This window comes from Ursus maritimus, unplaced genomic scaffold (genome assembly GCF_017311325.1).
Source record: "Ursus maritimus isolate PB19 unplaced genomic scaffold, ASM1731132v1 scaffold_14, whole genome shotgun sequence".
Lineage (NCBI taxonomy): Eukaryota > Metazoa > Chordata > Mammalia > Carnivora > Ursidae > Ursus > Ursus maritimus.
This window is the reverse complement of record NW_024423786.1, coordinates 20,120,808-20,192,896: the sequence shown is the minus strand read 5'-3', so window position 1 is coordinate 20,192,896 and position 72,089 is coordinate 20,120,808. Positions and strand designations below refer to the sequence as shown.

The 72,089-nt window shown below is 44.2% G+C and overlaps 1 protein-coding gene across 1 annotated transcript; it reads right to left on the bottom strand.

Moving 5' to 3' along the window:
* Nucleotides 1-18,859: 18,859 nt before the first annotated feature.
* EIF4E3 (eukaryotic translation initiation factor 4E family member 3) lies at nt 18,860-60,296 on the bottom strand. Its single transcript, XM_008703175.2, has 7 exons — nt 60,162-60,296; nt 43,276-43,348; nt 33,226-33,320; nt 31,654-31,714; nt 28,991-29,057; nt 25,206-25,361; nt 18,860-20,877 (listed from the first exon to the last, which is right to left on the bottom strand). Exons 3-7 carry the CDS (start codon nt 33,249-33,251, stop codon nt 20,831-20,833), a joined length of 357 nt encoding a protein of 118 aa, XP_008701397.2. The 5' UTR covers nt 33,252-33,320; nt 43,276-43,348; nt 60,162-60,296; the 3' UTR covers nt 18,860-20,830.
* Between the last annotated feature and the right edge of the window lie 11,793 nt (nt 60,297-72,089).

Genomic DNA, 72,089 nt, shown 5'->3' with positions numbered 1-72,089 from the left:
GGGCCCAGCCTCTGCTCACACGAGGTGCAGAGGAGCTGGGGGGGCGGGGGTTGGTGCAGAGCAGAAAATGAAGTTGTAGGAGTTGGGAAGTTACCGTCTGACTCGGCTGCAGGGGGAGAAATCTGTTCTTGGCTGAGGAGCAGGCCGTGGCTGCAGTTGCACACAGCATGACGGCCATCTGTGTATAAAAAGAAAAGCAACACTGTGCAGGAGCGCAGCATCGCTACAGAGGCTAAGCATGGCCAGGTGTTTAGGCAGGAAAGCCAGTCTTAAAGATCAAAGGCAAGTCGATTGTAAAAGAGAACATCTTGCCCACCAAAACCAGGCCCTCCGAATGGAGAGAGGGTGATGTCTGAATAGACCAGATGTTAGCAGCCGAGGGATCCTGAGAGCCTAGAATAAACTTGCTTAAATAACTCTGTGGCATCAAAACCTCATTATCTGCCAGCCCCACCGCTAAAGACAAACACAGGTTCCACAGCAGATGCGAGAGGGGTCCTCCGAGGCACCCGGCTAAGGCAGTAGGAATCTGCTGTCCCTGTGGTAAACGGGCAGCAATTAATTACAGGACAGACGTGGAGGCCTGAAGACTAAGTTCTCCACCCCGATGACAAGGGAGGGGAGTTTTTGGAAAGAGCTGTGTGAGCGCTTCGAGGTCACCGGTCTGGGGTCATGACAGACACGGCCTCCTGAAGGCCTGAGAGGGGCGGGCAAGTTCGTTTGGGACTGAAGCACGGCTGGCTCTGGCTCGGAAGCCCCCACCCTCCCGTGCCCACCCTTCAGGCCCGGTACCAACCGCACTGTCACCCCACCAGCGCGCCGGGGGGCCGGGGGCGACGGGCAGGGACACAGGCATTCCATCACCTGGTGAATTTCCCACAAGTCCAAGCTGGTCTCCTCGTAATTGCCCCCACAGAGATCTTCATAAATACATTTAAATAAAATAATTATTATTGTTATTTTACTTTGGTCTTCTCGATGGCATCTTTCCTTCAAACAGCTCAAAGAACTATTCTGAAATTATCTAATTAATCTTTGCAAAATTCCTGTGAAGAAGGTGGGTGGCAATTTCCCTACACTTCTTGAGGAGAGGGAAAAGCAGAGAGAGGTTAAAGGGCCTGGAGCAATTTGGGGACGGCGCAGAAATGCAGACTGGGACTGGGCTCCCAACCTCGTTCCTGCAGGTAGTCCTCCGCTGCCAAGTTCATGTCCTCTGAAGAGCACAACTGCCGAGGCCAGGGCCCTAAGTAGAGCACTTGTATTCAGATCCTGGTGCTACGGCTCCGTAAGACGTAAGACTTTGTGCAAGTCCTTTAGCCTCTCCGGGCCTCAGTTTCCCCATCTGTCAGGTGCCTCAATGAGATAGACTGTTTGGCCGCTTAGGACAGGGCTCCTAGTAGCACAGCCTCTGGAATCTAACCTCAGTGGACTTGTTGACAGTTGTTGTTGTTTTTGTTTTTTTTTAAGATTTATTTACTTATTTGAGAGGGAGAGAGAGAGTGCGTGTGTGCAAATGCTGGGAGGAGGGGCAGAGAGAGTTCCAAGCAGACTCTGAGCTAAGCACGGAGCCCAAGGCAGGACTCGATCTCACGACCCTGAGATCACAACTGGAGCCGAAACCAAGAGTGGGACACACCCAACCAACCACATCATCTCGGTGCCCCTTGTTGGCAGTTTACACACAAGGCGGTTTTGTGCGTGGCAGCGTAAATGGCATACTTAGGCATGCAATGAAGCAAGAGGGTCCAAGATCGGACTTGGGAGATAGACAGCCTGGCTCATATCTTGGCTCCAACACTTGCTAAATCCTTTGACTTCGGGCAGGTCAGTTAACCACACTGCATGGGTGTCCTTCCCTGTCAAACAGGGACAGCGATGATTCAATACGATACTGCATATCAAGGGTCTAGCGTAAGCAAGTGCCCAGGAAGCATTCATACAGTAGTGTAGAGGGGGACTCTGCTGTCACACTGTCTGCGTTTGAATCCTGGCCCCCCACTCTCCAGCTCAGACACCTCGGGCAAGTCACCTCATTTCACGGGAGAAGGTAGTTTCCCATGAGGACTAAGTTCAGACACATAATTTATAACAGAACTGGCATGGTCTGTGCTTGATCAATGTTATTATTCATTGCACTATGGTTATGGCTTCATTTCTTGTTTCTATTTTGTGTGTGGAACCATGAACACTGGCCCCCCGCGCACATAGAGATTACTCCACAATTTGGGGGTGGTGTGAAGGGAAAATAGTTTGTGTCAGGTCGCTAACCCCCGGTAAATTGGAAGAATCATCTCTAAGCTGGCAAACAGTCCCTCTGGAATCGGATAGGCCTTCGGTGTGCCCCTCACCGGCTAAGTGATGCTGGGTAATTCTGCCATCTTTCGCTCAGTCAACTCATCTGGAGAATAATGGTAACAAGGCGAACAACAAGCTCAGCAAGGGACTTGAGCTAATATACACAACCGGGCTTTGTGGATTCGTAACTATTACTGAGATTTAAAGGGTTATGAATTCAGAAACTAACTTACACTTTAAAAGCACACTCACATCAGAATTTTTTTGTATATTTGCTTCCAGTTTTCACCCCTTTGGGGGGAAAAAATGAAAAACTCCTCGTCTCAGGTGGGAAAAGAATGAAGATCCCTTCATTTCCGGTGGTGCCAGCACCCTGGATTCACCACCAGCTGCTCTAACACCAGACACGCCATCTTTCCACCCACCCAGGAGACTCAAAGTAACTGCATTTCTCTTTGCTGAGTTCCTGTGGGTACTTCAAAGCCTAGAGACTTTGCAGATGTCTTGGTGGTGATTTCCCTTTAGCAAACACATGGGAAATACTTCAATAAGAGAGAGACCAGCTCCACAAAAGAAAATTTGGGGCCAGAAAGAGAGAAGACGGCTTGCAAGCTGAGCGCAAAGAGCTGGGTCGCCGGAACCTCATTGCTCAGATGGACAGCCTGCATTTGCAGCTGGGGTCTATTCCTTCAGCTCAGCCCAACACTTACAGCAAGCGTGCATTTCTTAGGTACTAACCCATGAAATGTCAACACCGAACTTGACTAGAAGAAATTATATTAAATATGTCACCGTTGCCAAGAGCCCCACAGCATGCTACCACCCCCATGGGAAGATAAGTACAGTGGCCTCTCAGATCTGAGAAAGATGGGGACAGCAGGCAGGGGGTGGGTCTAATCGCCCCTTGTGTCATTTCCAGGTTTCTGTTTCTTTTGCATGTTTGAGTCTCCTCCCAAAGCAGGTTTCCCTTAACATGCAGTCAGGGACCTTTTTACTTCAAGGAGCTCTACCACTCTAACCCACAAAGTCCATCTTTACATACCACCAAGTTCTTTTGTGGATTAAAATCTGCTTTTTGAATCAAGAAGCCCCCCATCTTTTTAAAAATAAGAATGTGTTACAAAAGTACAATGTTGTCTACAATCTAAACAAGGAGCGTTAAGCGTCTACGCAGTAAAGCGAAGTGACTGCTCCTGCACTATCCAGCAGGACCTTGCGGGTTTCCCAGTGGTGGGGATGGTGCCTGGGGTGGGGGGCATCCACTGTGTGCCCAGTGCACTGGGTACGATGCTCTGCAAGGCAACAGCCTAGCTAGGGGGGTGATGGCTGTGGCTATAGGTCAGAGTGAAGCCCCCTCATTCCCTGGGGCACCGAACACACAGGGCCAACCAGGCCCTCACCTGGGAGACACGCTGCCTATCATTCATCCCTGGTTGATTTTCTACACCAAAGATTATCGCACGCCCACCAGCCAGGCATGCTGGCCCCCTGAGTGACAATCCTGGTGTCTGTCCTCGCCCAGTCTAAGGGGAAGGACAGACACACAGGCTGTCACAATACAGTGTGCTCCTGCTCTCCGGGGACAGGTGCAGGCTCCAAGAGAGAACACAGGAGGGGTGCTCTGAGGTGGGGTGAGGGATGAAGAAGGGTACTGTAATGGCACCCTGGGGGGGTCCCTCGCCTCCAGGGACGAGCAGGGAGGAAGGATAATGGGAGTGGAAGGAGGAAAGACTGGAGACTTAGCTCCATGTGGGCTAGTCAAGGAGTCCGGACGTCATCCACAGGCCAACTGGGAACCACAGCACCACCACTGGCTTCTCAGCTTCGGCTAAGGCAAAGATTTGCTGAATCCAACCACGTACAGAGCTTAGGGTGCTATACAAACTGAGAGAAGCACCAATATTCTCCGTCCTGCGGTTGAAAGAATGCAGGCGCGGCAGAGGTTCCTCCCCTTGGGTCACCCAGCTCCCGGGACTTGACGCTGTAGTCAAGGTTTCTGAGTTCATCACCCAGAATCAAACCTCCTTTTCTGGGACCCCATCTCCATGATTTCCCTGGAGCTGTAGGCATGGGTGTATGATTTACGCCTGGCCTGGCAGAGCACTGCCATCCTCTGGTCACAATCACTGGCTCAGGAGTAAGAATGGCACACAACATTGGGACTTCCTGGGAATCTTGAGAGAGAGAGGGAGAGTGGGAGAGAGAAAGGTCTCTTAAAAGTGGGAGGATATAGGTTTAGAGCTGGGGAATGAAGACAGCACAAAGAGAACCACGAGATTAGGTCTCCTGGATCAAACTCTGCTTGAAGCCACAACACGGCACAACTTCTCAGTTAGGTTCTTTACCATATTCTTAATTGGCTTCTCTGTCTCTTGCAATGAAGTAGCCCTAACGCAACGGAGCTCATGGTGACCCTCTCTTCCTGTACCCCTAACGTTACACGCAGCTGAAATTGCTTTGGTGTTTTGCTAATTTCTCACATTTAAAAAAATTATCTTAGTGAAAATTTTGAGCATGGAATAAACTGAGCTATGAAAATAAAGGCAGAGTACAGGAATGCATTATTTAAACAACTGTAAAATTATAGTTGCACAGGAAAAGGAGACTGGATGTAGAGCGAGGGGAACTGAGGTATAGAAGTGCAGATCCCTCTCTGCGGCTCGCCAGCTCTGTGACCTCGGGCAAGACACCCTTGCTCTCTCAGCATCAAAGCTATGGACTAAGGGAGCGTCACTCGATGAGACCCCAACTCAGGTTGGTGACTGCGACCCAGGCTGCTTTTGAGTCATCAAAAGTCGACTAACACAGATTGAGGAGGCCCATCATATCTAAACATAGATGGAGGTTTATCTTCAAGAAAGTTCACACCTGGTTGTATCTGGCAGGTGCAGCCAAGAAAGGCTCATCATTGGGCTTGTGTTCAGGGAAGTGGAATTACGTAACTGACAAACCCCAGAGAACCTAACTTGGCGTGGATCTTGGCAATCTCAAATGGCAACCCCTGAGAGAGGGTCTCCAGCCTGGCTCGAGTGTTGTCGTGCTCAAGACACATGAATATCCCACCACCCTGCCAATCACAAGAGAGGACTTGCCCAGGTTGCTCTCAGCCATCCAGAGCCTCGCTCTACAAACCCTTCCAGCAAGTCCCCAAGTGCAGCCGGTCTCATCTTTTGATGACGCCAGCCAGTGACCCGGAAGGCGGCCCACAGGGACCCGTAAAACCACACTGGTTGTTTATAAAGGCTGATCCTGGCAGGTTGCAATTGGGTAGTGACTTTCAAAGAATCTGATGGGCTGGGTGCTTTATTTAGCTATTCTGCTAAAATAACTTTAGAATTTCTACAACTTTTAGAAATAGACACTTTTCACCTACTTTGAACTTCATACAATGAAGAAAGCATCTATAAGGACTGGAGTTAAGACGCCTGTCACTATAACCGACTTTGAAATGAGTCTTTTAAAAGCTGTATTCTGTTATAGATAAAACACACTGCATTCTCCGACGATTCCATCTATGAACTAATTAGGTGTTTTTGCCAGCAACGTGTGAGATTTTAAGTTCTGTGTTGTAAAAAACGAAATATACAACTGGGTGCGGACATGGCTCTCAAGATTGGTAAGAACAAGGTCGTGTTCTACTCGGAAGTCACTGACCCCTCTTGCAGGGCAGAGTTATCGCCTCTGCCCGGATAACACCAGGGAACACGCTCCCTGTAAACCCTGGAGAAGTCCTAACACAACTTCAACCTCTCCCATCTTATTTGAATGACTTCCAAGGGCTACCCTATCAGGGGTTCCATGTAGCCCAAGAGCCATAACAGACTTTTTAGCAGAATAAGGAAGAAGACCAGAATAACTCCCACTTTCATGCTCTTAGAATTTGACACATACTGAAACACCAGCAACACGTCTAACAGTAGAAAACTCTTAACAGTGCCCAGCTCTCGTCACGGTGACTATCGTTCAGCTACCTAAACACAAGAGGCATAAGCCATTCTTGAGAACAAGATACAGCACTGACAAGAAAAATAATTAAATTTAAAACCACAAACCTCCACTGAAGTTTCTCCAGGACCAACAGTCTGTGTGTCTTGGTGTGAAGATAATACACATTTGTTGATCAAGGTGAGTGCCGACTTAATTACCTAGAGGGGCATGTCTGAACTCTAGAAAGTCAGTGGGGGCTCGGCGGGTTTCATCTGCCCTCAGACCTCACCTCCAGGTGCAGAGTGAAGAAAGTCCTACAGGCGTTGGACCCACACGAATGAAGCATAACGGCTATGTTTCCTTTAAAGGATCCTGCAAACGTGGGGAGGAGACAGGAGAAGCTGATGAATGACTTCTCCAGTATCACCTGAGTAGGTCAGGCCACTTTGCAAGGCTCACTGTTCTTTGGTCTCTCCTTTTTCCTGTTTAGTGTCTCCTTACTTCCTTGACATCTCCGTTGTGGCATTCCTCGCAGCCTTGCCCTCGCCCTAAGCAGCCCCACTTTCTTGCCTATCTTCAGATATCCATAAACACTGTTATTTCCCACGGGTAACATTTCAGAAAAAAAAGAAGTATTTGGTCGGGGGGTGGGGTTTGCTTTAATTGTTTGCATTTGTTAAAATGAACATCTTACTTTTATCCTAAAAAGAGGATTTTCATAAACATAAAAAGTGTCTTGGACTTTTTTTTTTTCTCTCTCTCTCTCTTTTTTGAGGAGGGGGGAGGGACAGAGGCAGAGGGAGAGAGAGACTTTTAAATAGGCGGCACGCTCAGCACGGAGCCAGACGTAGGGCTCAATCTCACAACCCTGAGATCACGACCTGAGCCCCAATCAAGAGTCGGGCACTTAACCGACTGAGCCACACAGGTGCCCTTGGACTCTACATTAGAATGTGACTTTAAAACACCTGGCGTATATCTAAAAACAACAGGCCTATCTTGAGCAGAACACTGTAGAGCCATCAAGCAGGACCATCAAGACCTACACGTGAAGGCACTGGCCACTGGAAAGGGTCTCACCGCGGATTTTCTCATTTCATCCTCCCACCCAGTGATGGGAGCATTCATTCTGCCTGTCACCCAGAGGAAAGGAAGTGAAGCTCAGGTCACAAAAGCTCCGAGGCTGGGGTGTCGGGAGGTAGGGGCTAGTCCCCTCACTCACACGGCAGTGCTCTTTCCAAGCACAAAACCAATTCTCCAGGATCCTACAAGTCATCTCTGTTGGGCTTCTGGCAATGTCGCTCCTCCATTCAGCACACAGCGGTGCCTCTGTGTAAAAGACCCCTTATGAAGGGGGTGTGAAAGGCCTGGGGACTCTTGCGTTAGGGCCACACTTACAAATGAACACACACGAGAATGCACCTAGTGCCACAGGGGAGCTAACAGAAAATTTAAAGACCTCCTATGTTGCCAGAAGGAGGGCTCCTCTCCAGCTTGAAAGCTCAGAACTGGCTTCCTGGAGGAGGGGGCCTTGGCTCACGCTCAGAGGCTGGTAAGGGGTGAGCGGGCAGGGATGGAGGCAGAGGGCTGGGGACACAAGGGGCCTGGCTGGCCGCGGCTGGGAGCACACGTGTCAGAGAGCGGTGGGGTCAGCGCTGCCACCAGCTCTCGGGCCGGGGAGGGAGAACCCGCGGTTCTTAGCTCAGGGCTGGAATCTAAAATACAGCTTTAAATTATTAAGGATCCTGGAATGCCACAAACTTCTGCAAACTGCCTGTCAGGATCACAAAGATACTTGGAGGAAGGCTCTTCAAACCAAGTGTCAGAAATGAGAGATGAGCCCGTGTGACCCCACTTCACCGCGCACATGTTTATCAGCCATCAGTCACCGGATGGCGGTGGTGCGGCTGCGTGGAAGGAGTTCTACAAATAAAATAGGAACTCACAGTATGTGGATTTGTGTGTTTTGCCTCCGTATTAAAGGGGGGGAAAAACCACCCTTTCGGTTCTTCTTTCCAAAACTGTGATATAAAGGTATGCGCCTTTCGTTTTTTGAAGTCTTTTTGGGAAAGGCGTAAAGCACGCCCAGGACAGTCAGGGGACCATATTTTGTGCAACAGCAATTCTTCTAAATATAGACGCACAGCGATCACAAGAGGGATGCGAGCAGTGTCCTTGGATGCTCCGCAGAACAGGCGGATGACAAAGCTGCTAAGAGGGTTTGCATCGAAATCCTGCGCTCCCCGATTTAGCAGAAGGCTTATTTCGCTCTCGCGCATGAGTGGGTTGCCGCCGCAGACCCACAGCAGTCGCATTTTGAATCCCATTCTTTGCCTTGTCCTAGGCCTGCCTTAAAGGTACATAAATCTCCCGGCTGGGGGAATTTGCTTTTTAACCAGGTACAAGTGAATTTCCTTGGTCAAACTCCGCCTATCCCTAACGCTTGCCAGATACCACCGGCCAATTTCTTTCTTTTGCTTTCCTTCTTTCTCTCTCTTTTTTTTAACTTCGCCTTCTCAACAGAAACATAAAAGGGGAGCTCTATAAACACTTCAGATCACTAATATACTACCTCTGCTCATTCTTCTAAGTGGAAACTTTGCTCTTGAGAAAAGGTGAGCATCTCCTAAAAAGTAATTTTCTCTGTCAGAAGGGCTCCCCGAGCACTTGGTCGCAGCTGAAATGTGTTTTAATAAGGCCTTTCTCCTTTACAAGCCGGCGGCTTTCAGCTCTGTCCCACAGCCCACGCGGGGAGGAAGATGGCTCTCAGACATCCTTTTGTTGCTCTAATCAGAGCCAGAAGGGCCGTAGTGATTTTCAGGCCTTGGGGAGCGGTAGTCTTTTGTATCCATCTCATCCAAGAAATCAAGTTTGATTAATTTGTCATCAAGGCAAATGTGTGATCCCCTCGGAGCCAGGCCTTTGAAGTGGAAGGCTGAACTAGGACTGCAAAAACCCAGGTCAGCGGGATAAACGGTGATGGTGCCCAATCGGACCAGTTCTTCTGTGCAGAGCTGCCTGTTCTCATTTAAAATGCTCTAAAAAAAATAAATAAATAACAACAACAAAACCCTTTTCCACACAAGTGCTCCGAGTTGGACTGCTCCCCGTCCAAAGTCTCGTTTTGTTTACTTTCATTTTGAAAACAGTTATCCGGGCTGCAAAGCAAGTAAGACCCAGAAAACACTGAGCCACACCACAAAGCACTGGGGTGGAAGGCTTTGACCTCCTGCCAATCTTAAAAGGCCACTTCGAGTGGGAGATCCTAGAGGGCTGAACTCGGTGTCAGCACGTGCTTCTGGAATGAATAATCGGAAGGGGTCTCCCACTGGGTCATGGGACAGATGCTCATTTACGATGCTCTGGTCTTGTTAACCTGCACTTAGTGGAGTTCCTGAGTTGCTGAAAATGCATAAGGTAGTGGCCCCAAGATATTATTTAATCCAAGACTTAGTGTCATATTTCTTGTTCAGATGCTGTATATGCTTTATAAGGAATTATAGGGCTTTTAAAAATTACAGAGTAAGCAATCTTTAGACATTCCACAGTGTAAGAATCCCCATATTGAACATGTTGATGCACAGGCCTTTTTACGATGGTTACCCTTCAGGTATATACATAAAGACACAGTGAATTACCAAGTGAAAGTCCAGGGCTCGCTCGGCTTTTAAAGGTGTTTGAAAAGCACCAACATGTGGTTACTGAATTCCATGTCAAAACTATTATTAGAGCATTTTAAAACAATAATGAAATTAGTAAAAACACTCAGCCTTAGAAATCGAAGGATACCTTAACTTAAAAAAAAAAAACAAAAAAGCCTCTGCTTACGACAACACTGAAACATTCCTTCATTCCAGCATGCACTGAGTTCATAGTATGTGTAGGTATGTGGAGCTCAAACATGTTCAAAATATACTTCCTGCCTTTCTTATGGCCTAGTAGTTCCTAAGTTTTAATGATATTTGCCAATCTGCTCAACAGTAAGCTCCATGAAGAAGGGATGATGTCTTATCTTGTTTATTTTTGTATCCCCACTGCCTAGCAGCACATGATAGTTGTTCAATAAATACTTTCTGAGTGAATGAGTCAATATCCCATATAATCCTTATCTCAGCTATACTGATGCCTATCGACTTTCCTTAAGGCATCCAGCATTAAAAGAATATGCGTGGAATACAAGGAACTCTCGGGAGCCTCCTAAGGTCCTCCTCCAATGATAAGTTGGAGTGCCTACAATCCACAGAGCGTAACATGGGACTTATGTTTCAATGATAATTTGTTCAGCCTGGAAAACATTTTCATCAGCTGAATTTCCTTCGTGTATTCTTGAGTAACAATGGCAATAATGTCCTTAGAAAATAATTAACTGGAAGATTCATTCAGGTTTTTAATTGGTTCACAGCAAATGACCCAGAAGTCAGGTACACAGAGCTCCAGGGAAGAAGGCAGATTTGTTTGTGCCGCTATGGCGTGAGGAGGTAGAAAGATCGGTCAACGAGCAGTCTTGAGACTGGTGGGTTTTGGCCAGTGTTGTCGTCAACTTGCAGAACCTCAAACAACTTAAGCTGGACCAATATGTCAAGAGGAAAGTGCCAAAGTTTCACTGGATCAGTTCATTCTCTTTACCGTGTGGAAGTATGAACAAAGTCAACTAATAGCAGTACCATTGAATAGCTTTCTACGTGAGCAAAGTGCTGAGCGGGGTGCTTAAATATGTCATTGGCTTTGAAGAAGCTCTGTCTTCTTCCTCTTCTGTAGATTAGGAAATTGGGGCTATGAGAGAATGAGTAACTTGCTTGAGGCACAAGCTAATGGGATTTCAACCCAATAAAACAAATTCCACGCTAAGCTCTTTGCATCATGCCAGTCTGCCTCCCTTCCGATTGTTGACATCCAAGGCTAAGGTTTGGAAATCCCAGAGTGGTTCAACCCAGAGAGAATCCCACAGTCTCCAATGAAAACCACCATACCATTAACCAGGACACCTAACACTCTGGTCAAGAAACCAAATCCCATCTTCTCTGCTCTTCTCCTTTCCAATCTCCGGTAGAAGCATTTGCAAACACAAATAGTTAAAGGTCACTAGTAAGAAGTAGAAGAGGGATTTTGCATGATCCATCTGTGCTGGGATAATCCAGAATTGGCCGTGAATATGTTGAAGGGCCTACACTACACCAGTAATTCTTTTCCACCTGCCATCCACACCAGTCAAATGTGTTATTCTTGTACGTTCTTTGGAGGGGAGTGTTAGGCATGTGCATCCACAGATTGGGCACTCAATAAGTGAGACAGAAAAGCAAACTTCAAATATAAATTTTTTAATTCCCAGCTAAAACCTTGAAAAAGTAAGCAAGTAGCTGGTGTATCCTAGACGTACACTGGTTTCGAGACAAATCTGCTCTTGTGGGACTGAGGCAAAGAAGCGGCTTAGGAAATGTGTATGTTTTCCACATAAGGTATGGAATGAAGGAAAGATCGTTGATTTTAACAGCCCGGAGATTCGGGGAGCTGGCTGCAACTTTGCCACCGACTGCTTGTGTGACCTTAAGCAAATTCTTTATGCTTTCTGGGTCATTTCTTCATCTGTAAAATGAAAAGGTGGAACTAGACCAGCGAGCTTTCAATCTTTTTCTTAAAGCTGTAGGTCCTTTCCTTTACAAACAAACTCTTCTAAGCAGTCTCAAAGCCCTTGTATGTTGGAATCTTCCATCAAGCCTACCATCGGGAGAACAGGCTAGAGCCACAGTACCTTAGACATCTGTTGGCTCCGTGATGGACTACCTGCGTGAGCGTGGGCAAGTCATTGCACCCCCGTGAGCCTTAGCTTCCACATACAGAAAATGGGGGCAACGGTGTCTTGGGGAGAAATAAGTTAGTGAGTGTCTGTGCTTCGATGGCGTGGAGCTCCATACGCCAGTAGCTACTACTGAGTCACAGCTGGGACCAGAGCCATGCGGCACAGCCTGCCAAACGCCATCCGCTCCCTGACTTATGGGGGCAGCAAGGGCTTAGGGTGTCATTCTGCACTTAGCATTTAAAGAGCTTCTAAATAACTTTTCTGAATCCAACTTTCAATAGAGGAGCTTCTATATAAAAAGATAAAGGTGATGTTTATCACCTGAGTGATAAAACCAGAAAGAAACGCAAGGAAGAGCTTACTGGAAGTCAGCCTCAGGGTTATTTTACCGGGGAAGGCAGGGGCTGGGATTGCGAGGAAACTAACGAAGGGGGCTCCTGGGGTGGCTGGCAAAGTTCTACTTCTCACCCTGGGTGCTGCTCTAGGAGTGTTCTCCATCTAACGATTCGCTAAGTTACACGCTTGTTTTGGGTGGTTTTCTGCATCTTTGTTTTATTTTTACAATAAAAAGTTTCTAAAAAGTGGTGTTTCATAAAACAAAATCAATGAGTATGTAAATTATGCTACTGGCTTCCAAAATGGTAACAATTTGCCTTGCAACGCATGTCAGTATGAACGTGTTATTGTGTTACTACACTTGTAAAAATACTTTAAAAAATATACTGTATAATAGGAGCTTTGTTTGCTGTATCTAAAAGTATTTCTGTAGAACCAACCACCTGGAGAACACTTTTTGAAAGCCAACAGGCTTCTGTTAAAATGTTATTTATGATTCCATGACGTTTGTTTTCTTAAAAAAAGACACATTCTGAAAATCAAAGTCTTGTCCTTCATAATTTGACTATCTTCATGAAACACCAATTATTTTGGCCTCAAAAAGGGAATGCAGCATTCGTATTTACCCTTCATTTCCAGCATTCTCCAGGCAGGGTGAGTCACAAAACCCCGAACTTTCCTAAGACCTGAAACCTTCCTCTAGGTCCGTGCTTTCTAGAATTCTGTATGTGCAAACAACGAATGATTTAAGTTCCCCAAGTGAAAGAGGAAATTGGGGAGTAAGAGCTTGTCCACATCTCTGAGGCTGGGAGGAGCCCACACATTTAACCATACCATCTGTACAAATGGTACCAGAGTTCAACATGCTTATGATTAGAAGGGCTTATGATTTATGCTTGCTAGTTAAATATGCTTATGATTTAAAATTATTTTCTCTGGCAAGAAATAACCTAGTCAGCCCCACAGCTTAGCCAGATGATGGGAAATAGATACATATTTCAATGGTACACATTTTAACTTGCTGAGCCCAGTAAATGCTACTGTTTTCTTTTCTTCCTATAACAAAAGACCTATCTTCCTGCAGGATTCCAGAGGTTTTTAAAAATACATTCATTAGGGAAAGCAGTTAAAAGTTCTGTAACAACGGTTACTACAAGCAAAATAATCACTGGGGTTGGCCTCTGAAAAACTGTATCTTCAGTGGGAAGGCAGAGTCTACAACCCAGAACATGTCCCCCAAACGTGCCTCGATAACCACCATGTGATTCAGCACACACAGGATACATGGCAGCAGTAATGAGACTCAAAGACAAGAAGGTGATCTTGTGAAATCTTAACACTTCAGGGGTGTTATGCCCTGCCCCTCAAGGATTTCATGAAAATCTGTGTTCATGGTAACTGGGCATCATACACATAATCTTGACTTGCTTGCTTCTGCAGTGAGAGATGGGAAAGTCTGCAGATAAATGGGAGAAGTAAGTGTTTGCTGGTTTCTTTTTGTTTTTAAAGGGATATATTGGACAACCAGAAAGGAAGAGTAAGTTCGCTTGGCGAAATAGGGGACAGTTGACTCTTAGGGACAAATTGGAGGACAAGAGAGAAATAAGAGTAACTGACTTATTCTAAAATGAGACCATTCTTAGCAAGAAGTAGAGAAAAGGAATGAAAATAAGTGAAATGTGTTTTCTAAGAGCCAAAGATGAGCCCTGTCACCAAATACGTTCAATAGGAGAGTATAAAAGCAACGGCTGCTTCCTGTCAGAGTCTCAGGACAACCTACTACGTGTCACACACGCCATGCTGGGAGCTTTACACACACCACGCACACTACGCTAGCGGCACGGAAAGGCTCAGGAGGAGCTGGAATGAACAACGTTATGACCACCGCCACGCATATGCTCGGACCCTAGTGAACATGAAGCAATGTGGCTAACAAAAGGGCACGAAATGTTAAACCTGAGGAAGGAGAATGACATTCCTGTTCTACAGAATCCCAGTACAGAGTGAAAATGAGTGGCAACAGATGAGAAAAAAACATCTCAATAGAAAGTTCTACAACCTAACGGCCCCTTAAACCCCACAAAGTTATAACTTGAAAAATGGAGCACAGATTCATAGCAGCATAGTCCCAAACGAGAAAAGTGCAAGAACTTTTACATGAAAAGCCTAAACATTCACCCTAAACACATAAATCACTACATTTTCAAGGAAGGAAAGTACGGTCTCGTCTTACCTTATTGCTGCAAAAGGCTGGAATCAAAATTACTGACTCATAGAAGCAACTTTCACATGTATCTGAACATCAAACACAACACACAATATAAAATCAAAAATAACTAGAACAGAAAAGTTTTCAGTCTGACCTTAAAAATACTGAGCAAATCACTAGATGAAGTCAGATCAAAAGGAAGGGCATTACACCAGCTTGTAGCCATATGTGGAAGGGCCCCGACTGCTCAGGGCACAGATGGTATACAATGGGGAGGGGGGGGCACGAGTAGATCCGAAACATAAGGCAAATAAACCTGCTTCGGCTTACACCCAGGTAAGACAGTTTGGAAGAATGAATCATTCGGAAGGCGACTGATAAGATTTTCAATTCGGGATAACTGGTGCTAGATGTCCCGACCTAGAGTGTGCTCACCGGTCTAAGCTCTGAAATCCTTTGTGTAGTAATTTAAATGAAACTAAAATCTCAGGGAGGAGACACGCAAAGGGTATGGTAACGTGTTATTAAATGATAACTGAGTTGTTCAGATTTAAAAGCAAGCAAACACACCACGCTGCGGTTCTGAGCCATATTACCGGATTAAGGTCTGAGAAATTGGGGGGGGGGGGTTAAGGCATGCTCACAAAATTAATAGCTCTATTTGAAAACAGAAACCTTACAAGTGTTATTAAAATGTTCAAAGTCCCCATCATCATATAAGGTAAAGTGCTAAAATTAAAATTTTCACCTCTTTAAACTTTCTTCAGCAAAAAGACAAAAGGTACCATTGGTTTTCTACGGAAAACTCAGAAACGCTCATATTTACTTCCTGCTTGTTTCTCTAACACAAAGTTGACAGTTGTATAAATCTCGAACACTTGTTCCAAAATAAAAGTTTCAGGAAAATTCTCTCACTTCAACATCAGGAGTTGAAATTTTCACAAAGGAATCTTGCATTTCATTAAGTGAGTTGATGGCTCTTTTGAGGCAGCAACCCAAGCAAACATTTAACACAGATTTCTTCAACCTCATGATTTCTGAAGGACACAAAAGCATAGAATATCCAAAAGGCTATTTTATTGGATATTCTAATTAGTACATTCAACACACATATATACAATGGGACTCTAAATTTTAGCAGCAATGATGGACAAAAAAAATATTGACTTCACGATGACTTCTGATTATCAATTACATGGTTTTAGGGAATACTTACTTGATTTTTGGGACACTTCTTTGTATTAAAGAATCCCTCCACTTTAGTAATGGCTTTGCTAAGCTACGTCTAGGAGCGACAATTTTAGTGGAAACTCATTCCCAGGCTACTCTGATAGTCATTTGAACAGTTTTGCGTTATTTTACATGCAATTTTATAGCTCTATAACGTTCATTTAATCTTGTTCAATGATGCTGAACCCCAGATGCCATAAGATATTATAGAAAAGTAGTTACTGCACATATGGAGTAACTATTTTTCTGAACATTAATTTCTTTTCTCTTAACACGCTGAAATGGTATTTAGAAAAGAGAAAAGCTGCCACTCGGTGTTAAAGCTTTTATATCATGGACTTCCAGAGATGGGCTGCTCATTACAGCTGTGGTCCTAGCCTTAAAGTTCTTATCTACAAGCATCATCTTCTCAAGTCTTAGTGATAATAGCTTTCTCCAGCCTTCCTAGGGTTGTTGGTATTATAATTCCAATCAGGTCACCTGAGAGCTTGGGGGGGGGTGGGAGGCTCTCCTCATTTGTCATAGGCGGGGGTTGGATATGAGCAGGGGTTCTCAAAATGGGGTCTGAGGCACATTCACATTACAATCACTGGGGCTCTTGCTAAAAAAAGGCAGATATCTAGGCCTCCCAGACCTGGTGAATCAGAACCTCTAGGGTTGGGGCTGAAAAATGTGCATATTGATTAAGCACCCTGATGATTCTTCTGCACACTAAGGGGTGAGAAGCACTGGTCGATGATCTCGAAGGTCCCTTCCACTCTAAAATTCAAAGACTCGGTTCGTTTTCTTTTAGAAATGGAGTAGTGTCAGCAAGATGAGAGTATCTCTACAACACAAGATGGTGACTTTTAGCCTGAACGCGCTAACCTAAGTGAGAAGTGCTCACAGATTTGGATGTATATGTAAAAATAGAAAAGAGAAACAGAACAGCATAATCAGATGTGTAAAGAACCTATCTGAGCTTTCTTCCTTGTGACAGGACGAGTGGGAGAACCCACTCTCATAGCTACGCAGAAGCGCAGGTTCAAAGGGCTCTTCACCACACCTCCGTTCCCTTCTTTTCTCTCTCCACCTTCGGACCCCTCTCAGTTGTTGAGGTAATTACCCAGGCTCTTACAATCCCAAGTCGCCAAACTCTTAAGTAATTTTTAATTGGTCTGCACATATCCTTTTAAGAAATAAACTACCTACAGGCAGTCCTCTACTTTCAACTGTCGGGAGTGAAATCGCACAGAAACATACAGTCTAGGAAAAGTGGACAGCAGACTTGCATTTTTAAAGGGGAGCTCCATATTTAGAAAGCCCTTAAAAACCCAAAAACCAAACCCTAATTTTACTTCTCCCTTTGGGCACAATATTTGATGAAATATTTCTGGTATTTCCTATACGTTAGTTTATTTCGTTCTTTCTCTTCCTAACTGCTTAGAGGCTCACCAAAAGCCTAAGATTTGAGATTTTTAAAGCACATCCAGAGAGTTCTATCTTTCACACGTTTTTATTAGGTATAGGAGAGCTAAACTTCTATTGGTAGTGTCTAACCACATTTTTATAAAACCGGAAGAGCAAAATGCACTCGAATCTTAAAATAATTACACAAACATAGCTGGATAAATGATGCTGCTGGGCCAGACCCGTTGGCTGGAAGGCAGCGCCACCATGTGATCGCTCCAAATGTTGTCACTTTTGTTTAAGTAACAAAAGATGGGACCTTCTAGGAGCTGGGCTTCTCGCTGCAAAGGCCCACCTCCTGTCCCAGTCAGGTTATTTTCAAACACCAATCTGGAGCATAGCTTTAGTCACTGAGAGCCAGAGGGAGAAAATGAGAGGATATCTGATCATGGACGGGCGTATCAGTGGCCAGACGGGAACAGGTATGTAGTGCTTCATTGGGCTGAGCTGTTTGGGGGTTAGGTTGGCAGACTTCTGAGAGTTCGCAGTTTGAGGAACCTGGACTGGGTATGTAGTCTGCAGACTTTAATGCCCAGCTCCGTTGTGTGCTACCCCATGTCCTTTCACAAGGGACGGGTTTGGTCAAGGCTCTGCTAGTAGCCTGTACAGTGTGTCTACTACTCAATGATACCCAAAGTTTAGTTCATCTATAAGGTCTTAAAACTGTGTGTATGGTGTAGACGTGAGCTGAAGTCAAGAAGAGAGTTGAGAAGGAGTCAAGTTCAACTATTTAAGGTTTTATGAGAGTTGTGTTTTTCCTTTTGCTTTTTTTTTTTTTTGCTGTCAATTTTACCATGAATTTAATAGCCACATTACATTGAATGTATGTATTCACTGTAAACTACCCCCTCATTTCAGAAATGTGGAAAAGTTGGGCAGGGAATCTTTAAGTGGAGTAAGTCAACACTTTAGGAAGTGCTTACAGAAGAAAAGTGAATACAGAGACAAGTTATTTTAAGTGAGTACTATCCATCCTTTTTAAATGGGTCTAACTTCCCCAATGTAAGCAAGTGCCTGTGGTCTAATGACCTAGTATGGGACAATGGGAGGAGAAAATGCATACTGGCTCCCATCAGTGACCCTGGCTCTGCATCCAGACCTAAGGAAGGACAAAAGCGAGCAAGTCAGCTCTGTGACTTCTATACGGCTCTCTGTAGAGAGGACAGGCTGCACCTGCAAGGTCCGGACTGAAAAATCAGGATTCCCCTGCAAGTTGCCACCCACCCCACCCAAACCCCCCAGCATGGGTACAATGCCCTAAACAAAAGTCACATGCCCCAAAAGATATTTCCTTGTATCTCAAAAGAGTATTAGCTTCTTTAATCCAAGAAGGTAATGAGAGGTTTTTAGACTGATTAAATCAGCTTAGTTCATACAAAGTCTATTAGGAACTAAATATTCAATTAAAACAATTTCCAAAGCAAAATCTGACAAAATCCACTCTTAAAGTAATTTAGATAATAGGTTCTTAACATTTGGCAAATTAAATCCTTCTCACAGTTGGTATTTTCCGCGGGGTCAGAAATAGGTGCAGAAGTTCTCTGGGACAAAAATCTACTTTGTGCATTAAGCCATGTGCCACAATCATAAACAACAGAAACTCGAGAACATTAATGTAAGCCTAGCATTCCTATTTATTTTTTTTTCTTCAAAGGCTACACACATGCAGAAGCTGAACATGTCATCACAATGCTTTAAATAAAGTTCAATAAAAATAAAAATACTTCAAAATCCATTTACTTATGGAAATATATATGACAATTAAAATGAAGGTCGGTCAATCATTCTTTTTTTTTCTAATCTATCAGAAAAATACTTATATTATAAAAAAGAATTTAAGTTCATGTTCAGAATAATTTTTTAAAAATCCTTGATCAATAATTTAAAAATAAGTTGGGTGTTAGTACAATGTTTAGAGAAGCAAATTCCAGGCTTTTGAAAAAGGGGTCTGACATCCTTATACCTCATTCTGAAATCACTGAAGAAACTCAGTTTAGAAACAAAGGAGTTTTTTCAACCACGATCATTGAGATTATGGTTGATGTGATTACTAACGCAAGTGAAGGGTACAGCTTTTATAAATAGATATCGTTGAAAGTCCTTTAAAATGTTCGAACGGAGAATTTTATTTACAAACACAGGCTGGAGGCTGGAAGCGGCCCCACCTCTCTCTGCTGGTCAATACTGCAAGAGGGATTAAAAATCCTGGGTACAACAAAGTTCTGCGCACTGGGCCCTTTCTGTGAAATGTGTAAGTGTGCACGAGCTCCCTGGACTCAGAAAAAGCCAGCAGGAGGAAGTGTCTTCAAATGGCCCTGCCTTTTTCAGGTAAAAGCAGTAGGAGGCTTGGCAGAGTCAAGAGAGGGAAATTGGCACATTTTTGAAAGAGTCTCAGTGTTCCAGAGGGTGGCCATTTCCTTCTACTAAAACCGGTTATTTCTTTGGTAACATAATACAATATATATCAACAATTCCAAAAATTAATATCAACAGAATGCACTCAACGTTCCACTTTGCCAATGTTCACATTCATCCTGGAAATGAGATTTATCTTGCTGCTCCTAAATGAAAAAGGCAGGGGAGAGCTGCCCAGGCAGGAGGACTACTGATTATTGGAAATGACATATAGTGTGAGCAGGAAAAAGGGATAATCTAACAAAGTGTGTTCGAATGGATTTGGAAAGCCCTAAGTGGGCACACACACCCAAAATTCAGAAGCAGCTTTAATGCAAACAGTTAAAATATCACCACCTCTTCAAATCAGAAATACAAGGTCTCCTACCAGGAGAAATCCATTGCTAGCGCTCTATGCCTATCCTTTGAGAAGGCCAAATTGAAATTCTGGTTAGAAATACTTCCACAGAGGGCGTGAAGACCTAGAGTTGGATTTATATCCTGAAATACTCAACTATGATTATAGTTTTCATGTTAGGCAACCCAACTATTATTTTCCTTTTATCACTAAAAAAAAAAAAAAAAAAGTTTAAAAAGGAAAAATAAAAGATGTGTGCGCTGTCAGTGCAAAATCAGATTAAGTATGGTTTTTCTTTTCCCTGGGACAGAAAAAAACAATGCCCAGTGCACAGTGTGTAGGAATGTGTCACAACAAATAATCAAGACAGGTTTCACCAAGCTAGTATTCCTCCAAGTACAGTGTGGTTTTCAAAAGCAGTATTGTCACGATTAGGCATATTCTCATTAACTAGGTACAGCAGAGCTACTTAAAGGGAAACCGATTTCTTATGCCTCAATGAAAGGGGAGTGTAGAAAACAATAATTAGACTGAATAAGGAAATTTAAAAGGACCCCCCCAAAAAAAACCCCAGAGTGAAAAGAACAGAGAATTTAGAAAGCAAAAAAAAAAAAAAAAAAAAAAAAAGCAAGTAATGTGACCGTAGAAACCCACACAGTTCCCCCCCACCCCACCTGCCACTTTGAGCCCTAATTGCCCCATCTGCAAGGACAGAAACCCACTCTAAATGGACCAGCATCGGGCTTCGGCAAGTCTTCTCTTCACTCTCCCTCCTGTTAAGACCGTTTCCAAAACCAATCAGCAAAGGACAAAGAATTCTTTACACAGTGTGCAATTAGTGTTTTCCACGTCCACCTTCAAAAGCATGATGCTCTTCATGGGCTAAAGGACAGAAAAAAACAAAAAAGAAAAAAAGGAAAGAAAACTTTAAGCAAAGGATGGGGCAACCCTTCTCTAAGGCATCTCATTCAGTTTCCCCAAAGGCTGGCAAGAACGCAAATACCTTTTTGTGCCAGTAACTGTTAGCTAAGGCGTGCATTTCCTGAGAAACGTAATCATGAAAATTAAAACAAGGAATAAACAAGCAATGGGCATGCTGCCTGTTTCTTCTCGCTGTGCCGGGAGGATGAGTAATCCCCACGAGATGAAGAGACTATGTGGGGCCTCCAATGCTATGGGCGGGGGATTGTGCCCCGCGGGATGCATGGGGTGGGGGGACCCAATGTTACCCATGCCAGGACCATGCAGGGACCTATCTTTAGAAATAAAATCAAACAAAAACAAAGCAAAGAACAACACAAGGGGGTAAGCAATCCTATCACACCCCCCACCTCTGAGCACCCTCTGTGGGAAATGAAATTTCATAAAACGGATGGCTCTTTTATTTTTTCATCATGTTTAAAAAATTTTTTTTTCTGGTCCTGTTGTCTGGCTTGCAAAACCATGAGTTACAGTTAGGGACCCTAGAATAAAAAAATTGCGCTATCAAAAATATCTTTCAAAGACTTAAAATTTTATAAAGTAGAAGTGGGAAATGAGACATTCATAATATATATAACATTTTCTCCAAGGCAAAAAAGGTCAAGGGTGAAAGTCCACTTCCTGGAATCTGACTAACCATCATCGTGACGCTAGGGCAGATCCTCTTCTCTCAAGGGGAAAAGTCGCTGGGGCTTGGGTCTGATAAAGCTGAAGGCAACTCAGAACTTCCTACACCCTCCCCCCATGGGCAGTGAATGATGTCCCAGGAAGGCACGGATGGGCTGGCTCATTTCACCTGTCAAGCCCCTCCCATTTCTCTGTTTTTAATAGACACTAAATTCTTCAGACTAGTGTCTGAAGGGGTGACTTCGGTGGGCAAAGGGACCATTTCCCCTTCATCCTGGATGTTTGCCCCAACCTGTTCTTCACGTGGATAAAATCCTGGGGGAAGTACGCCGACAGCTCCCAGGGTTACCGTGAGTTGGCCCAATTCCTAAGGAGAGCCTACAATCCAAAATGATTTAACTGAATGCTTCTCACATGTAGAACTTTACAAATACTTCACCTTTTTTTTTTTCTCTTTAAAACAGATTTTTAGGGCTGGTACCGAAGCAAGCATGCTCTGTTCTGCAGTAAAATACACAGTGCTGCGGGGTCAAGTGAAGGAGGCCCAGACGTCTTAGCGACACTGGGCTCCACGGGATAAATCAAGAGATAGGGACTGTCCGGAAATTGTCATTACTCTGAATGTAAGGGACAGGCTGAGGCGGTCATGGCTGAGATCCTGAAGTCCTGTCCCTGAGGGGCTATGGAGCTAGCAAAATAGAACACTCAGAACTGGGGGAGTCCTGTGAGACAGAAGTTCTTCCAGCCTTGGGTGAGCCTTGATGGAAAGAGAATATAGGATTCTCGAAACCAGGAGTCCAGAGGACTTGCTCCCGAAAGGGGCAGAGAGTAGATATTTTACGCTCTGCAGGCCACACGGTCTCTGTCCCAATGATGAACGCTGCCACCGTTAGCACGAACGCAGCCACACACGGTATGTGCACAAACGGGCGCCACTGGTGCCGATACACTTTATCTATATATGGACACGGAAATCTGAATTTCATACAATTTTCATGTGTTACAAAATGTCGTTCCTCCCTTGATTTTTTCCAACCACTTAAAAATGTGAAAACCTTTCTTAGCGGCAGCCCTACCAAAGAAGGCAAGGAGGGGGCAGATTTGGCAAAAGGTTCAGAGTGTGCCAACCTCTGCTCTGAGTAATTCTCCCATCAGAAAAGATGTCATTCAGCTGCTCTGAAGAACGTAAGGAATGGGTGTGGGGGGAAGGGTAGCACTGGGGTGGGGGGAAGGGTCTCTGTACATTGTGAGTGTCTCTGTCAAATAATTAATCTTCCAAATCCTGTATAACTTAACAACAGCCCACGCCTCCTGTCCCCTGCTGGGGGCCTTGACCGAATATGCTTGGGCTCTTTCTACGTGGAAAATCCACCGTGTCACCTGGCTTGTGCACCCTTGTGAATACTTACACCAGGATCCTATTAACAAGACAGAATAAAAGCATGGAGTTGGCCATTTCTAACTTAGCTCACCCTACGACTGTTCTTCATCATGCTGTGAGTAAGATTTCTGCCCGAACCTCATTTTCCCAAATCGATTCTGCAGCACGTGGTGTATAATAATCCTACTGAGTAAAGGACTGCCTGCTTTATATAAAATAAAGAGAATTGCTTGTTTTTTCCAATTCAAATTTTTATTTGAATAATCTTTGAGTCTTTAAATGTTAATTTATGCCATTAAAATATGGATTTCTACGGAGACCCTAGCCAGTTCTGCATTACTCACAAACTTCACAATGGCATCTATCTTTAGGGCATCTATTCAGCTTGATTCAACCGGCCAGGTTGCAACTTCTGCCCCTTATTTGGCGTGCCCTCCCCCATCCCCCCCAAGCCATCACAACAACTAAGCAGTGACTCATCCTTGTTCAGTCTTACCTGATTATTACCACCGCCCTAACAACGAGCCTAACCACTCTGTGGCTTAATTTTCTAGTGAAATACTCCTATCATCTTGGACCTGCTGCTAACCGTGTTACTTGGAAATTTAATCAGAGAATTTTGAAGTAGAAGGAACCTTGGAGATCATTTAAGACCAACCTCCTCAATATTTTGATGAGAAAGTAAAAGGAGGAGAAGGTGTGACCTGCTCGAGGTCACACAGTGGAAGGGCAACAAAAATTCAGAGTGCCTGACTTGATGATTCCAAATTGCTTCTCTCCTCTTTGGAGTCAAACATGGAGCTGGCTCAAAGGTGGTAAAGAATGCTGTAGCCCCATTCATAAATGGCCATGAAACACTCTTCCCTCCAGAGAGTTAGTCTTGTGAAGTAGAAAAACAAAAAAGGCCCTGGGTGACCTTTCAATTAATATCTGGGTTGAAAATACAATTAATGTTCCCCAAGGACTGAAAATTGCATCTACAAATGTGCAATTTCCACACTGCACAGCCAAGAATCAACTTCTGCAGGGCCATCTTTCTGTCTCTTGTATTTAAACTCTCATTTAAGATTCAGAAGCTAAGCACCTGCTGAATATCTGCAGAGAACATATCAGTCTCATTGCTTAAAATCTAAATCATTTGGCCTGTGATTTTATGATTCCTTCGAGGGAGGCCTTTGTTTTAATAACCTCTATCATAGCAAGACAATCCCACAAGAACATTTGATTTTTTTTCCTCCTTTTCGGCAAGGGGCTGGGAAAAGTGAAACAAGAATGGAGCGTATTTCAATAAGACTAAGATGCACTCCCCTCCCCACCTGGGAAGACCCCTGGAATCAATAATACATCATAGCTTAATTGGGAACCTTTTATTTTTCTTTCTTTGTAATTGTAAAATAATACTTATCATCAAAGGCATCTTAGAGTCAATGAAATACTACACAGTTAAAAGAAATTGGGTATTGACTCTTGGAATGGTTTGGGAAATAGGAATTTATCAGATGTGTATGTGGGGCTGTCAATACTTTTCTTGAACTCACTGTTGAAAGCGTAACCTGCAGTTTGACTTACCAAACATTGGTTTAATAGCACTAAGCTGTTTTCATTATGAAAAAGATGACTTTTTCAAAAGAGCACACAAAAGCAATGAACATGAATCATGATGGAAACAATGGGTCCACACACCTATTCATACTGTTAACATTTCACCACTGTGCGTGAATTCTCTTTCGCTCTGTGTCACGGTCTTCCGTAATGAGGAAGTATTAGCATTTCAGTAGAACATTCAATCACCCCTATGCTCAGAACAAGTTCCTCCACAAATACAGATGTTATACATTATAAATTCCTGTTTATGAAGGGATGATTGAATATCTACCTGCCAGCTCATATAATAACATTTTTGTTATTGTTGCTTCAAATAGAAGGTATTTTTTTTTCTGAGGATGACAAATTTAAGATCAGATTCAAATTTTTGAAATAACAAGCACAATACATATCACCTTTTCTGATCCATGTGTTTAGGTGACAATAAAATCTCATTTTAATTTCTTGAAACTGACCTTTTTTTTTTTAAACACTTATGTGTATTTTAGTGAATTACTTTCTGGATTATATAGAATTTTGAGTGATTCTGCCTTCACCCCATTTGCAACATAGTCTCTATCTTTAAAAGTAATGATAGAATAAGCTAGAAAGTAATAACCGAAAATAAAGCACTTACGTTTATAAAATACTGCTTTAAAAGATATGTGGGGCAGAAGTTCATAGATCTTTTCTAACACGGTCGCTTCACCCACTAAAGAGGCGTTTACATTCCAGACTTGGACGACATCTTCCCGGTCCCGAACGCTGACACTGACTCCTATGACTTCGTCATCTGAGGGGAAGGCAGGGAAGAGAGAAATGAGTGATACTTCCAAGTCTGTCTGCATTGCTTTTTAAGCACTTATCGTCTTAGCTGTAAATTATGGATAAGATAATAAAAAGAAAGTGGCACAAGAGAACATGTAATAAATACCGTTTCTAAGGGGAACCGCTGGACAAAAAGCAAGTTAGTGGACAAAAGCTGCAACAGGCACATCACATTTACCCAGGGACTTAGATAAACATCATGTTCCAGCCAAACGAATTTTCCAGATAAGTAATTTATCCTTTTTAACATGTTACCAAAGCTTTCTGACTTAGTCTGTTTTGATGAGACTTCTTCTAAAATGGGTTGCATAATGCTCTGTCCTCTGAAAGCCAAGTGAACTCAAATGAACTTTTCCTCGATGCTTGACTGTCTTTGTTAAGAACAGCAAGTATTTCTCCTGACTTCCTGCCAAGTGTTCAGGGATCATGGGGTGGTTAGTGCTATTTGCCCCAATACTAACTGGACCCAGACTGTGTGCTCCAAGCAGCTCATTCCGTTTTTGTGTGGTTTGCTTGTCTGCTCCTTCCCTTTTCATTCTTTCTGCTCTCCAGTGCTTCTCTCTGGCCATTCCCCTCCAGGTTTTGGCATTTCGAACTTTGGGCTAGAGAACCGGTGACCATCTGTGAGCACCGTATATAAAGGGAGAGTAAATATCTTCTGAGTGTGGCTCTGCTATTCTAGGACTTCTGTGAATGGACATTAAAGCATTCATTGATACCGATGAATGTAGGTCTTTTATTTATTTTTAACTAAATTCTGAGGTGGGGGCCACTCTGTAGATATTTGAGAATGGTGGCTAGATAAGGAAGGTTCTGTACCGTCATATGCTTCCTTGCACCCACTTTGTGTATGTTAATTTGTGGCAAAATGACAGGAATAAAGGGTTCTGACTCCTGGTTTATGTGCTCATGTCATATTAATGAGACAGGGTCAGCTCTCTGTATTTGCATGCTCAGCATTTATAAGTAAAATGCGAAAGAAGAGCATTATCAAAATTAGGGAATTTTGCTTTAGTTAATATGCTTTGTCTAATTTGCCTAATTTGCTCTAAATCTGTACATCTGAATATTTATACCATCAATTTTTCCAATTGTCTTCTGGGGGTTAAAACATTCTAGTATTCTTTTTTTTTTTTTTCAAGATTTTATTTACTTATTTGACAGAGAGAGAGACCGCCAATGAGAGAGGGAACACAAGCAGGGGGAGTGGGAGAGGAAGAAGCAGGCTCCCAGCGGAGGAACCTGATGCGGGGCTCGATCCCATAACGCAGGGTCACGCCTGAGCCGAAGGCAGACGCTTAACGACTGAGCCACCCAAGCGCCCCTAAAACATTCTAGTATTCTGATACAATCTAAAAAAGGGTACATCTAATTTACTAAAGGAATTCATCTTTAGTAAAATAATTCCTTTGTTTCCTCCTTCCTCCCTTCCCCTCCTTCATTCCCACCCTCCCTCCCTTCTTTCCTTCTAAATGTGTATGACTTGACACTAAATGATGCCATTTACATCAACGTTTGAAAACAGGCAAAATCGGCTTATGGCATCAGAAGCCAGATTGGTGGCCACCTTTGGAGGAAGGGAGGGCAAGGAGGGATTCTGGGGGGTGAGTAACGTTCTGCTTGCTCCCTGATCTGGATGTAATTATGGGGATCTGTTGACTCTGACTATTTATCAAGCTGTACACGTCATGACAATTTGTGTACTTTTCAGTATATATGTCACATTTAAATCAAAATTTCCAAAAAATAAATAGGACCTGGTCCCGGCCACCCCTTAGCCAAGAGAAAAACTTTGTTGCATCAAAAATTTTGTTTTAGTTCAGGTTTCTTATTTTTGAATTTACGCCTTCAATGGCACTTGCTCTAGCTCACCACCAGAACTTCTATGTGAGTGGAAAATCAGCGGGTGAAGAGGGAAGCACCGCACATTCCATTTTCATTACCATTTTCAAGAATGGCCATGAAGACACTAGGTCAGCCTTTTAGGGAAAAACATCAGCATTCTCCAGTCTTTGGGGATGGCCCATTTCTCCACTATTGGCCAGAGGGTGCTGTAATTGATGGCTGCTGGATGTGCTGAGCCATCAGGATTTCAGTTTGGCTTGGCTTTTGGTAACTAGGTGGCTCCTACTAGCATAGCACTTTCAGAAGCAGCGTGGTAAAAGGCTGCAACTCTTATGCAAAGGCAGATCCGTCAGCAATCATGTAATATTCATAAGTAGAATCGACCAGCAAAACCCTAATTATTTTAGGGTGCTGGCAGCATAAGAGCTAGGAGGAGCCACTGTTTAGGGAAGGGGGAAGTGAGGCCCAGAGAGACTGGCTGACTTGCTTCAGGTGGCAGAGCGGGGGCAATGGAAGAGCTAATGCTTAACAGACAGTTAATGGTGCACTGGTTTCCTAACTCAACCACGGAACAACAGGCCTTCTTTACTCAATCGTGCCTGTTTATTATTACTTAGACTATTTTCCCTGGTTCTGGAAACAGGAATAATTCGCACAGGAAACTTCCTCTCCCAGGGATTTATGTGTTTAGAATTATATCTACGACACATTTTTGGCTCCATATTGTGAAGTTGCTGACTATTCCCTGTTAAAACAGAAGGAATCTGTACTTTTTAGACAATTTCATCTTAACCCAGGTTTTGTCTTAAGGGAACGAAAGCTGGTGTAATAAGGAAGCAAAACAAAAGGAGAATTATGGAAACACTAGTAGGTGAATTTGAAGCTTGCCACGGCAGTGACTCGGCCTGGGGGGAGGGGGAAGATAGCACCATCTAAGACATCTGGGGACTCATTAATCAGTACTAATTAGCTAAGGAGAAAAATGTTTAACTGAAAGCTGAACAGGTAAAGTGTTATTCTAAATGTTACGCCAGAAGCCTTCTGCAGGAACTAGCCGGGAAGAAAACAAAACATTAAATAAGCAAATCAATTCTTCTCCTCTTTGAGTGGTTTCATGATAGAAACAAAGCAAAATAAAAATGGACTTCCGGAGGCTCTGAGAAATTCACTCAGTATTTGAAAATGCCTGAGGACCTTCTGTTTGAGCTTCAGTTGTGGGGTTCCAAGTCCTAATGGGGAGTACCTCCCCGCCGAGCCTCTTTAAGTGTCTTTGAGCAGGGGCCCAACAGCGGGACAGGAGTAAGGGAGAAAAACAAGAGGTACAGAAGGGACTGTGCTGTCCTAACTCCACACTCCACTAGACACCACGTACCCCTCTGGAAGAATTGGAATGAGCAACCTACCCCAAATTGTATTAAGAACCAACCGATACCAAATTTTCTTTTCTTTTCTTTTTGCCTAATGATTTTGGACAGATGTTTGTGGATACTATTAAGATGAGGTACGTGGGGAAAAATATATGTACATATACATGTGTACGTACATATAACACACATAAATATGTACCTGTACATACGCATATGACACGAAATGCCATAACCACATGAAAAAAACCCTATAACTTCACAGTTACCGAGTAAAGAACTTTGAAACATGTCAAAAGTCAAACACACAGAAACAAACGTGTCCAAGTGACAAGCACAAGCCAAGCACACACGAGCAGGTGACCGACGGCGTGGGCTTCTTTACCTGCAGCGGCACAGTCTGTGAACTGTTCCCCGATTGTCGCTAACAACAACTCTTTCCAAACTGTGGACTGGCATGGGAAAAGAATAAAAAACAGCAAACAAAACCAAAAAAAATAAATCAAACAAACAAAAAAACAAAAAAAGCAAAAAAAAAAAAAAAACCCAAAAACAACACATATATTTTTAGACAAGTATCTTCAGGAGCTAAACAGGTCACATTTTCTTCAGCTTCACATGCACTGTTCATGCCCGTTATTTGGAGCCCACAGACATCCCCAGATCACAGGTGTCAACACTCACAATAGTGGCATATACTGTATTGTTTTACAGGTAACTTTACACAGATAGATACGAGGGATTCAAAGTCATAAACGTTGTGTCTATAAAACTTTGTGTCCAAAGCCGCAGAGCCGATCTCTAGTGAAACCCTGATGAAGTTGAAAACATATGGGTGGGTAATGCTTTCAAATGACTTATAATGTTCCAATTCCTTTAGCTTTCACTGATTCAAAATGTATCAACATTTTATAGTTGAATGCTATTAGTAAAATCCTTCTCTCCCAAACCCTCCCTGCCCTGTTTTTCTTGCAGTTTATGAGGTACTTAAAAGGTTACCACAGTGATGAGCACTTAAGGAACTTTCTGGTTTAGTGAATGCTAGAGACTTGCAAATTTCCATCCGCCAGAGACAGACTGTTTCTGTTAAGGGGGAGAACGTGCTGTGTGTATGCATGCATGCGTCTCTCTGGAAAAATCGGTACATGTTCCCATCCACCTTCTGCAAGTGAGAAACCTGGAGTCCCTTCTACCCGAGACCTACGAAGGCCATCCAGTCCACAGCCAGCATGCACTCACGGGTAGCTGGAGGCCTAAAAGTTCTTCCAGTTATTCCCCCTCGAAAAGTTCTTAGTCCCATTTATCTTCTTTGCCAGAGTTCACAGGCCCTGAACTCTCCCAGAACTGGGTGTGAATCCTGCCAGGCTGCTTAGTCTGTGAGCAGACAGGTTATCAACCCCTGGGCGTGTATCAGTTTCCTCAGGCGAGCAGGGAATAACAAGGGGCTGACCTCCCAGGGTTGTTGTCACCATGAAATTAGTCAACAAGGGCATTCAAAGGGCTTAGCATTGTGACTGCAGCAAAAAATGCTAACATTTAAGATCCGTTCCATAAATAGCTTGCATGTTTGCTCTATGCCAGGTGCTCACTACATATTAACTATTAATAATTGGGTTTATTACTATGTTCTAATAAACTGAAAGCAGCCTAGCTGAATTTTTAACCAAGATGATAGCAGTTAAGCACTGTGACCCTTCACTCTCGAGGAGGATTTTATTTTCCCTTTTCTAGATGCTCCCTTTGGCTCTGCTGGTCTCCCTTCTGGAAATCGCCCTCCCCATTCTCTATGTCCCACCTGCGGTGCCTTACACTGTTCATGATGAAGCTGAGGGCGTTGCAAGGAAGTGAGGGAAAGGGCAAGTTCCCTCCCCCCTTGTGACATCAGACGAGCTTGGCCCACCAGACTCCCACTCCTCCACAACTGACAGTGCGTGAAGAGGACACTTGGACAGACGTGAATGTGCTATTATTTGTGACTGCAGATGGCCAAGGAGAGAAAGGGCAAATGTGCCCGCCAGCTACTGCTCCCCAAAAGCTGACATCACAACTGTTTCTAAACCAGAACTCAAAGTCTGGTGTGAGTCAGTAAAGCACATGAAAAGGAAATCGTCCTCTCATTGAAATTAAAAACAACGTACGTTCTCTCCTTTTAAAGGGGGGCCAGGAGGAGCTTCGCGGCCTTACCTGGTTGTTGGCCCCCCTGACATTTTTTATGAAAGCCAAATAACAGGCAAATCCTGGAGCTCTGCATCTTGATGACAGTCTGCATCATTAACAAATAAATCTGGTCACATCTTTAGGTTTTGTATTTATGGGGAAATGACTCAAACCTATGGGTCTCTGGAGACACTGTAATTCTTTGAGCTTATCCACATGAAAGAAACCATGAAAAGGTGACTCGGGTAGCTTCTGCCCTTTCATCCATTTTCAAAGAAGCGTTTTGGTTTCCCAAAGCTTAAGAATGGGTTTGAATGTTCACTTTTAGTCAGTATGATAAATTCGAGCCTATTCCAGAAAATCTTGGTTCCTGAGGCTTGGCCACTAGAAACCAGTTGTCTCAGCAGGTCACCCTACCAAACAGGCTCTCGCCAGTCCCACAGGGAGTCTGGGCAGGGCCTCACACGAAACGCCCCCAACTGGTAAGATGCATGGCCTCCCACGCATCCCCTGTCCCCGCACCAAGTTCAGTGGAGTAAGGGCAAGCCTTTGGTGGGCAGGAATCTGCTTCTCACTATGTATACCAATTTCCACAAGTTAGTCATGGCTGGTGAGGAAATGACTGCCATCACCAGCCTTTCTGTAAAGTTTAGAAGTGCGTAGCTCTTCAGAATTTACGATACAGTCCCACTGCTGCATCATTTCTATAGAGAAACACCATACCACATTTTCAAGGTGACACTATGAGCTGGAAAATCACGAAGGTCAGAACAGATGCTCTCACCCCCAGTCCTGTTCTGAGACGACCAAGTGGACTGCCTAAAAAGCATGAGATGGTCACCAACAGCCCCAACCTTAGCCAGCTCTAGAAGAGGACCAGAACAAGCCTACCGTGCTGTCCTTGGGGACTTTCATCTTCCATACGCCTCCCTTTGCATTACTCTCCTCTTCCCTGGATAGAGACCGAGGTTTAAAATTATACTCAAGGATTAAGTAATTCTACATGCATTTAGTTTAACCACAGATGGCATTAAAAACAACAAACAATGGAGCATTCTTCAATAAACTCTCCCTCAGCCTTTTACTGGAAAAGGAAGCAGACGAAAGAAAAAGAAATGGGGTGGAGATGGGGAGGGAAGAAAGTGGGATTCAGTGGCCACAATGGCAGGGGTGGCAATGGGCGACCAGCTTCTCACCCTGAAGGAGGTGATGAGAGGTTCCCTGTGCTATCTGGGGATGGACAAATTAATACAAGTACTTTATATGTGTGAAGGTCTTTATGTTGCAGTACCACATTCATGGCATTGCCTTGTCTGATTCCTGTATCAACCACGCACTGTATGCCTAATAAGAGACTCGGCCCCTGTGGTGGGCATCCGCCGTGTTTTCCTGTTTAGTATATGCTTGCTCGTCTGGTAAAAGTAACCCAATTTCCCTTTAAGGAACTATTTGTCCCCTACTTTTATGTTGGACCCATTCCAACAGGGTTGACTCTGCATCCTAGCCTCAAAGATGGGCTTATGACCCAGGTTTGCCTATGAAAATACTGTCTCTTTCTAGTCCTTGTAAGTGGCCAGAGATGTAAAGGGCCCATGGTGGGCCAATGACAGCCAGCCCTGGCATCTCATGAGGTCTGGTGAAGGTTGACAGTGATACACTTGTAGGGTGTAACACTGCAGCTCACGAGAGCCATTCTGCCACCACGAACGGGAGAACCTGTCTGAAAAACTACACCAACTCAGAGGCAAGCAAATCTAATCTGATAGACAGCATCAGATTCCTAATAACATCTGAGCGCTCAGGTATGGCAGAGATCAGCCCCAGCAGTGGACAGCGCAGTTACTTAGCACAGTTGAGGGACACGATATAAGAATTTATTACTAATTGGGACTCCAGCCTAAGCAAACAGACTCATTGCCCGCCATGCTGATCACTACACCAAGCTATTTAAAGAAGGATCCCTTCCTCTAGACCCCAGGCCGTGCTGTGACCTGTCTCCCACACTTTCTATGGGGTCCAGGGGAGAGATGTGTCTGAGGTTCAACGGTCCAGCAGACGTGGATACCCCCTCTGTTCCTCTCATCTCCCACCAGCCTAGATGCTTCTACACTCCACTGTCTAGGTCATCATCGTGCAAATGAAAGAACAAACCAAATGCAGCACCACCCCATACGAAGAGCTGCATCATAACTTTGGCGTGCAAACAACGACCCATTTTTGGTGAGACCACAATGGGGTGTTCAGTGGGGAACACTGAGAAACCTACTCATCACCGTGGAGCCCGGGGTAAAGGGGAAAGTGGGCAGCGGCTTCCTTCATAATTAAGTAAGAGCTAAAATTACTTTCCATCGTTACCAGGAGAAAATGACTTTGGCATTCCAATTTGGCAGGACGTAAATATTTTATGAGGTTCACAACCATTTGCCTCCCACCTTAACCTCAAATTACAAGTGAGACACTTACCAAAGTGGTCGCCTCTCTCCTCTCATTAAATGATAACTACATCTCAGAGGCAGGCTAGTCACAGGAGGGATGTTATTGTACACACTCCAGAATATCTTCAAAAGAAAAACACTTTGTTTACTACCCAGTATTGATTTACTATGCTGCTAGATTATAAAATTAATGCATTAAAAAAAATCAGTTCTCATTAAGTCCTATCCATTTGAAATAGATTTTCTTTTCAGTGATCTTTCCAGTTTTCTGCAAGAAAATGTCACATAGCACTCAAGAACGCTCCCTGCTGATGTTGGGCCAAGTTCTATCCTTCACAGGAAGCTATGGTTATGAAGCAAACCTCCCTAGGCAACGTTTCTCTGTGTAAAACCGGGCGAGGACCTTGCTATTGACTTTTCCGGCAGGTGGAGGGCATCTAATACAGACCTGAGAGCTGAATATATGTAATGAACCTTGTTTCCTTATGACACAGACTGCCTTCTTTCTAACCTCAGAAGGAGACTGTTCCACTTTGGATTAGGGGATGGCTTACGGAGGAGGAGGCAAAGAGAGATCCCCTTATGCACTCTCTCCTTTCCTTTCCCCTCCTAGAAGGAACACGCAACAGCTCAGTTACTAAAGCAACAAGTGGCCCAAAGTGTAGGTCTGCATGTGTGTGTCCTCCCCAAATTCATATACTGAAACCCTAACATCCAACACGGTGGTATGAGGAGGTGTGATCTTTGGGAGGTAATCAGGTCATAAGGATAGAGCCCCCACGATGAGATTAGTGTCCCGACAAGAAAAGAAAGAGAATAAGCCCTCTTTCCCTCTCTGATGTGAGGAGACAACAAGAACATAGCTCTCTGTCTATAAACCAGGAAGATGACCTGTACCAGAGTCCAACCATGCAAGCACCCTGATCTTGGACTTCTAGCCTCCAGAACTGCAAGAAATCAATATCTATCGTTTAAGCCCCTGCCCCGTCTACAGCATTCTCGTAGAGCAACTGGAGCTAACTCAGACACAGGGTGGCTGGTGGACAAAACCAGATTATATAAAAATAAGAGAAGAAGAGTGGTTAATAACAGTGGTTAATAACAGTGGCTTTGGTCTACGAACTTTCACACATGCATGCCATCTATCTCACCGACAACTCACTGGGGGGACAGTCATTATGCTTATGTTATACATAAGGAATGCAGTCACAGACACTAATCTGTCGAAGAGTCAGTGTTTGGTATGACTACTAGGAGTAGGACGAGGTTTGGCTTTACAAATAAGAAAGCCCTTCCCAGAGTGTTTGGAATGGGCCATCGTACCACTATATTGTGAACTCCGTGCACAGAATTACTACACAAGCAAGAAATATCACTCTGTGCGGTAGGGTAAGTAGAGGGTGTCTGGCTGGGTCTACTAGTAGATCTGAGGAAAACAGCACAAGCAGCAGAACAACTAGAAAAATAAATCCTAGGGCCTCCGTAAGGGAGTAACATCAGTGGAATGAAATTTCAATGTACGCTGAATGGTAATCCTTGGCAGTTGTCTGAGACTGTGTGGTATAAAAATTAAAGCCTGATTAATTGCCAGGAAAGCAACAATGAAATGTAAGATAAAACTGAAATCAGAAAACCACCTGACAGTAGACTGATCAAGAATACCTTGATCCCTTATAGTAAAGTGGCACCACATATGGAATAGCTGAAAATAGGTTAGTAGTAACAGCAGGTCCTCAAAGAGGTGTATCTGTCCTTATGGAGGTATTTACCCGATAAACGGTTTGCCATCAGTGCAAATGATAACATGACTCCAGCATTGGTCTGTGGTGTAAGTGTGAACAGACAGAGGTGGAATTTGAAGCCGAACAGTTGGATTCCAAAATGTGTGCTCCTAACCACTATGCTATTTCCTTTGAAAATATTACTGTATGTTTTAGGCCCGTCTTTCTCCAATTCAGAAGCCATGGACCGGGTCAAGAAGTCACAGAATGAGGGATGCCTGCTGAAGATGTCTTCCTGCCAGGAGATGCTCTTCACCACATTGAATATGGTGCTTAGCTCCAGTCTGGGACTTCCGTGACAACGTGGCAGTGACCTGTGTAGGATTTACAGATAAAGCTATGCTAGCTTTAACTAAAAGGACTGTGGTGCTGTTAAACGTCAAGCCTTCCAATGGGGCACCCAAAGCAGAGCACCTGCCCTCGCTCCCCCTCCCTGCCAAAGTTCTCGGATCCTGGCATTTCACCGAGCGTCTGAAGCACCTTAAAAAGAATGACACAATGCTTCTCCTTGTCCAAAAAGAAAACACTCTAAGGATGATTGTGCTAAGGTTTGTAGCCTTAACGGCTTCTCTTGAAAATAAACAGACAACTGACTTTTTCAGTCTTGGCAAATCTGACAGGAGGAGAACGCAGCCCAAGAAGATACAGCAAGAGACTGAGTTCTGACTTAAGTACTTAGTGAAGCACATCTTTACACATTGGTGCATGAACACAAAACAGGAGCGAAATATCTGGGGACACCACTGAAAAGAACCCCATTTAAAAAGTATGCAGCCCTAAAGCAGTCTGTTCCCTTGTTGCAAACCTCATCCAATATGTGGAATATTTGTTAAATTGGTTATCCGTGGTAAACTACAGTCCAGAAGCAGAGAATCCTCCTTGTGACAGAACATCAGAAGGTCTATATAGGGCCCCTGGGGGGCTCAGTCGGTTAAGCGTCTGCCTTCCGCTCAGGTTATGATCCCAGAGCCTCGGGATCGAGTCCCACATCAGGCTCCCTGCCTCGCGGGGAGTCTGCTTCTCCCTCTGACCCTCCCCGCTTTCGTGCTCTCTCTTGCTCTCTCTCAAATAAATAAATAAAATCTTAAAAAGAAAAAAAAGAAGGCCTATATAGTAGCTTAATGCTGTCACATGCCTATGTCATTCTCCTCATCGTGTAGGAATTCTATTATCTCCCATCATCATAAGAAGGGTGAGTACAGTACAATAAGGTATTCTGAGAGCGAGAGAGAGAGAGAGAGAGAGAGAGAGACCACATTCACCTAACTTTTATTACAGTATGTAGTCATAATTGTTGTATTTTATTATTACTTATTATTGTTAATCTCTTACTGTGCCTAGTTTATAAATTAAACTTTATCCTAAGTCTGTGTGTGCAGGAAAAAACCCTGCTATGTATGGGCTTCAGTACTATGCAGTGTGTCAGGTATCCACGGGCAGTCTTGGAATGCACCCCTGCTGGATATGGGGGGATGACTATATACATGATGGTGAAACAGCCTGAGGAAGGAATCCAGCATCACACAGCTCCTGAGACCCTCCTCTTACTCTGCGAAAGTAAAACGGCTATTTCACCGGAAGCTTGAAAACTCATGGTCATATTTTCTGTAACACATTGTTATTTTTGTTAAATACCTAAATTTTACTATAGATAGGAACTTGCAAATAGATTTCAAAAGCCTAATGGCTTTTGTAATTACTTCTTAGAATTCTTATAATTAATTCAAAGTGGCCTGCAAACAGTGGATTGGAGTAAAAATAAGCACAACGTTGATAAATCATGGCTAAGTGCTTTTTTCAAAAGCCTGAATGATCCCCCTTGGACGAGGAAAGGTATAAAAGTCGGGCATCATTCATTTGGGCAACATTTGCAGGCACCAGTTATGAGCATGCACTGTGATGAGCTCTTGGGGGAACGGCACTGCATGTATGAGGGCCAGCCTTGCCCATGGAGTCCACGCCTTGGTGGGTAAGTTCTCAAGCATCATTCTGGCACCCTCCCTGAAGAATGGAGGCAGGGAGGATGGTTGTCCAGTGGAGTCGTAAGTCCAACCAAGTCTACCTGGATTTAGGACCAAGGTTCTCAGGATCACCTTCACAGCTCATGGAGCCCTTGCAACCTAATTTCCTCCTCTACATATCAAGTAGATACAGCTTTTGCATTGGATAATTTAATGATTAAAGGTGAGGTGAGAGTTTTGATATGCCTCAAGTAAGGAAGCGAGGTGTGATTAGACTCACTAGACAGTGTGACCATTTGATAAATCCCTAATCTACTAGTTTTGATTGGAGCAATTATGCCCCATCTATCATCTATCTGCCAAATAGATAATCATTCATTACCAGAAAAACTGACAAATTTGCTTCTCAATTTTCTACTGGAATGTTCTGAAGAAATGAGAAAGAGAACATACTTGAAATTACGAGCAAAGAAAAAAAATGCTGTGTTGTGCAGGACGGGCAAGCGTAAAATAAAACAAAAATACCCAGCAAACATCCCCCTCCCCCCACCAAAATCCAGAATTTCTTCTGAGGGTCATGGCATATGAAGCAAGAGAGTATTTTTGAAATAATAACTAAATATTTCCATTCAGTAGGAATGGACTTCTGGTTGTCTGGAGCTTGCTTCCCACCAACGGAATCAATGATATTTGTGCGGAGGACAGAAAGAACCCAGAACAAACAAGGCAACAAGGAAAGAACTTACAGGATGTTTTTAACAGAGAGCAGACACAGTAGGCTGAAAGCAAAGTGCTTCTGATCTGCAAGAGCTGGGCACTTGAGAGAGCAATGGGTTTGTTTTGAATTCCAAAAGGGCCTGACTTAAAGAGAGAACCAAAGTTTGGAGGACTGGTCATCACAGATAAAATAAAGGACAGGGTATTTGGGCAGTGTCTCACCACACAGGAAGTCACCGAATAAATCACAAAGTCTGGATTGGGGAGCTAAGTGGGATTCGTACTCTGAGTGGAGAGAGCCCACAGAAAAGCCTGGGGAAACACCTCAGAGCAGTGTGCACCCCGCTTCATGCAAAAGGCCCACTGGTATATGTTTCTTTATTAATGTGAATACTTTGAAGTGCACAGGGGCTTCAGAAAATGGCAGTGAAAGCCCAAGAAAGTGGCTGGACTCAGAAACTAATATACCGTTATAACAAAGACTGATAAACTGTGAACCGTGAATGGATAAAGGAAAAGGGGTTTGGCGCCCCTTACAGGTGGTCCATTGGGGGGAGGTGACTGGGACACATACGGTAGAAACGATTGTGGAGTAAGGTTTGCTATGCAGACCCAAGCGACAAGAAAGGAGGCTACCTTTACAAATGGAAGTTTATGCCACCCTTAAAAGGGAAATTTATGCCTGACGTTAGGCAGACAGGAGAGCAGAGGGCTCCTCCCTTGTCTGCTGTTTCTCAACTGCCTTCAGTTTCACAGAATTCTTATGCTAACGTGGCATTTTTGGGGGTGGCAGGCGTATTCTGATCCCCTTCAGAGACCAAGTTTTACATTTGAAATGACTAAAGTACTTTTACTGTGCAAGATTTCATTTCCCCCTTTAGCCCCCACCCACACAGTGGCCCCCGGCGCCAGCAAGCCACCAGAGACAGAGGATCATGGGTAACCTGACTGCAGTTCTATTTCCGCACAAATGGGCTGTGACTATAAATGCTGATCTCATTATACCCATGATGAATTAATTAAATGATAAAGAACCCTGTCCTACTCGAAATTAAGTCTGTGTTCGACAGACCTATTGGTAGACCAGGCTGTAGGTCCTTCTGTCTGTCTCTTCAATACGGTGTGTCTCTCTTTCTTGCCTCAGTCCCCTCCCTTCACCCAAATGGTTCATTCCAGGTCATTCTATTACAGGATGCCACCCACTGTGGGCTGCCCGTCTGTGTTCAAAATTTGAATCAATCTTCACATCATCCTTCATTACCAGTACTGACCTATAAGCCTGACGACAGCCCTCACTCCCCAGTGATTTGGAAGGCAATCTGTCGTCCTAACTTATGATCTGCAAAGGCACAACAACTTCACACCTTCTGATGAAGGATGATGTCTTGACATCGCCGGCAGTACACAGGTACAGAAGGAACATTCTCTTAATTTTAACAGATTGTATGTATTTTTGATGGAGACTCTCTGTTTATGAGACATGATGCCGGATATCCATTTACAGAAGAAACATGAAGTTTCTGTATTATGTAAATTTAAGTAAAAAGTCAGCCAATTTATGCAACCTACTGGGTAGAACACAGCACAAGTGGGACACGGCGTGGCAAAATCTTGAAGGGGATAACACACATGACCGAGGTGGAATAGAATGGTGTAGAGGAATGAGTTTTCAGGGCTGGAATTGCTGGTTTTGTGGTAGCCATGCTGAAAGAGAGTGGGGACGAGGCAGCCCTCCCTTGCAAATCATGTTTGGTAGGTAGCTCTTCGTTCTCCCACAGGTAGAATCAGCCTTGCTCAGAAGCTATGTTCTGTTCTGTACTGCATCCACTTAGGACATCAAAACACAGGAGAAATGTGGAAAATTTGGAAATGTTTACAAAAGAGTAAAAGGAATCAATAAGCATCTGGAAAACACAACTAGATGAAAAATGGAATTTTCCAAGAAGGCAGGAAAGTAAGAAATAAATTTAAGTCCAAGCAAAGAGAATTATTGTTGGCTACAGAGAGAGTGTCCTCAGCAGGGGTCAGTGGGCCGCCTGGAGGCACGTGCCTCCCTGCCCCCCCTCAAGTCAGGGCAGAGGGAAAGGAAAAGAAGTGAACTAGAAGGGGTGGGAGCTCCAGTCCCTGAGGCATGGCAAGACTGGCTGTTCCCACTGGGTGTTTTAGAGCTCTTACCTCTCAGCCTCAGTCTCTACAGCCACTAAATGGGAATCATAATTCCTCCCCCACCCCCATCAACATCTCTGATTTGCTGAAGGGCCTCAAAGTACAAAAAGACATATTATCTCCTTCTCTATAAAGCAGTCATCAATAACACAGGATTCTCACATTTTGCCCAAACAGAGATGGGGGGAAAATCACAGACACAATTAGGGATGTGTTTTTTTAGTGCTGAAAGAGTGAGGGTCCAAGAATTACTAAGTAATCACAGAATAAAAACACAGGGAAACCAAAGCATGTCCTCAAATGACTTAAAAACTAGCACCAAGGCAGTTGTTAAATACTCGGGACCGTTCCCAAATGTTCGGGACACTGACAGGTTGGAATCCCAGAAGTTACTGGTAAGTTAAATGTGTTCTCATGAGTAGGGGTGGCAGCAGTGGCATCATCTCGGGAATAACTGCTTGAAATATATCACCGAGAAGTAGCAGTGCACAGCTGTCTGAAAGACAACGGGCCCGAGGACAACGCAAAACGAGGCTCCAGAAGGAGTCGGTGAGGAATAGCAGATGCACCTGTTATTATTACCGGACCCTCCTATGTGCTTTTTACCTCCTTGTGCCATTTCATTCTCAGGGCCTCATGCTACAATCAGTATCAAGAGCATTCCCATCTCGGAGATGAGTAAGCAGATACAGAGAAGTTAAGCCACTTGCCCGAGCGAGTAAGTGGCAGATACGAGATAGAAACGCAGGCAATGTGACTACGCTACACCCTCACCCACATCCTCGCCAGTCAACTGATGACGCCAAGGGGTAGCATCCAACACCACTTCGGTAAAAGCTGCTAACGGCTGAGTACAAAGTGCCAAGCACGACAAAGAAGCACATGCAATCTCGTTTAACCCTCGCTCAACCTTAGGGAGTAGGCAGCGTTATTACCTCAGTCTGACAGATAAGGAAACCGAGGAGGACAGAGGCACATCAGATATGAAAGGACTTCCTGACCACTTAGGGCAGTGTTTCATTAACACATCCCTCCAGCCCACCCCAAAGAACCCTTTGTTCTAACTGCTCCCTTGTGAAATGTTAATACCACAGCAAAGCTGTTTCTTTCTTTAAGTACTGGATACATATCTGTGCTTTATGTATAAAAACAGGAGGATTTTTCACCCCACCAAGGATCAGTTTTTGAGAATGGGGCTTATCGCTTAAAGGATCCTTATGCAGGTAGTTCTGCTGTGGTCCAGGAAAGCGGTTCATTTATTAACTTCTCATTCATCCCTTCAGTCCTTCGGCATGTAATATGTACGTATTTATTTATTTAAAAGATTTTATTTATTTATTAGAGAAAGAGAGAGCTCACAGTGGGGAGGGGCAGAAGGAGAGGGGGAGAGAGAAGCCTCAAGCAGACTCCCTGCTCAGTGGAAAGCCTGACAGGGGGCTTGACCCAGGACCCTGAGAGCAAGATCTGAGCCAAAAACAGGAGTTGGCCGCTTAACCAACTGAGCCACCCAGGCGCCCCGATCCCCCAGTATTTATTGAGGGGAAGGAATAACAGACACAATAGAGTATGGTACTGTGTGATTCCATTTATAGCATGTTCAATAAAAAACAAAAGGATATGTGGTGATAGAAATGTGAATAGTGGCTGCTTCTGGAAGAGAAGGATGACTGGAAGGGCATGCAGGAACTTTCTGACATGATGCAAATCTTTTTATCTTGATCTGGGTTATGGTTACATGTCTGCATACCTTTGTCAAAACTTATCAAACTGCACACTTAACGAAATCTACATTTACTGAATATAAATTATCTCCCAATAGAGTTTTCAAGAAGGTATTTCCTAGTACGTGCCAACCTGGGTACTTTAACAATTGGTCCCTGGAGACCCTAACTTGCTGCTGGACGCCAAGGCTCAACCAAACGCTCTGTGGTCACACAGGGTCAGAGAAACAAACGGACCCCTTGATCTGACTCAACCAGGGTCTGTCCTGGAATCCCAGGCAGAGCTCTGGACCCAATGTCATAATGGAGTGGAAAAAGTCTAAAGAGTACCTCTGAAAGTCAAAGGGATCTAAGAACTTCCATGTGAAGACAGGCTTCAAAGTCAAGTGCTCTGAGCTTTCTACAACGACTGCTGGAGAAGAGGTAACAAAAGTCCACAACGTCACCGCAGGGAAGAAGCGAGGGGAAGCCTTTCCTGGAATGTGAGAGCAGTCATCCCTCTGGACAGTGGCCCACGTGCTGCCTTGTGACATCGCTTGTACTTGGCACCGTGGGATTATTTACAGCAGCACTGTTATTTTGCTTTCCACATGCTTATGCCATTTTTCCAACTAGATCAGAACTGGACTATGGTCTGGACTGCGTCTTTACACCTGGCTCAGTGGCCATGCATGGCACCTTCCCATCAGATTCCCAGGACCGCAAAACTGAGAATACTAAATTTTCTGAACGAGATAGTGGGAGAAGTTCTGAAAAAAGGATCTTTGTGCTAGTTCTAAATGTGAGAAACTGCCTAAGGGACACAATCTAGATGCCCATCTAATGAAATTGCTAAGACATTAAAAGATTTAGAGGCACAACAGGGACATTTTAAATCTGGCCCTTCTAGAACATTCTAAACATACAGCCATTGCAGGCAGACAGCAGCCTTAAATCTTTATTCCGTCTATAACAGTGTATTATCCTCAAAAAGAGGGATACACTTGACAGACTTTGCTTTTGAAGAAAAAGGAAATGTGATCAGCTAAATAAATCAGGTTTTTCAGAAATTTTCTTCACAAGGGTCGGTTGAAGAAAGAATGGATAGAACTAAGAGCTTACGTGTGTTGAGAACCTACAATGTATCAGGTATCCTGCTAAGCATAGTATGCACATTATCTTACTTACTCTTCCCAACCACTCCAGAGACAGGTACTCTCGTTATACCCACTTTAAAGAAATTAAAGGCACTGATACTTGCCTAATGTAGGATGATGGAAGCTGAACATGAAGTAGGAAACAGGCTTGAGACCTTCCACTTTCACGCTCAACACCCACCTGCTCTTCCTATGTGACCTGTAACCTTAGGTAACCGTGCAGGGCAATGCTATTGCCTCTCAGAGAAGGGAAACCGAGCTCAGAGCTCACAGAGGGAGTGGCCGAGCTCGTATTTGAATAGGGACACAGACCCACTCGGGGACACACCACAGTCTGCTGCTCCGAGGACTGGTGAAATATTTCGGTAGTAAATAAGTTTTAGCAGGTCCCCAGGAGAGGAGCAGGCCACTTGGATGTGTGCTCAGCCAGCCTCTGGGTTACACTTAGTTAAGTCCAGCTCCACCGAAAGACCTGAGAGCTGACATGGGGACAGAACCCGGGTGGGAGCTGCCAGCATAGCCGCTGCTTTCCGGCTGGAGGGTTAAATGTCCGGCATATGTCGTGTTCAGCTGGCACGTCCATTTCTGGATCTTACCTGTACGGTTTGTACTGTGTAGATTTTCTTCAGGTTCGAGGCACACTCAGCTGCTGTAGCACCAGGGAGGGATCTAAGCAAACATAAACAAAAGAGCAAAGACAGAAGCCAAACAAGTAGTCAGTGTTCTTGAAGTCAGGTCGCAGGTTTTCATACAAATTAGGTCTCAAACCACGGCATCAGACATTTCTGGAATGTGATTTAGAATTTAAAATGTGAAATTCCTACTTTGTGAAGTCATGAGTCTGCCTCCCCTAAAAGTAAGCATATGTATTCTGCGGAAATTTAATTAAAAAGAAAAAAGGGAAATGTACGTAAGAAAGATATTGGAAACTTTTAAAAATCACATTTTAAAAAAGACTAAACTTTAAAAAATCACATTTTAAAAAATACTAAAATAACCTTGTAATAACCAAGCCTTCTGCTAGGATTTTGGATATGAAACTGTGCCCGCTGTACAGGTGACAGTGAAATCACGGTCTCCTGGCCCGATGACATGTTTGAAAAACTTGTTAGTTCTTGGTGGTAAATATTCAGGAACTCTTAAGAAACAGAGTAACCTTTTGCCAACTTTAAGAAAACATGATTACTAAAAGTCAACTTTAGTTTCCCCTGAAATTTGCATATATTTCCCCAACACTTGCTTTTAGAAAAATTCTTTCAGTTATTTTCTCGGGCTGATTTAATTAGCTCTGGGGAACGCTGTGGTCAGAATACATTAATCTTTAGTTTGCCATATGGTCCACTAGATGGCAACATACTACAGGTTTACTCACCAGAAAAAATCAGGCACTAGGGACAGGCTTTCTCCCACACCATTTCTTGGGATTAGGAGCAATATGATAAGGTCTCATCAGTCCTTAGAAGTTAAGATTCTCAATTCCTGCCACCTTTTCCTCTCCCCTATACTGAACTAGCAGTTCTTGCTCAAGACTGTCGGGATCCAGGAATGTCAGTCCAAAGATGAAAAATCACCACTCAAAAAATGCTTGAAAGCCCCGCGTGTGGTTGTGAGGTGGAAAATGAGGCTTGCTGAGAGAACATGCTGGCTCACAGTCAACCCAGTAGGATCTGGAATCTATAGAGAATGATCTTGAGCAGTCACTGACCCTCAGAGACACCAAGCCCACAGAACCTCAAGACGTTGCACTTTCCGGAGAGTCATAAAACCACTGCACACCGGAGATATGCACAAAACCCACAGAGCTCAGAGGCAGAGAGGACAGCAAAGAAACGGGTCATGCCCAGGTGTGGGGTGCGCATGACACGAGTGACAGGGCTCTACAGACCAAACTCCTGGAACTATGGACCAATAAATGTTCCCTGGTGCCTAACCGGAATAGAAACAATGCACTTCTGAATACAGTTCCCTTGCTTGAAAGGCACTAAGGAAGTATAATTGTGGACAAGTTTGAGGGCAAACAAAGGACCGTGTTAAGTTGGTGATGTCGGATAAATACCCTAATGCGTTGGGTTTACAATTCTTTTCTAGTTGTTTATAAATATGCTGGGCATTTTTTTTTTTAAAGCAAATCCACAATAACCAGCATGATTGCATTTTCTTGCCAGACCTAAAGCTTAAAATAACCATGTTGAAGAGAGAGGTGAACAGTGAGGTATTCAATCAGCACCTAGCTCTGACAATGCCTGGGCCCCAGATGAATCCATCAGTCCAGAGACTGCCTTGACATGAATAAATATTAACTTACTATTTAATGCAGGGTTTTATACTGTTTTTGGCTTCAATTATAAAAAGATTGAAAAAAAAAAGCCCACTAAAACCGACCCTGAACTTTTTTTCTGGATAGATTTTCACATGAAAAATCTTTTGCTTTTATATGAAAATCTACTGGCATTTATTCCAACGCCAATTTTTTTTTCCTTTGAAAAGTTTAGCTGACCTCTCCACCAAATATGCCCAGCAAGATATCCCTGGATCACCCAAAGTACGTAGGAAAGCATATATGTGGATCCTTTACTTACAGGATGGGGATTTGTTAGGGTCCAAAAGAAGGAAATGTACTTTGCCTTTCTTTCATTTCTAAAACTGTGTATTTCAAAGCTTTACTATCTTTTAAAGTCACACTTCGATGCGTAACTGTGTAGCACAAGTATTTGAATGTTCACCTCAGACAGCATTATGTCAACTTAGTACAATGCGAGCATAATACCATTTAACCTGGACAAAGTTTCTGATGGACATTGCTTTCTATGCCTCTTTTTAAGTGCCTCTTACATTGTGGTCTTTTAATTCTATTCCAGTGTAGGAGACAATCATACAAAATCATTTAGGGCCCCTCGGTTTCACTATCCGAGTTTTGTTTTGTTTTTAAGAAATGTAGTTTCCTGGGGCGCCTGAGTGGCACAGTCGTTAAGCGTCTGCCTTCAGCTCAGGGCGTGATCCCAGCGTTCTGGGATCGAGCCCCGCATCAGGCTTCTCTGCTGGGAGCCTGCTTCTTCCTCTCCCACTCCCCCTGGTTGTATTCCCTCTCTCGCTGGCTATCTCTCTGTCAAATAAATAAATAAAATCTTTTTAAAAAAATGTAGTTTCCTGAGTCCAAGAAAAGGCTCTCGAATAAGACCATAAGGCAGTGCTGTCTGCGTGAGACGGTACCAGGAGCTAGTGTGCTCAGCACTCCACATCCTCTACAGCACTGAATCCCGGCCAACCAGCTTTCTGAGAATGGACTTTCCAGGACAGCCAAGGAGAGAAGGTTCTCACTAAAACCGACAGGATCACCCTCCACTATAGGTCTGTTCTGATTCATAGGTCGTGATGCGGATGTATTGGCGTTTGAAGGAAGTATGTTAGCTCCTATGGACTCTGGTTTCCTAAGTTCTTAATGGGGCAGGTTGGATTCTGGGATCTTAAGGGTTTCTTCTAGCTGCCCGACAGTTTTATGGCTATTCAGGTTTCAAAGTAATGAAACAATGGTGCTGGAACTTCTGATCGTAGTAAGTGGTTGGCTTGGCCAGAGTGAGGAACGGCATTCTCCTGCGAGCCAAGTCCGATCCCGACAGTCCCTGAAAAATCCCACCATGCCTAAACCTCCTGCCTGCCCTGGGACCTCTTTAACAAGCAAAACTGGGCCATAGTCACGGAATCCATTTTAACAGGGTAAACAGGCTGAGATTTTTAATCATCTGTCTTGTAAACAGGTCAGTCTGTACTGGACTTGCTGGTTCAAAGCCGAACTGAAGCTGTAGCGTCTACTGTTACTGTTTCTTAAAGTAGCAATGCAGGCTGCTCCCGGCAAAGCTGCGGTGCGGGGCGGCCAGCCCCACGGCCCCTCCTCCCTGTTACTGTCAGAGAGCTGTACCAACGGGAAGGTAAATGTCTGCCATGGACTTCAAGGAAAGAAATATTTTCACTCATCGCACATATACAGTATATTCTCCTATCTTTTAAAAGTCTTTTTACTCCATTCATGTTATAAACCTAAACTTCCCAACAGAACCGCAACCAAACCCTCACTCTGCAGATCAAAGGTGCTCATCTGGGCGTGATCTTGTCCCCCAGGCGGACACGTATGGCAATATTTGGAGACAGTTCCAGGGGTCACACCTGAGGGGGATGCCACCGGCATCTAGCTGGTAGAGGGCCCAGGATATCCTAGCGGGCACAGGATAGCCCTACAACAAGGAATACCCAGTCCAAAATGTCACCACAGTCAATGCCGAGAACCCCTGACATAGACACGTAACAAAGAGTCTCAGAGGATTTATAACTTATTTAATCAATAAAGATTCAGTGCACACCTCTTTGAGCTGATGGGGATACATCGGTGGTCATTCTAGACAAAGTCCTTGTCCTCATGGAGTTCTAGAACTAGCACCCCTGCTTTCTGAATTCCCCAGACTCCTGAAGGCAAAGCAACTCTGATCAGATCCTCTCTTCTTGGCCCGGGAGGGAGGAGGTGGAAGAGAAGGCGGTGAGAGGGTGCTTACATATTGATGATGACCCTTCCTAGAAGGACACGCAGCTGGAGTTGTGGAAAATCCCAAAACCAAGGACTCAGACCTGTTTTCACATTCTCCGAATTCTATGCTGCCTTCTCCCAATACGAGCTGCAGCTGTGGACATACCAGCGGGACAATAAATGCTCCCTGGCTGGATCAGGTTAAGGAGTCTGAAGTGTTCACCAGGAGTCTTTCCTCTGATGTAATGATATTAATGTAATAATGGCCTCCTTTTATTGAGGGTTTTGCTCATGCTGACTCTAATCCTTACAGCAACCCTGTCAAGGTGCTATTATCATTCCCACTTTACTAATTAGGAAACTGAGGCTCAGTGAGGCTCTTTAAGTAGCAGATCTGAGTTCTTTCCCTGGTTGGTCTAGCTCTGATGCCCATGATCTTCCTCTTAGACAAGGATGGCTCCCAGTAAAAACCAAGCAGTCACTGTCATCATGGGAGGGTCACACATGGCATCTTAGGGCAAATCCCTTTCTAGGTTATCTCCTCTCTCCTTGGACCCATTCTGGCCTGCCATTCATCCAACACCATCCAGCTGGCCACACTATTGGATATTGGAAGGGGGCAGACGCAGAGATGCAGGGCTGAGGTGGAGCCTACCAGAATCCCTGGCAATAACGATCTCCTAAAAAGTTATACAAGGAACACAATTCAGGAAGAACATACATACAGGTTATCATATTCTGGGGCTAGACGTGGGAAGAAGATACTTTACCAAACAAAAGCCACAAATGGGCTATAGCAGGAGGGCAGGAAAGCAGAGGGGTTAAGAGGATGGTCCTTGGAATCGACGGATTTGAGTTCAAGTCCCAGCTCTGCCACCTCCCAGCTGTGTGGCAAGCCTGACCCTCTCTGACCCCCACTTCCCCTTTCTGAGAACATGGTCTCTACGCCACCCGTTGCTTTGCTGATTAGATGACATGAGTGGATGCTCTACAAAGCATTTACCCAATATCTGGCATCTAATAAGCAATTGTTGCTAACATCACCATCGTCATCATCACCATCCGAGGCAGAAAAACAGGAACAGATAAGAGCACAATTAGAACTAAGAGACACTGAGCACATTTTCTAATCTGTGGGGCAGCCAGTAAGAATCCCAAGAAACCTGTAAGAGTTACTCACAGAGCTGAGAAACTCCTAGATTCCTTCCTCGGCAAAAAAAAGCCCAAAAGGTGCCGGTGTCTCTGGGCTTAAGGCCATAGCTACCCTGAGGGCTGTTTCCACTTGGACTTGGCTCACCCAGAAGCTGTGATGGTTAGGGCAGAAGTGGGAAGGGATCCTTCGAGGTCTGCCAAGTAGACGATTAGTGTAAAGATGAGAGGGGAACTCTTAATGTTATTTATGACCCAAACTCCCCAATCCAGCTTTATATTACTCCTGTGTGTCTTCAGCTGCATAACAGAATCACAGGAAATGCATCTTAAGACTCTTTATGTAAAATTGGTTAAAATTTCTTTTCATTTGGGGAGTTAGGAGAAAGCAGAGAGTCCCATAAGTTTGGACCAACTGTTCCGCTTAAATGGTTTCTAGGCACCTAAGCACCATCTATATGCAAACAGTTAATGTGTTATGTACAAATCATCTTTATGTATTCATTAAAGCAGGTCCCTGAGAATCTCACAAGACAGAACTCTTTTAGCGCAATTTAAGTCTGCAGTGCTTCAAAGCGTTTTATCCTCTCTTATTCCAGAAATACTTACTGAGCCCCCAACAACTGAAAAAAAAACTATGTATCATATGTTACATGCACACATGATCTCATTTCATCCTCATTCAGACATCATGACGTAAATAATGGTTGCATTTCCGTTCTGCAGATAACCAAATGAAATCTGAGGGTGGTGACCTGCCAAAGACAGAGTTGGCTAGGGACAGACCTGGGACTTGAACCATGGGTGGCTGGCAACCTTGCCCTTAGTCAGCAGCCTCGACTGATCACTTATTCCATGACCCATCCTCTGCTTGGTGCCGGGAACACAACTCAGCACCAAGCAATCTCGACTCTCCTGCAACTTGCAGTCCTCAGTGTATCTCCCTGCAGTACAAATGTGCCTTCTCCCCTCAACCTCACCCTTAAAGATATGTCTGCTACAGGTGAATGAGGCTCGTGGATAATTCATGGGGACAGAAGTAAATACCCAAGGAAATGATCTTCACCATTACCTGGCTAGCTCTTAGCAGGCCACAGCACCACTTACCAGTGACCTGGATACCTGGAAATGCTTCTTACAAAGAGAAGAAGCTGGAAAGGTTTCCCCCAAATCCTGCCTGCATCCTTGCCAAAGTGTGGTCGGTCACCCGGCAGCATCACCTGGTGGGAGAGCTACAGCATCTCTAGGCCCGTTAGACACCTGCTGAATCCAATGTGATTTGTATATATACTGAAGTTTGAGATGTGCTGGCCTGTGTCATCTAAATCAAGTCACCATAAGAAATGCTAACAGCTTGGCAAATAAAAGCTAATGAACTATAGCTAGCATCATCAAAAACACATAAAAATCACTTTTCTCACAGATGTATTTTTTTGTCATCTCCCAAAGAGATTATCAAGATGAGGCCATCATTGAATGTGAAGTCCCAGGCTCTTAAATATGGGTTTTAGGCAAGGGTCTCTTCTTTGCAAATTTTGAAGAAGAGAGTCCTTGGCTTAACTTTTTTCCCATGAAACAGGAGCTTGGTTTCCTCATTGGTGAAATTCAGTGGTAGATTCCCTCTCAAGTCCCATCTAGCTTATTTCAGAATATGAAATATGGGAGAACTGTATTGCGTTCCTTGTTCATATTCATAGGGAAGTGGTGTTCGGCAGGGGTAGGGACACCAGTGCTTGGGGTCACACAGTCCTTAGCTCAAACTCTGTTTCCACTCTGTATTAGCTGTGTGACCTTGGTCAAGTGGCTTCTCCGGGCCTCAATGTTCTCATCTGTAAAATGTTGCTGATATGTCCTACTTCAAAACTGTGAGGACTTCGTGGGTAATTATGTCCAGCAGCCAGTGTAACACCTAGCAGGCACAATATAGCCCGGTAACGGATACGCATGCCCAGTGTACATGCACACAACAGATGTTAGTGGAAGAAATGAATACTGACAATACTCTACCTCAAATGAGTGACCACTTCATTTGAGCCAAGAGAACAGCCTTAGAGAGGTAAACTTTAAAGACAGGGATAGGTCTCCCAAAAGCCAGTCTTGGTGAATTTGCACCCATCAGGCTCAGCTGTCAGAGGGAAAAATCTGTACAGGCTCAGCTCTGTGATGAAGAGCACCCCTCGTATATCATTCACTCCATTAAAGCTGATTTCATTTTAATCGCTTTAGATAGATCTGTGGCTTGTGGCTATAGCCGCTTCCTGTTTGAGAGTCACACACAAAAAATGGTCCAGGGCCTATCATTAACATTTAATAGTGCATCTAGTGAAACACCCTTTATAATCTAAATGCTTTATTTTTTTTGCATGTTTAGCTTATTTTTCTTTTTCCAGGCTTCCTTCTATTTTCATTCTTGCCTATAAGCTCTGTGACACGAGCAGCTGAGACTCTTTTCCTCTTGCCATATAATTAATCCCTCGGTACATAGGGGTTGGGTGGAAGAAAACTATACTAGTGCGAGAGGTGACAGCAAACGAAAGCCAGGTTTTGGACTGTCACCGTGCCAGACCACTAAAGTCTCGCCAGCTCTCTTAGGTTTGGAAATAAGGAAATGGCATCTGTAATATTAAAAGAAGGAAAATAGATTTTTTTGAGCAGCTAGTACCAGGGAAGGACTGGTAATTTTCTGAGAGAGGATGTTTAAGGCCTCCAGGCCCAGCTGCAGGAAGCAACCACTGACGCGCACAGGTGGAGAGGCTGTGAGACCCTGGGTCAGAGCCTTTCCCAGCCCGAGCTACCTGGACACCATTTCCCCCTTCCAGAAAGTCAAATCCTGGGCCATTAAGAGAGCCCATGGGTTCAAAAAGGCAAAAATGAGGGAAACAGGTGCAGATGGCAGTCCCTGTCTCCGTGTCAACTACGTCCTTCCACGCAGCCTTCTACCCTCACCTGGTCCCAAAAGGCCACTCTGTGAATAAGGATGGTTTTGGAACCCTCTCTATCAAGCCTGGCCCACTGCCCTGTATCGGATTTGTTATTATGGAGCACAACATTGCAATGCATGTGAAAGCATCACACTGTGAAGGGGGGAGGGTCCCTCTGGAACTTGGTACCTCCCAGAACACTCCACTGATGCTATGGAAGCATGTGGTACGTGAGACACCCCTCCTGGGAGGCCCGGGACCATGCTGTCCTTGTGTTTGTGTTCTTAGCACTGAGAACAGCGAAGGACAGGTAATATGCTCCATTGACCTGATCAATAAGCAGAGCAGTAATTCTCCCGCTGTGATGCACAGGACATTTGCTACAAATGTGCATTCCACCCCAGAAGTCTAAGACAGCAGGTTCTGGGCAGGGTTGGGAGCTTGTACTTGAGACGCACAGCCCCTGGTGATTCAGACGTAAGTGGCGAGGGATGACATTTTGAGAAACACTGGTTGGGTCGAGGTGAGCCCCGATGGGGTGGGTTGGTGGGAGACATACGTGACCAGCCTACCTCTGAGACTAAAGACACAAGAACACAAATACTCTCTAAGCACTTACTATGTGCACTGTAGTGTCCACTCTGAGGAGTCAGACATGAGGCCATCCGAGTCTCACCGTCAAGACGGAGGGAAAGAGGAGCAATCAATTATCCTTAATACAAATACTGGCCTATAAAAGTGCTGCAGGAGCGCAAAGGAGGTGGGCTCAATCCTGCCTGAGCCAAGGGCTATTTAAGGACAATTACAGAGTTAGCATCTCTGCAAGGCCTTGAAGGATGCGTGATAGCTCTTCAGGTAGACAAAGGGGAGAAGGGCATCCCAAGCAGAAGAAACATAGGAGACAAATCTTAGAGGCTGGCAAGTCCATGGCTGATGCAGGAAAGGGGCCACAAGTCCACTGTTACCAGAGAGCCTGACACACTGAGTGGTATTTTGGAGTAGGGGAGACATAGGGGATAGGCTAAGAAAAGGTGAGTTTCGTGTTAAAAAATAGCAATATAGATATTTGTACCATAATCTGAAGGCTGTAGGTTTTAGGTTTTGTTTTTGTGTCTAAGCTGGGGAATACTCTTTTCAAATTAGAGCGGCCCATATCCAAAACAAACCACCACAACAAAACCAATGGGAGCCGCTCTAGTAAAAGTAGGGGTGGAGATCCGGAATCCCACCTGCCTGGAGCACACAAGCCCACAAGAGAGGCACGCTTAGATGGCAAGAGACAGATCACAATCCATTGTTGTGGCAGAAGAGAAAGGCAGGGAGTTTTGGAATGGCAAGACCAGATGCAGGTTAGAGGGCTAAGCCTGGCAGCCCAGGTGGGGGATGCCAGGAGGGAAGAGCTGGGGAGCAGGCAGAGCCAGCATGTACCTGGGGCTGGAGAGTACTGGGGCCTAGGAAGGCAGGCACAGGAGAGGAGGGGGTGGCTTAGGCTTGGAGCAAGTTTTCCAACAAGAGGTCAAACATGTGAAGCACAGAACTAGATGGAGCAGTGGGCTTGAGAGAGAAGAGGAGTCAAAGGAAATTCCAACACTGAGAAATGTGTTAGATGGTGGCATGGCTGGCCAGCACGTGGTGGACAGGGTGTCCAGAACTCGGGAGGGCAGTCAGGGCTAGGGATGCAGATTTACATATGATACTCAGAGTAACATGAACCACCACAGGAGATGAGGAAGTTACTAGGAGTAGAATTCCATAACCCTGAACTATTCAGTGTGGGGTGACTTGGCCCAGGGGCTGATCAAGGAGCTGAGGGCGGAATGACACGGAAAGAACCCAGTGAAGCTGATGTTCCAGTGAGAGAAGACGTACAAACGCAGAATCCTATGGAGGAAATAAAGCGGGGCCAGGGGCATGGGGAGTGTGTGTCAGGATGTGCGTGCCATTTTGTAGCAGTGGTTAGGGAAGGCCTTGCTGAGAAGATGACATCTGGGCAGAGACCAGAAGGGGAGGAAAGCACAGCCCTAGCAGATGACTGAGGGAAGAGCATTCCAGGCAGGAGGGACTGTTGGTGGCCAAGGCTCATGCTTGGGATGACAGAGGAAGAGCTAGAAGGGCAGAAGGGAGAGGGAGAGGGAGACAGGAGTGGGGGGAGAAAAGCATATTGGGCGGGGACAGGAAATGCTGCAGAGTCTCACAGGCTCTTGTAAGTACTTTGGCTTCTGCTCTGAATGAAAAGGACAAGAGAGAAGTGACAGGCCTTAATTTGGATATTACTTCAGCTGCTGTGGTGGGAAGGGATGACAGGGGCAAGGGTAGAAGCAGGGAGAGCAGTTGGCACGCTCCTGCGGTGTTCCAGGTGGGAGAGGCCGTGTGGCTCAAGGTCTACGATGCAGGTGGGGAGAATGTGTTGGATTCCGGATACGCTCACATGGTAGAATCAACAGCCTCTGTGCATAGTGGCAGGGGAGGGAGAAGGAATGGGGAAGGAGAGGAAGAGGAGAGTCACAGAGGTTACCAAGATCTGGGGGCTGGGCAACCGGAAGGAAGGAGTTACTGTGAACTGCTCTGATCTGAGATGGGACAGATGGAAGAAGGCAAATCCGGGAGCGAAGCTGAAGAGGTGGTTTGACATGTGTTGAGTTTGGGTGTGTATTAGACATCCATATGGAGACAGAGAGGAGGGGCTGCATGAACAGTTGTACAAGTGCGGGAGTCACCCGTGCACCAGGGGAGCTGAATACTTCGTAACTGCATACTGTCACTGGTGTGGATGGGGAAAAGAGGCCTGAGGATTGAGTGCTGCAGATAAAACTCAGAGGAAAGGGGGTCACCACTCAGAGACATGCAAACAAGAGCAGCCTCCAAGATCGAGACAGGATCGGGTTTGGGATATCCAGAAAAGGGGAGGAAAACTCTTCATTCTATACCCCAATCAAAATCATACCCCAAATGCTTGCATTCTTAGCCATATAGTCTAACTAAAACACACACACACACACACACACACACACACACACACACACACGGACTTACTGGAATTTGCTATTGAAAATGCAAATAATTCTACTTAAGGGACTCTCTAATTCATCCAGTGGGGGAAGTGAGTTCAGGTTGCTGGCTTCCTAACACTAAGTTCAGCTGCTCCAGTCCAGATCTGTATGTGTGTGTTGGGGGTGGGTGGTGGTGGTGGTAATTTGGGAGCTTTGGATAACAACGTTAGTTATCGATATTTATTAAGCACTCATTCTATGCTGGGGATCCATGTTAGTGTTTTATATTCATCCATTAATCCTCAGAACAACCCCTATGAGAGACAGCTTATGAATATCCTCATTTTACAAACAATGAAACTGAGGCTTAGCAGGGCTACATCGCTTGTCTTTGGTCACAAAGTAGGCTGAAAGGGAGCACAGGACAGGTGGTAAGTGCCAAAGGAAAGTTTTAGGGATCAGAAGACCTCTGGATGCTGTGGAACTCAAAACTGATGCCCTCGGTAGCAAACATCAGCTCTGCTGGGGTGAAGATTGCTTTGGAGGGCTCTCCTGAGAGACTTACTACTCTTTCTAGAATCTTGTTTCCCTAGGGGGGAAAAGTTACAAACAAAACTTCTGGAACACAGTGTGTTCATAACCCTGAGGGGAAGGGGGCCAGCTGACATAAATGTAATGGACTCCCAGCGAAGTGGAGACAGTCCAATAAAAACTATGGGACGACTGATCAGGCAAAATGAATTCAAATGAGCAATGCTGGAAGTAATTATAATTTCTAGATTAATGTAATTATTTCTACTACAAATTTGGACAATGTGGCAATAACATTTCATTTGATTGCTGGCTTTCAGAGAACAAAAATACCCAAACGCATACTAGGAAAGCTACAGTTTGTGTCTTCATTAAAGTTACTGTATTCTTATCCTGAAAGATACCAGATATTCTTAAAATGTTATTTGTTGTTATGTAGTATTAAAATCTTGGACTGTTCTTAAAATGATGTGCCTTTAAGTAGACTAATTTGTGAGCCATTTAAAAAGAAACTCTCTTGATACTGTTTCCACCAGCAACAACCTCCACCTGTTAGACCATTAGACCAGAGGTAAAAAGGTTTATTAACACCTTGAAAAAATGATACCCGGTATCAATAGTTATAGCACACCTCTGAAAACAAAGACACATGATTTCACTCTGCTAATGTTAGCCAAAACCACTCCTGTTATGACAGTAAAATGCTTTCTTAGCATCCCATAATGAAAGTGAAAATGTTTTAGAAAATGAGACTCGTTCTATCTACCCCAGCCCCAACTTCTTTGGGTCCCCGAAAAAGACAGTGGCTCCAGTGTCAGTTCTTATAGATTCTTATAGATTCTTGCTAATTCCAACAAGAAAGGAATGAACTTATCTTCCTTAAAAGGATGATTATCACTTTTAAAAAACCTTGCAGGCATTTTATGCAAGGCTTTTAAAGACCAGATTTGAGTTTACTAAGTGCATTTCATAGAAAACAGTCATATACCTCTCTTCCAAACATTTAACCACAGCTACAGCGTCATCAAAATTTCCATAAGCTTTTGGGACAATCTTGAGGTGTCATCTTTGGGCACCCACAGGCTAACAGATATTAAGAAGGGCTTTGCATTCATGCATTTGTCAAATTTTTCTTATGTTCCTACTATGTGCCAGGTACAGTTCCCGGTGCCTGGATATAGCAAGTGTCAAAAACTAAGTCCCTGCTCATTGGCTTTCAACAGAACGGAAAAGTATTGAGGGATTGAGACAGACTGAAAATAAGCAGATTCATACATAATACTATGTGGCAGCATTAAGCATTACAGAGAACAAGACAGAGCAGGCGAATACAGAATGACTGCAAGATGGGGGTGTGCTAATTTAGATACGGTAGTCTGGGAGGCGTTTCTGAGGAGATGGCACCTGAGCCGTCCCCTGAGAAAGCTATAATTGTCCCCACTTTATTGGCAAAGCGAAGTATTGCTCACGGTTGAATTCCCAGCGCCCAGAAGGCGTGTGGCTGCACGGTAAATGGTCAAGAAAATACCTGCCCACTGTTTGAGAAAGAACGCCAAGAGGTGTCCGCGGCAGTTTCGGTGGGGCACCGAGTGGAGGCCCCCGCTGGGCCACGATCCGGCCACCCCCGCACACTTCCCTGGGGGCCGGCCCACTTTCCCGAGCGCTGTCACCGCGCAGGTCGGGTCCTGAGCTCCCCCAGGAGCCCCACGAGGCCACCAGGACAGCACCGCTCTCCCCACTTTACAGCGAGGACCCGACGACCCCCGGCTGGCCCGTCTCCCAGCGCCCGGCCAGGACGGCCGCCCTCGGGCACGCTTCTTTTGACGGAAATAAAGGGGGGAAAGTGCTGCCGAAACTTTTGGGGCTGCGCCTGTGTCCTCCCAGCCTGAGGCGAGGCCGCCAAACACTCGCTCGCCCCGGCCCCGGGCTCCCGACCCGGCTCTGCGCGAGTGCTGGGCGCGCGGGCGGCCGCGGAGGGGAGCTGGGGCCCGGGCCCGGGGCCGCGCCGAGACAAAGCGGCGCGCTGGCCGGGCGGGCGCACGGCGGCGGCGGCGGGGCCGGGCCGGACGCGGCCTTCCGTGCCCCTCACCCGTCGAGCCAGAAGGTCCAGGGCGAGTGCAGCGGACCTCTCGGCTCGGGCCGCAGAGCCGACAGCTGCTGCAGGCCGAGCGGCGGCGCGGCGGCGGCGGCGGCGCGGGGCCCCGGCGGCTCCCGGGCCCGGGCGGGGGCACGGCGGCCGGGGCATCGCCATTTTCCGCCCCGTCCTGCGAGGCCGGCGGACGCGCGGACCGCGGGCGAGCGGCGGCTGAGTCACCCGGCCCCCGCCCGCCCCGGCGCGGGCCGCCCGCCCCGCCCCGCGCGCGCCCCGCCCCGCCCCAGGCCCGCCGCCCGCCCGGCTTGGGAGCCGCACCGCGGGCCGCCGGGGGCACGGTCCGGCCGGGCCGCCAGACCGAAGCCGGCCGATCCGCTGCGGGCGGCGGGGCCCATTTGGCACCAGCACGGACCCGGAGGGCGGGGGACTGACGGCCGGCCGGCCGGGGGGGAGGGCAGAGCTGCGGCCGGGCACGAATTAGCAGGCTCTGGGGGTCGGGGAACAGAGGACCGGACAGAGAGAGGGCTGGTTCTGCGGCCAGACCCGAGGCCGGTGAGATGGACGGGCGGGTTCCCGAAAGATGGAGGGATGGACGGATGGACCAGTGGATGGAGTTTCAGACGCACATGGTGGGAGGGGAGGACGGGTGCATAGAAATACCAGCAGTCTGAAAGATGGGTGGGAAAGCTGGCAGATGGTTGGAGGAGGATGGAGGGATGGAAGGGCAGATGGAAGCACAGTTGGATGTGACAGATAGATGGCAAGGGGAACCGCTGGCCAAATGCATGAAGAGACTGGAATGCCCAAGAGTGCCTGAAGAGAGGGCCAGACAGACACAAGCCAGGAACCACTGACTTGGGCATGAGGCTGTGATAGGTCAGCTTTGCATTCCTCACAGTGAGCGCATTTCCTAACTCAGCTAATTTTAAGGGAACAGAGCTCCCATCGCACCCTTTCCAGGGCCACCATAGGTTTATAGTAAAGGACTAAGTCTGGCCCAAAGTGTGGCCAAGTTCAAAGGAAGGTTTCCAAAGTCAGCCTAAGTCCCCAGACTTGCCCCAAAGCACCTGCAAAGAAGAAGGAATCCAGACACTCTTGAACACAGAACCCTCTGCTTTCTGAACTTCTGAAGACAGAGGAAATCCCTGTGGCCATAAGATTCCTGGGTCCAAAGTAAGAGGAATCCTCCTGGCACTGCTCCTTGTCAGGCTTCTGTCACTCTCTTTCAAAAGAAAAGGAGAGGCATGGCGGCTGTGAATGCATGTCATAACTGGCATGGGCATGGATGCCGTCTTGATGTTTGAATTTTGGTCAGTCCCTCCCTGCCTTTAACAGCTGTGGGTGTAGAGTTCCATCTTCTCATAGATTTTCTACCTGGCCTAGCATATGTTCTGCTCTTAGCTTGAGCATTCACTGGGATGGACTAGAACAGGAGCTGTAAGACCAGATGGGTTCAGGGATTGTAAATGCCTATTGTGAATCCCAAGATAGGTGCCTTTGCTAAAGGTATTCAAGTTCAGACAAAATGACAAGCTAAATGAGATCAGTGCTTTTGATCCCTGCTTCGAACATAATTTGTATGCAACATGACTCTGAAAGCTGTGACATATGTATAAAGTCCTTCCAGCTCTCAGATCCTGGGGCTCCTTTTGGTTAGATGCAGGGTTAATTTTTCCTTTTATTTTTTCAAGAAAAGGTATATACGGTATTGTTTAGGCTGTTCTGAGTGTATTAATTCATTTCATTCTCACAACAATCCAATGAGGAACGTACTATTTTATGGATTTATCCATTTTATAGATGAGGCATGCAGAAGTTAAATTAATCCTAAGGTCACACAGCTAATAATTGATAGAGCCGGGATTTGAACATAGGGATTCAGACTCCAGAGTCTAGGTTTTTAACTGCCAGGCTCTACTGCCTCTCTAACTGGAGAATGAACAGGTCTAAGAAGTAAAAATAAGGCAGTGAATAGAAAGTCTTCCTCCCTCTCAAGGCTATCAATCTTCCTGCCCAGAGGAAACCACTGTTAACAGTTTCCTTCCGGAAAAATGCAAGTAGGCACATAAAAGCGTATATCTAGATACAGAAATTGTATACCTATCTATATCTTTTATAAGAGAAATAGAAGCATTTTATACCATTGCTGCACCTCTTTTCTGCTTAACATTATATACTTGAAGATTTTTTTTCTGTATCAAAACATATACCTCTACTTCAAGGCTGCAAAATAACCCATTGTAAAGAAATTCTATAATTTAATTCACTAGCCCTCACGACTTACGTTGCTTAGTCATTTTCTTTTATAAATAATGCTACCATAAGCATTTTTATATTCAGTGTCTTTCTTCAGCAGCACAAGTTTATTTCAGAATAAGTTTGGAGAAACAGAATTTTGGTCTGCATTAAAAAATTCGACACATATTGCTAAATTACTGTGCAAAGCAGTTACATGAATTTATATATAACTGATTAAGAAATAATGGTTGATTCTGAAGTTATGTTTATTAAGTGATATTTACCTTCATAAAAGTCTAAGGTAGGAAGGGACTTTTGCTTTCTAATTAGATTAGAACTCGTCAAACTGTCTAGTCTAGCTTCTTCCTTCTGTCCTTCAACGATACTGTCAACAACAAAGGGTTATTTTAAAAGTTTTATCTGCAGTTTCTAAAAGAGAGTAAGCACCACATGATAAATTGCTTCCAGAATTTAGAACAAGGAAGAGTCTGGCAATTTTTCTTTATTGAATAACAATTATGTACCTTCCTCTCTTTTCGCTTTGGCTTCCAGGATGCTCAGAATTACATCTGATGCTTAATCAGAATATTGGTAATAACCAATGAAGCAGCATCACTATTTTTATATTAACTTATTCCCATTTTTATTTTAATGGCCTAATTGCACATTTGCATCTTATACTGTGAACCCCTCAGATCTATTTTGGAAAGAGGTGATGTACAAAAACATAAAAGTTAAATGATGTTAAGATTAATAAAACAGGTCAGGCAAGATGGCCAGGATGAGAGGCAAGCAGAGAACAATGGGCCTAATTTCATCCCCTTCCTGTTTGAAATGTGTAAGAGACTTAACTATCGTTACTGCTTTTCAGACTTATCTTTAGAAGATAAAAAAATATTAGGAAAATTCCCCTCCTCTTCCCTACTTTGCCACTGGAGAGCAGGAATTAGAAATGCAGGGTAAAAAGGAAATGTGGAGATTATCCAAGCAAACCCCCCATTTTACAAATGAGGAAACTGAGGCCTAGAGAGGTGAGGTGACTTACCTGAGGCCACAGCTCTGGGAAATGACAGAGACAGGACTAGAACGTGAGTAGCTTGAGATCCAGGCCAACGTGCTCTCCCACTGCGTAACGCACACCTCAGACGACTTGGGGTAGCAGGAGGGAGGAAGAGAAGGTGACCCCACAGCCCCTAGCAACGAAAACAACAAAAAAGACTTGAGGCACTCATAAATAATTAAGCAATTAGCTGCAGCAGCTACTCCCCTCCCCTCTAGTATCCAGTCACCAAGGCAACTTGGGCAGGGTGCCTGCTGGTTGCCTAGTAACAATGTGGTCTGCTCCCTTGACATGCTCCCTAGGCATCAAAGGATTTGAGAGCTGGGAAGAGCCTTAGACAGGGGTCCCTATTCCAACACCTTCATTTTCCATATGGGGAAATGGAGGCTCAGAGAAGCCGAGGAACCTGCCCAAGATCACACAGCTACTCAGAGGCACAGCTAGGCTCCATTTCCAGTTGCTTTCCATTGCACTAGGGCTCCCTTGGGGATGTTGCAGATGGAGGAGAGGAGATCTTTCCATGGTTCCTAGAAGAATGAGAAAGTAAGGGCGAGCCAGCCAGCAAGCAAGAGACAGAGACCTTGAGCTCTCACATGCAATTAGCAGGAGCTGGTAATCCCATCAGCCCAACTTCCATCATCACCATGGCAACATGGGTGAGGCGGGTACTGGTTGCCTAGGAACCACTGGTCCTCTCTCTTCACTCTCATCCAGCTCCCTGGGAGTCACAGGAATAGTAGAATACTGGAGCTGGAAGGAAAGGCAGGGATCCTAACTCTGTCTCCTCCTTTGACTAATGAGGAAGCTGAGGTGTGGGGGGTACTGTGCAAGGTCACACAGCCACAGCTAGCTAGTGACAGGGACTCATTGTTGGCCAGCCAGCTTTTCTTGAATTCCCTCCATTTGCTGCCTCTGTCATAGCACTGTGGAACGGCAAACTTCACTCTGTAAAGTCAAAACACAGCAGGGGAATGGCTGGTGGTCCCCTAGAGGCACTTCTACCACCTGTCTAAATGGTGGCAGTGCTGCACACCAGGCCTGAACACAGAGCAGACAAGAGGTACCATGCACGGTAGTTAAATGCAGTCTCTCTCAAGTCAGAAAACCCGAGTCAAAACCCAGTAGCTCTCCCCAGACCTGGTAAGCTTCTTGTTCCTCTATGGCTCAGTCTCTACATCTGAGAAAAGGGCATCTTGACATTCCCTGTGTCTTGGGTCATCATTAGGAGTAAATGAGAAAACACCCATGTCAAATGCCTGGTGTACAGTACAGGTGCACTACATGTTAGGTACTCATTTATTCTACATTCAATAAATATTTATTGCATGTCTGCTATGCAAATGCCACTGTTCTAGGCTCTTAAAATTCATTAGTGAGCAATACGGACAAAAGAAATCCCCATCTCAGTGAGCTTACTTTCCAGTGGAATGAATATATATATGTGTGTGTGTGTATATATGAATGAATATATATGTATATAAACACAAACACTTAAATATATATGTATATACATATATATGCATTACATATATATTTAAATGTTTGTTGAATGGGCGGAGGAACTCATTGCCAATATGCTATGTTTATGTTACCAGGCTCCTTCTCTAAGACTGAGAAGTTTCCTGTTTACAGGGTGTGATGCTATAAATATGCAGGCCTGTCTTGTATGTGGGAACTCCCGGTTTCCTTTCTTTTAAAAGCTCAGAATAAAAAGGAAAGTAGTGGCCGCTAGATGGCAGACCTCAGTCTCTTTAGATTCAGGGGACAGTGAGGCCCAGGCCCTGCTGGAGCTTCCAGCAAAGGCAGGTGTCACATTTGGTCAGTCCCAGGAGGGGCCTGGGGGACAGAGGGAGGCTTGACACACCTCTGGGGCTCTGAGGGTGTCGGGGGAGGCTATAACGCGGTTTAAGAGTTATTATTGCTTTAGGGAGACCGAAGCCTGCTTTTAACCAAGATCCTGCCAGGGGTAAACTGTGTGACCTTGGTAAGTTATTAACCTTGCTGAATGCCAGATTCCACACTCGGAACATGGAGATATCAAGAGCTCCCTCCATAGGCTGCTTGGAGGCACGTATGAGGAAACATGTTTATGCACCTTGCAAGCCGCACACAGGAAAAGCTCGACCCATGTTACTTGTCTAGAATCTCAAAGACCCCTGAGGGTCTGGTTCAGAGCTGCAAGTGCAAGGGAAAGGGGTAAACGAAATAGCATTTGTTGAGTATTTGCAACAACGAGACTGAAGTCCTCCCAACCACTGAGCCCGGAAAATGTGACATCAAGGTTCAGTGGACCCACCCTCCACATCTATATCCACATATCAGCCACAGAGTCCTGGTTTTGCTCCTCCTGCAGCCCCTGCATTGGGCTTCCCCCTTTATTCCCACCAATAACACCCGCTCCCAGTCACCTCCTGAGTTTCGGCCAACCACAACATGTTTCTGACCAGTCTCCCTGCTTCCAGCACTTGCCCCTCCAACCCAGTGCCAGACAGTAGTCTCAGCAGTTGCCTCCAAACACCAGTTCAATCATGCCTAACGTGCTTCACCGCTTCCTATTGCGCTCACGATCTCTTTCTGGTTGCAAACAGGGCTCAGTATCTTCTGCACGCTTCCTGCCTTTCCAACCACATGGCTGCACTCCCCGTGCCTTTTACAGCTTTTCTGCAGCCTCGAGGCATCTACACAAGCTGTTTCCTCTGCTGAACCACCAGTCTCTGCTCTGCACGACTAGCTCCTTCTCCCACTCAGGCCTCCTGGGCAAGAGCTTCCCCACCATCCGGCTCCAGAGCAGGTCCTCATCCCCACTGATTTCCCTAACGCTTGTCATAGCTGCACGGATCTACCGCCCGTCTCCCACCCCAGAACATCTGGTCCAAGAGGACCAGGACCCTCTGTGCCCCTAGTACCCAGCCTAGGTCTGGCCACATGGATGGCACGCCACCAAGATTTGTGAAGGAAAATAACTGGGTATACAACAGCTGTTGATTGAAAGGAACAGTCAGTGAAGTTGTTTCCCAATTTCTAGTCTTTCTCCTCTGCCAGTTTATCCTTTCTGAGGATGGTATATTACTCTTCCTAAAAAGCACCTTTTTGCTGCTACTTCTTTGCTCAACCTATATGGCTTCCTGTCTCTCACAGCCTGAAGTCTGAAATCCCCGGTCTAGCATTTGCAATCTTCCCACTCAACCCACCTTTCCAAATATAGTTGCAAGTTTATTTCCACATACGTTAGATTATATATATACCTACACTTGCATATACTTGGGCATATGTTAATATGTATCAAGTGTGTGTGTGTGTATGTATGTGTATGTATATATATAAATATTTACCCAGTATATGTATTTTGAAATATATATATAAGGGGGCACCTGGGTGGCACAGTGGTTAAGCGTCTGCCTTCGGCTCAGGGTGTGATCCCGGCGTTCTGGGATCGAGCCCCACGTCAGGCTCCTCCGCTATGAGCCTGCTTCTTCCTCTCCCACTCCCCCTGCTTGTGTTCCCTCTCTCACTGGCTGTCTCTCTCTCTGTCAAATGAATAAATAAAATCTTAAAAAAAAAAGAAATATATATATAAGAATATATATTTGGATGCACCCTCTTCCCCTTGGTGCCCCTTCAGCACTGCCCCAGCATGAACTCCGGAAGGCAGGCCTGCGAGCCCCTCCTCCACCACTGTCTCCCCAGTTCCTAGTGCAGCATCTGGCACGTGGGGGCTTCAACTGCACTGAAACTACGATCCGTGTACTCCCCCTCATAAACATACTCTGCACACCCTCATCTCCCCACTTTTTCCTGAGCCTTTTCTTCTCCTCTCTGCCCACCCAAATTCTCCACCCTGCAGGGGCCAGGGTAAGTTCTGTCACAGGAGATCAGTGACCAAACACACTCTAGAAAGGGGCAAGATATCTAGAGGTCTGGAGCCATGACTAAGCAGGTGCCCAAACCACTTACCAGGGCATGTTTTTCCTTGGTTAAGAAAAAAGTCCCAATGACTTCAGAAACATTGGTTCTGTGGCCTAAGAATTCAGATTAAGGGACCTTTGTTGGAACTGCTCAGTATTTCACTGATTGGAAGAACAATGATTCATATAACTGTGAAAATTAATAAAGGAAATCTCATTTAAAATGGAGTCAGGAGGCCAGAGGGGAAGCTCTCAGCACTACCACTGAGGGTAACTGCTTACCCAGCAGGAAGAGAGGTACATTGCAAGTCAATACACCTTCACTACTACCCCAGCAGGAGGAAGGCTTTCCCTCTCCTCCAGCAAGGACCCAGCCAGTGAGATGCGGTCACAACTCAGCCAGTGGAAAGTCTCCATACTCAGAACTTCCAGTTAACTCCAGTGGATCTTTTGTTTGTAAAAGCCTTCCAACCTCCCCCTTTCCTCTATAAGAAAGCGTTCCTCTCCTTTGTTCTCTGGACTTGCCAATGGTTTGGCCATAGCTTGCTTGCCCTGGATTCCAATTTTCTGCTATTCCTGAATAAATAACTGGCAGTTTTATTTCTAAGGTGAACAAGTACAAGGTGGGAGGTCGCCTCTGTGTTCCTCACAGGGTATTTTAAAGATTGCTCATGTAGTGAATATTCAATAAATATCTGGATAATGAATCCCTCTATGATTAAAACATTCATTAAAGTGGATATTAAAATATTTTGTAAGTCTTTTACTTCTTAAGAGCTGAGTCCTCTAAAATTTAAGAAGCCATTATCAATTGATAGGCAATTAGAAAAGGAAAATAAAGCAAGTTTGGAATAAAGCCATGTTATTTGTTTTCCAGAAAAGAATTATAACTGCATAAAATTTCCAGAACTGCAGCTACTGAGCAAAGTGCTACATTAGGAATCACGAAGATGCTTGCAAACAGAAATTTAGGCCAAAGAAATCTCTGTGGTTACTTAATCTCCTTCCTTTTACCAAGTGCTAGAATTGCATACTCCCGATACAGAAAGATAGCATCATTTTCCCCCCTTCTTTCCTGTTGGCTTTCATTTTTTACATATTATGCATATAATACTAAGTTGCATGTTACGGTATATCTTTAAAAGTTCCTTAGTTTTGGGGCACCAGGCTGGTTCAGTTGGAAGAACATGAGACTCTTGATCTTAGAGTCGTGGGTTCAAGCCCCATGTTGGGCATAGAGATTGCTTAAATAAATACAAAAATAAAGAAATAGGGGCACCTGGGTGGCTCAGTCTGTTTGGCGTCTGCCCCTCTCCCCACCACTCTTGTTCTCTCTGGCTTGCTCTGTTCTCTCTCTCTAAAGTAAAATAAAATAAATAAAATATTTAAAAAATACGGTTTCTAATGGGAGTTATGATAAACCTGGTACCCCACTGTGCACACGTGTTTTGAGTCACAAATATTTATCATCATTGAGCATGATCTTGGAGATAGCTAAGAATCACTTTTGCCCTTTCAAACCCTTCCAGGTCCCTCAGAACTAAACTCTGAATTATCCTAACTTGGAGTTAACTTTCCATCATTCCTAAAACGCCCAAGGGTCATACTTTCTTGCCTTATGGACTAAAATATTTCATATGACATAAAACATCATCTTGTCCATAAAATACAGTAGCATCTTTCTCATGTTTTGCACAAGCATAGTTAATGATGCAAATAATTTCCTATCTTTCATTCTGAGGGAGAATCATTAATAAAACCATACTCCTTACAAGAATTGAAATTTAGCACTAAGAGGGCACAGACCACCCATAAAGGCAAGACATAAGTTCGCAGTGAGGAAACAAGCCTAATGATTATAGTGTCCAGATGGAAATGCGTAACTGAATCATTCTCTGTCAAATCAAATAGCATCTTAATAAGTTGTTACATCATCCTGTTGATTGAATTTAACTGGAAGATATCAGAAAATAAGTACAACCTGCAACAATGTCATTTCCTGGGCTCATTAGCATTTGGCCTGGGAGTCCTCTCCTTTTGTTCTGAAGGTGGAGTTACCTCTCAAATGATCTTTAGAGGTTTCTTTCCTTTGAAAGCAGCCCATGTTAAAAAGAGAAATACCCCCAAACTGGAATTAAATGATTGGAATTAAAAAACTGGAATCCCAGTGTTTGGTCAAATCTTTTATCAAAGAAAGAATTCAAACACTTCTTTTACCAGCCAGGCTGGTGAGTACAAGTTGTCATGGAAACAGGATGTATTCAAATTATACGAGAAATGACGTTCTTCATCTAACTAGGTGTTCATCTCCTCTAAATGGGGAGAAATTGTTGTAGCTGAAATCCATTATATTTCTTTCAAATCTGCATTAAAAACAATCATTTCCTTTACTTTATATAGGAATACACAGACACAAAACCTCACTCTCATAAAAGGGAGAATTAAAATTACTTGCAAAGGAACTGGTGCGTAAATAAAAAGACATAAAATGAAAATGAATCCCATGGTACAAATCTACTGACGCATAGTGAAGGGGTGCGAGAATAGAAATCAGAAAATATAATACATCCTTCACCTGCAATGGGGCATATTTTTCTTCAGTAGCATTAGTGACTATTTTTTATAGAATGATCTAGGCCAGAACAGTTCTCTAGAAGTTAGGGTGGTTTGCTACTAGGTGTATCGTCACTGCCGCTGATTCGAGCAGAGGCCTCTGTTGATCTACACATGCCTACGGAAGACACAGAAGAAAGGCAATGTTGTGCTGAGCCGGTACTTCCCACTATTTAATAAAACAATTATCAAGAAACACAGGGAATAAGCTAATTTTGTAGGGAGGGATTTACAGCATGGAAGCCCCATGAGGCCACAGTTGTACCCAACAGGCAGCCTGAAATTCTTTTTGGATCAAGGTAATCCTGGGGGAACCTCCTTTAATTTTTTTCAGGCGAAGATAATTTCTCTTCTTCCCTCAAAAAAGAGAAAACAGATTTTTTTATTTTTGCAGGCTAGGATGCTGAGGTATCAAGAAAACCCTTATAGCACTGAAGACAATAATAATTCAAATTAAAATGCCAACAGCTCCAAAATAAACAAAGAACTCTCAAACTCAACAAGAAAATGAGCAGCCTAATTTTAAAATGGGCAAAGATCTGAACAGACAGCTCACTAAAGAAAATATACAGATGGCAAGTAAGCATAGGAGAAGATGCTTCACATCATCTGTCATTAGGAAACTGAAAATTAAAACAACGAGATTCTACTACACACCTATTAGAATGACCAAAATCCAACACACTGGTAACACCAAATGCTGATGAGGGCGTGGAGCAACAGAAACTCTAATTACTGGTGGGAATGCAAAATGGTGCAGCCACTTTGGAGGACAGTTTGGTAGTTTCCTATAAAACTAAACATACTCTTACCATGCAGTCCAGCAATACGGCTACTTGGTATTTACTTGAAGTAGTTGAAAATGTGTTCATACAAAAATCTGCACCCAGACGTTTATGGCAGCTTTATTCACAATTGCCAAAATATGGAAGCGACCAAGATGTCCTTCAGTAGGTGAGTGGATAAATGGAAATGGTACCTCCATTAAATGGAATGGTATTTAGTCATAAAAAAAGAGATGGATTATCAAGCCACGAAAAGACATGAGGAAGCTTAAATGAATATTAAGTGAAAGAAGTCAATCTAAAAAGGCCTGTATCAGTCAAAATATATGATACTCTGGAAATGGCAAAACTATGGCGATAGTAAAAGGACGAGTGGTTGCCAAGGGTTAGGGGAAGGGAGGATGAACAGACAAGGCAAAGGGGATTTTTTAGGGCACTGAAACTCTTTTGTATGATACTACCATGGGGGATACATGTCATCACACACCTGTCGAAACCCACAGAATGTACAAGACCAAGAGTGAACCCTAGTGTAAACTATGAATTTTGGGTGATAATGGTGTCTCAATGTAGATTCATTGATTATAACGAATGTACAAATCTAGCGGGGGATTTTGATAGTGGTAGAAGTTGCATGTGCATGTTTAAGGGAAATCTCTGTACTTTCTGCTCGATTTTGCCGTGAACCTAAAGCGCCTGAAAAATAAAGTCCATTTAAAAACCTACCGACAGTGACAATAGGTACCCTTCCATGAGTGCTTAACTATATTTCACATTTACTTCTTTATTCCACATATCAGCCCTACACGTAGGTATGATTATCATCCCTAGTTTACGCATTGGAGGTTCAAAAGGGTTGAATAACATTCCCATAATTAGACAGCAAGAGGTATGGAGTTCAAACCCACGTCAGCCTGGTTCCAAGTCTGTGCTCCTACATTTGCAAACTCCCCTCTAGAGAACAAGGTTCACCTCCCTGCAGTTATCGCTCTAACATTTAAGAAACAAAACGGGCCTTTGACTCAGGGAAGTTTTCAAATTATGCCCCCAAATGTTTAGAACTAGAAGACTGTGGAAAAGGGCCTGTGTGTCTGGTGTACAAAACACACGTACACCTATTAAATAACAATATGGAATCTGGTAAACAATGGAGTTGGACTATGAATTAACAGCAGTTTAGCATTTGCCAGAAGGTTGGGTGAGTCATCTGCTTTTGGAGATGGGCTGTTTAAGAGATGTAAACCCACAGATTTGTGAACTCCAGGCACAAAATCATAAGGAAAATTACACTGAGGCACGGCATAATCAAATTGCCCAATACCAGAAAAAAAAAAGACACATTATGAACAGAGAAACAAAAACAAAGATTCGAGAAGAGTTTTCATAGGAAATAATAAAAGTAAGACGCTAGGGGAGCAATCTCCTCAAAGTACTGAGAGAAAAAAAATGTCAACCTAGAATTCTAGATGCAGTGAAATATCTCTTCTGAAACAATGGAAAAGAATTCTGCCTCCAGAAAGATGGAGTCAACATGCTTTTCCCAATTCCTTGTACTTGGTACAGGGAAAAGTCCTGAACACTACACATAAACTAAACAGAAGAGAACTGTGAAAGGTGGCAAGAAGGTGGCACACCAGCTAGGAACCTTGGCACCCAAGGAACAACATGGTGGTGAGTGCCGTGGGTCTTCTTTGTGCCTCATATATCCCAGACTTGGCGCTGGACAAGCTGGCAGCCTCAAAATGCCAATGAGCAGAGGCAGAAAAAGCCCAAGAAAAATCGGCTTTCTCTCTAGCCAAAGGACAAGGAAAGCAGCAGTCTACCAAGAAAGAAAACTTTTAGACAAGAATTGCTGTACACCAGCCAAACACCACAGAACAACTATGACCCCATCTCCTACCCAAGTCATCAAGGCCAATATGGGAGTGCAGGCATCTACCATCTTAGTGGGGAGTAGATTAAACAAAGAAACAGTGACAAGAACAAAAAAACCCCTCATGATCCAATAATATGCTATCTATTAAAAAAAACTCACTTCAAATATACAATATGGATAGGATGAAAGGAAAAGGATGGAAAAAGATATATTAAGTAAACATTAATCTAAAAAAGTTAGTAGTGGTTATGTTAATATCCATTAAAGTGGACTTCAAAGCAAAGTTTACTAGAGACAAAGATATTACATGATGATGAACAAATCAACTCAAGAAGACATATGACCCCAAATATGTGTGCACCAAACAGAGCCTCAAAATACAACATAGCAAACCCTGAAAGAGTGGAAAGGAGATGGGCAATTACAGTTCAGAACTTAAACACCCCACTATCAGCAATTGATAGAAATACTAGGCAGAAAATCAGCAAGAAAGAAAGATTCCAGAAGGTTCCAGAAGAAATGAGCAACAAAGTTTAGCTACCAGTAGGTAACTGACATATACTGCACTTTAGTGGAAAACACATTTTTTTTTTTTAAATGCTCCTGGAACATTCACCAATGTAGATTACATCCTGAATATAAAACAAACCTCAGCAAATTTAAAAGAAACCACTAATAGAAAGACAACAGGAAAATCTCCAAACACGTGAAAACTAACAGTATACATATAAATAATCCATCAGCTAAAGAGAAATCTCAAAGAAAATTTAAATATACATACAACTGAATGAAAATGAAAATACAACAAATTAAAATACGTCAGATGAAGCTAACAGACTGCTGAGAGGGAATTTTACAGTGTGAAATGCTTGCTTTACAAAAGAAGAAAAGTCTGACATCAATAACATAAATTCCTATATTAATAAACTAAAAGGAGAAGAGCAAAGTAAACCAAATCAAGAAGAAAGGGGAAAAAATAGTGAAAATCAAAAAAAATGAAAAAAAAAAATAAAGATGTTTACAGACATCCAAAAACTGAAAGTATTCATCACCGGCAGACCCGTGCTAAGAACAATGTCACGTGAAGCTGTTCAGGAAAAAGAAAAATGATACCAGAGGGAAATTATATCTACAGAAAGGAGTGAAGAGTACTGGAACTGGTAATCACATGGGTAAATATATGAAAATTTTCCTTACACTTAAAGTCTCTTTAAAAGACAATGGACTGTCTAAACAAAAATAATAACAAGGTGGTATGAGGTTTCAAACACAAATTAGAGAAAGATATGTGACCATAGCACAAAGTTTGGGAGAAATGAAAGTACACTATTTGTACATTTGTAGGCTACATGTGAAGAGGCACAGTATCACCTGAAGATAGACCATGGTGAGTCAAAGATTACACCATAAACCCTAAATAAAGCACCGAAATAACAAAGTAAAAGATTATAGCTAATAATCCAACAAAAGAGACAAGCGAGAAATCATAAGAAACATCTAATTAATCCAAAAGTAGGTATAAAAACTGGGAAAAGGGAACAAAGAGCAAGTAAGACAAGTAAAAAACAAATAGCAAGATGATAGATTTTAATCCTAACACATTAAGATTCACATTAAATGTGAACAGTCTAAATACCCTAATTAAAAGTTAGGGATTGTCAGACTGGATAAAATAGCAAGACCTACCAATAATACTCCCTACCAGAAATATACTTTTTTTTTTTAAGATTTTTTATTTATTTATTCGACAGAGACAGAGACAGCCAGTGAGAGAGGGAACACAAGCAGGGGGAGTGGGAGAGGAAGAAGCAGGCTCACAGCAGAAGAGCCTGATGTGGGGCTTGATCCCAGAACTCCGGGATCACGCCCTGAGCCAAAGGCAGACGCTTAACCGCTGTGCCACCCAGGCGCCCCCAGAAATATACTTTAAATATAGAGACAGAAATAGGTGAAAAGTAAAAGGATTAGAATGTTTTCCTTTCTGCAGGTAGTATACAAAAACTTTCAATTTAACAAGTATTTACTGAGCACCTACTATGAACCAAGAATATATGAGAAAAATTGAATATATAAGAGAACAATTGTAAGAATTCCTTCAAAACCACACACCTGAGGACATGTGCAAACACAGGTGCACACCCTAAATTCCGGGGTTAGACAGTAAGCAATCTGTAAGTTACCTTGATCCTTCACTTGATTTTATGAACATATCCTACCATAAAATAATTTTTAAAATAAAAAAATAAGAGTAGAAAAGATATACTATTCTAATCAAAAGAAAGCTGGAAATGCTATACTAATATCACACTAAGAAAATTTAGACCAAAGAATATTATGAGGAAGGTCAATTAATTATATAAAAGAGTCAATTCACCAAGATGACATAATAATTCTAAACATTTTTACTCCTGACATCACAAGTCTAAAATACATGAAGAAAAAACTGTGACAGCACAAGAACTATATGAATCCATACTTATAGTCCAAGATGTTAACACTCCTCTCTCAGTTATTGATAGAATGGGTAGACAGAAAATCAGTAAGAATATAAAATATTTTAACTTTATTGAATACAAAAATATTCAAATTAACCTGTCATTTACAGAATATTCTACCCCCAAACCACACAATATATATTCTTTACAGGGGCACATGGAATGTTTAGCAAGACAAACCATACTCTGGGCCATAAAACAACTCTCAATAAATTTAAAAGAATTGAAGTCATACAAGT

Bases quoted from the DNA above. Each gene is read 5' to 3' on its own strand.
- EIF4E3 (XM_008703175.2), bottom strand. From the start codon at position 33,251: ATGAGAGGAGAGAGGCGACCACTTTG. The intron at 31,715-33,225 runs GTAAGTGTCTCA...GTCTCTATCCAG, and splicing joins GGAGAGAGGCGACCACTTTG to GGAAGAGGAGAGTAATGCAA. The intron at 29,058-31,653 runs GTAGGCTTGTTC...TTCCCATGCCAG, and splicing joins AAGTCCCCAAGGACAGCACG to TCCACAGTTTGGAAAGAGTT.